General features: G+C 41.8%; 1 long non-coding RNA gene across 1 annotated transcript; it reads right to left on the bottom strand.

Moving 5' to 3' along the window:
• Window positions 1–47,898: 47,898 nt before the first annotated feature.
• Window positions 47,899–55,572, bottom strand: LOC139080006 (uncharacterized). Its single transcript, XR_011534109.1, has 2 exons — window positions 55,439–55,572; window positions 47,899–49,994 (listed from the first exon to the last, which is right to left on the bottom strand). It is a non-coding gene; the product is annotated as an uncharacterized lncRNA (long non-coding RNA).
• Window positions 55,573–61,372: the final 5,800 nt, after the last annotated feature.

Below are 61,372 nucleotides of genomic sequence, written 5' to 3'. Positions count from 1 at the left end.
TTTGCTTTGTGATCACCATGAGACTTTCATAGTACATCTTACAGTTATAATGGTCTATTTTAAGCAAGCCCATGACAGCTTAACTTTAATTACATACGAAAAGTTCCACACTTTTACCTGCCCCCCCAACATTTTATGTTGTTGATGTCTCACTTTGCATCTATCTATAGTGTATCCATTAACAAAATAATTGGAACTGTTGTTATTTTTAACACATTTGTCTTTTAGCCTATATGCTAGAGTTCAAAGTGATTTACACACCACCACGGCAGTATTAAAAGAGAATTTCGAATGGGAGTATATATTTACTCCCATATTTACAGTGAATTTTATACTTTTAATATCTTTTTATCTTAGTAATTGGTGTCCTTTCATTTCAGCTTGAAGGAACTCCCTTTGGTATTTCTTGTAAGTCCTGTCCAGTGGTGATGAATTCCCTCAGTTTTTGTTTGGGAAGTCTGCATCTTTCATCTGTGAAGGACAGCTTCGCTGGGTTAAGTGTTCCTGGTTGACAGGTTTTTCTTTGAGCACTCTGAATATATCATCCCACTCCCTCCTGGCCTGCAAGTTTTCTGCTCAAAGCCTTATCAGATTTCCTTGGATGTGAGGAGTCTTTTTTTCTCTTGCTGTTTTCAGAATTCTTTGTTTTTCTTTGACTTTTGAGATCTTGATTATAATGTGTCTTGGTGAAGATCTCTTTGAGTTGAATCAAAGGGGGTCTTATTGCTTCATCGACCTGGATGGCCATATCTCTCCCCAGATTTGGGAAGTTTGAGCCACTATTTCTTTAAATAAGTTTTCTGTCCCTTTCTTCTGGGGCTCCCGTAATGCGAATATTGTTTTATTTGATGGTGCCCCATACAGTAGTCCCCCCTTATCTGCCGTTTTGCTGTCTGCAGTTTTAGTCACTCATGGTCACCTGCGGTCTGGAAGCAGTGATCCTCCTTCTGATGTCTTGTCAGAAGGTCAGTAGTCACCTAATGCTACGTCACAATGCCTGTGTCATTCACCTCATTTCAGCTCATCACACAGGCGTTTTATCATCTCACATCACAAGAAGAGGAAGCGTGATAAGTACAATAGGATATTTTGAGAGAGAGGGACCACATTCACATAACTTTTATTGCAGTATGTTAGTATTCCTTGTGTCAGATGGAGTTTTTGTTAGATTTTGCTGAGACTAATGATGCCTGTTCTGATGAGATGATCTTAAACGTCAGGAGTACTTCTTTCTACTTTTTGATTTTTGTTGTGTTCTGTTGGCTTTAAGGTATTCAGTACTGCTCATTCTTGTAAGGAAAATGCTTGAGAAGCGAATGCCATTTAGTATTCCAGAAAATTAAAAATATTAGTAATATTTTAGACTTGTCAGTTTTTATTGTTTATTAGTACTGTGATATATACTATATATTACAATGATAGTAATATTTATTAATAATTATTTATTACTTACAAACAACCCTTTGTTTTTTCCTTAATCATTAACTGTGTTAATTTCTTTGCTTTCTACTTTTCACTTATGACACATTGGCATACTGGGTTTCTGCTGTATTATTTCAAATCCACAGTCTTTAGAACCAACTGAGGTATATACCAAAGCACCATATTTTGTCTGTATTTTACTTGTTTTGTATTCTTTTGGATAAAATACTTCAAAACATTTGCTGTGAAAAAGTCTTTCTGATGTGTCTTTTTTACCTAAAGATAGGCCTGTTTAACCTGCCTCCTCGGGACAAATTTCTACCTGGATTGGAATGAAAAACCGTAGAAGTCACTAGCATGTTATCTATTAAAAGGGAGACGGTATCTTTGAAGACTTGTTTAAATGGTCATTTTTTAAAGGTAGGACCAGTTGACTCACTCTGTTTAGTACATCATCATGAATGTTATCCCCAAATTATCATGCAAAACCTAATAGTTTGGAGGAGAGGAAAAGAACTGGTAGTAAAGTTACTGAGAAGCGAAGGAAGTAGGATGGTCAAGATAGCAGTGCACGTTTGGTGTAGGCTACAGGTGGGATCACCAAATAAACCACCTGCCTCTTCTGTGAGGATGCCTGTGTGCACACAAAAGCCTGATAGGATCTGTTGTATTTGGAAGGGAGACTTTCAGTTTCTAAGCTGCTGTGGAGTATAAGCTTGACAGCAGGGACTGTGACTTCTACATCTTTGATTCCAACAGTGTGTGCTTCCAAAAATGTTCTGCATTTAGTTGAGTCCTGTGTTAATAAGTGAACGACAGCATTAAATATCCTTTTTTCTATTCTACTTAGAAGTTTTCTCTTTCTTCTGCACCATGAACCTGTCTTATTGCACTTTGCTTATTGCATTTTGCAGCTACTGCATTTTTTACAAATTGAAGGTTTCTGGCAATCTTGCCTCGAGCAAGTTTTTCACACCATTTTTCCAACAGCACTTGCTTACTTTGTGTCTGTATGTCACATTTTGGTAATTCTTGCAATATTTCAAACTTTTTCATTGTTATGGTGATCTGGGATCAGTGACCTTTGATGTTACTATGGTAGTATTTTGGGACACCACTAGCCACGCCCATATAAGACAGCGATCTTAGTAAATATTGTGTGTATTCTGACTGCCCCACTGATCAGTTATTCCCCTGTCTCTCTCCCTCTGCCCTGGCCTCCCTATTCCCTGAGACACAAGAATATTGAAATTAGGCTGAATGACAACCCTACAGTGGCCTTTAACTGTTCAGGTGAGAGGAAGAGTTGCACGTCTCTCACTTTAACCCAAAAGCTAGCAATGATTAAGCTTAGTGAGGAAGGCATGTTGAAAGCTGAGATAGGCCAACAGCTAGGCCTCTTGTGCCAAGCAGTTAGCTAAGTTGTGACTGCAAAGGAAAAGCTCCTGAAGGAAATTGAAAGTGCTACTTGAGTGAACACAAGAATGATAAGGAAGTGAAACAGCCTTATTGCTGATATGGAGAAAGTTTTAGTCGTCTGGATAGAAGATAAACCAACCACAACATTCCCTTAAGCCAAAACCTCATCCAGAGCAAAGCCCCAACTCTTCAATTCTGTAAAAGCTGAGAGGTGAGGAAGCTGCAGAAGAAAAGTTTGGAGCTGGCAGAGGTTGCTTTATGAGGTTTAAGGAAAGAAGCTATCTCCGTAACATAAAAGTGCAGGGTGAGGCAGCAAGTGCTGATGGAGAAGCTGCAGCAAGTTATCCAGAAGGTCTAGCTAAGGTAATTAGTGAAGGTGGCTACCCCAAACAGCATATCTTCAGTGTAGACAAAACAGCCTTATATTGGAAGAAGATGCCATCTAGGACTTCCATAACTATAGAGGAGAAGTCAGTGCCTGGCTTCAAAGCTTCAAGGGACAGGCTGACTTTTGTTAGGGGCTAATGCAGCTGATGACTTTAAGTTGAAGCCAATGCTCATTTACCATTTTGAAAGTACCAAGGCCCCTAAGAATTAGGCTAAATCTACTCTGCTGGTGCTCTGTGAGTGGAACAACAAAGCCTGAATGACAGGTTTGTAACATGGCCTTCTGAATATTTTAAACCCTCTGTTGAGAACTACTGCTCAGAAAAAGAGATTCAGAATATTACTGCTCATTGACAATGTGCCTGGTCAGCAAGAGCTCTGATGGAGACGTACAATGAGATGAATGTTGTTTTCATGTCTGCTATCATGACATCCATTCTGCAACTTATGGATCAAGGAGTAATTTCAACTTTGAAGTCATGATTTAATAAATACATTTCACAAGGCTATAACTGCCTTAGACAGCAATTCCTCTGATGGATCTGGGCAAAGTAAATTGAAAACCTGGGAAGGATTCACCATTCTAGACGCCATTTTAAGAACATTCACAAGGGGCCAGCCCAGTGGTATAGTGGTTAAGTTTGCATGCTTCACTTTGCAGCCCAAGGTTTGTAGGTTTGGATCCTGGGCACAGACCTACACACCACTCATCAGGCCATGCTGTGGCAGTGTCCCACATATAAAATAGAGGAAGATTGACACAGGTGTTAGCTCAGGGACAATCTTCCTCAAGCAAAAAGAGGAAGATTGGCAACACGTGTTAGCTCAGGGCCAATATTCCTCTCCAAAAAAAAAAAAAAAAAGAACATTCACCATTCATGGAAGAGGTCAAAATATTAACAGGAATTTGGAAGAAGTGGATTCCAACCCTCATGGATGACTGTGGGGTTCAAGATTTCAGTGATGCAAGTAACTACAGATGTGGAAAAAGCAAGAGAACTAGAATTAGAAGTGGAGCCTGGAGATGTCACTGAATTACTGCAATCTCATGATAAAACTTTAACGGATGAGGAGTTGCTTCATATGGATGAGCAAAGAAAGCAGTTCCTTGAGATGGAATCTACTTCTGGTGAAGATGCTGTGAAGACTGTTGAAGTGACAACACAGGGTTTAGAATATTACATAAGCTGAGTTGATAAAGCAGCAGCAGGGTTTCAGAGGATTAATTCCAATTTCGAAATAAGTTCTACTGTGGGTAAAATGTTATCAAACAGCATCGCGTGCTACAGAGATGTTGTGAAAGGACAAGTCAATCCATCTGGCAAACTTCATTGTTGTCTTATTTTTAAAAATTGCCACAGCCACCCCAGCCTTCAGCAGCCACCACCCTGATCAGTCAGCAGCCATCAATATCAAGGCAAGACCCTCCACCAGCAAAAAGATTACGATTTGTTGAAGGCTCAGATGATTAGCATTTTTGTCAATAAAGTATTTTTTAATTAAGGTATGTACATTGCTTTTTAGACATAATGCTATTGCACACTTGATAGACTACAGTATAATGTAAACATCACTTTTATAAGCACTGGGAGACCAAAAAGTTCATGTGACTTGCTTTATTGCGATATTCGTTTTACCGCAGTGATCTGGAACCGAGCCTGCAGAATCTCCCAGGTGTGCCTGTTTTTCAAATCGCCCTGCCTCCACAAACTTTCCAAAGCCCTTGGACTTGTTAATCTAGAGCAGAAGTTGTCATGCAACCACCCAGGGGCCGAATCTGGCCCACCACCTGTTTTTGTATGGCGTACAAATAAGTATAGTCTTTACATTTTTAAATGGTTGAAAAAAATCAAAAGAATAATATTTGGTAATGTGAAGAGTATATGATTATCCAATTTGTTTCTATAAATAAAAGTTTCGTTGGAACGCAGCTGCCATGCTCATTTGTTTGCATGTTATCTCTGGCTGCTTTCGTGCTACAATAGCAGAGTTGAGTAGTTGCAGCAGAGACCATGTGGCCAGCAAGGCCAAAAATAGTACTGTCTTGCCCTTTGCAGAAAAAGTTTGCCTACCCCTACCTGCTTGATCTAGAGCAATATAAAAGGTCCATTAGTAAGTAAGAAATTAACTGTGGTAACAGGATAGCCTAGAGCTGAATGTTAAGGTACAAGAAGAATTGCACCTAACAGTGGACTCCGGCAAAGCACTGTGGCCTGCAGAACAGGCGTTATCATCTCCATTTGATTTTTCTAAAGATTGGCACCAGAGCTAACATCGGTTGCCAATCTTTTTTTTTTTCTCCTTCTTCTCCCCAAAGCCCCCTGGTACATAGTTGTATCTTCTAGTTGTAGGTCCTTCTGGTTGTGCTATGTGAGAGGCTCCCTCAGCATGGCTGGATGAGCAGTGCCATGTCTGCACCCAGGATCCGAACCGGAAAAAACCTGGGCAGCTGAAGCAGAGCCTGTGAACTTAACCACTCGCCACAGGGCCGGCCCCTATCACCTCCATTTTACAGATCAAAAAATTGAGGTGCAGAGAGGGTAACTTGGCAAAGTTTAAGTAGTGGGAGTTTCCAACTTGGGCAGTCTGCTTGACCCTCTGCACTTTATCCCTTTGCTGTGTTGCCTCCCCTTACCGACGTCAGCTCGTTTGATGTTCTAAGAAGAGGTCAGTTGTCCTGCATACTATGAACATCTTCCTGCTGCGGTTTAAACTAGGCGTTTTCAATGTCTGATTGTACTAAACGTTACATATCAGGAAATAACTCAGTGGTCATTCTTTGAGTGAAACAAACATATGACATACTGTTAACCTCAAAGGTAACAAAGTCGCAAGGCTTGTGGGCATGGGGGTCAGTGGGGAAGGAAAAGGATGTATGTTTAAAGTTTTCCCCAGTGTCCTCGAGGCGAGGACTGTAATGAGTCTGCGATGAGGCCTAGAGGTCAGACGGCTTCAGCTTGGCGGCTGAGAGGTGGAGGTAATTGTGTTTTATGGATCTTGCCTCAAGACTTGAGTAAGAGGCTGATGATTCTGACGCTTTAAGCTAGATCTCCTTTTGTACTTCGAAATGAGTGTTCTCAAGAGAAATTTCTTTAGGGTGAATACTGATAAATCATTGTGGAGTCATGTAGTACGATCAATAACAAGTTTAGAATACTAATCCTTTCCCCCCCCCCGCCATTGAGCAAGAGAACAATAGGAGAAAGCCTATGGTTTTCTGCATAGTTGGTGCCAGAGGAGTTGAAGAATGAAGCTTCCCCTTCATGTGTCCATTCTTGCTTGCTGGCCCTGCTCCTTCAAACAGAAACCTGCTTTCCCTTTGGCTGTGCTGTTGTCAGTGGGACCATGACTGGCACAGGCACATAAGCTTGAAACCTTGGAATTACTAGTGGTCCCCCCTCCCCTGTTGGCACGACATCCTTTGATTATTTTCCAGTGACAGTATCCCTACCCAAGTTGGCTTCCATCCTAGCTACCCAGATTACTGCTAAAATTTAACTGACTCTTCTCTCTCTTCTATACACTACTGTCATAAAAAAAGCTTCCTGAAATGTTGCACATTTATCTCAGGAAACTTCACATTTCTTGTAGGAGAAAACACAGCTCTCTGTTGGCATTTAAAAGCCTCCACAGTCTGGTTTGTAGTTACCTTCCAGCTCTTACAGCAGCCATCTGCTCTGGACCAGTCACTGTGCCTCTCACCGCCATACCTGCATCACCTCCTACACCTCCTACTTCCGTCCCTGGCCAATGAGCCGTCAATCTGGTTCTCTTGATTCTGTTTTTTTTAAGGCCACTTTGATTGTAGCCTTCTCCTTCCCAAACTACCCTGACCTTTGCAACAACTCCCTCTCTTTGTTCCTTACACTTTTCTTGTACCCTTAATTTGTGCTATACAGATTTGTATTTATCTCAAGTTTTTTTCTGTTTCTCCAACGAAATTGTAAATTGTTCCAGTGCAGGTTTTTCCATGTTGTATCCCCAGAATCTAATACATAAGGGGTGCTCAGTTAAAAATAATTAGTGGTGTGAAAATACATTCCATGAGATCAGTACCTTTTCCTGAAATTGCGAGGAGTAGAGAGCCTAAGTCTTGACTACTGTCTGATGAAGAAGAACTTGCTGCTTGGGCAGAGTTATAAATATGAGCTGTTCCCTTGCCTGTTACTATGCACCATAAATAAATTTTTAGAGACTCTGTCTCAAGAGCAGAAATGTTTAATCCCTGTCTGTGCTTGGCTTTCCTCTAGGTGCCAGGAAGAGCAAACAAATGTTAAGCTTTACTTCCTACTTGTTCCGTCTATGCACTGCTGATAAAAAAACCGCTCCAACTATATTTGGCCTTGAAAAGGTCGTTGTTTACCTTTCCTCTGTCTAGAGCAGTGATTTTCAAACTTCTTTGCACAAGTACTCCCTGTTTTTAAAAAACAGTTTTAAGAGGAAACTGTTTTCTTTTGCACATTTAAAGCAGTTCCTAAGTTTAAATATTGACAAAGGATCAATTTCCAGCACAGTATAAATGTTGACATTTTAAAACAAAATGTTCATCACTCTTTCAGATACATCCAGTGGAGGCCAAATACCATAGAAATTTAATACCATCAACCATATAGAAAATACATAAAGATATTTAAAAATTTAGGCCTTTCCTTTTTCTCCTTGCACTTGTAGTTGCATTGCAATTTGCCCACAAGATTTTATCCTAATGTAATACGGAAAACCCCCGCCGTAATGCACAGATGGGACCGAAGAAGTTGAGTTGTGAAAATGTGGGATCATATTATTGTGATAATAATGAAAAAGAAAGTATGCTTTAGTCTGTACTGTCATACATAGGACAACAATAAAGGTAGTGAAACTTGTACAAACTGACCACTAACTGAGGAAGTCCCCATCCATCACAAGGCAATCACTTCCTGACTGCCCCACCCCCCCATGCCTTCCCCAGAGAAGCTTAGTAGGTTTGGGAATGGGGACTGGGCTGGAGGGTGGGGGCCAATTCCATTAGATCAGATTTTCATATTCCTGGAGTTGGTTGTCATAGAATTTTACTATATATTTTTACCCCCAAAAGTCTTATTGATCACACTATGACACATCTTTGCAATAAAAATAAGTATAGGCATTTAAAATTTTTAAGTTCCTGCGACCTCAAGGCTGTGCTAAATTTCTTCTATATTAAGTTAAAATTACTTTAGGTAATTGATCAAAATATGAATATATTTAAAAATTTGATACAGTCATGTGTTGCTTAACGATGGGGATATGCTCTGAGAAATGTGTCTCATTAGGCAATTTCCTCGTGCGAACATCATAGAGTGTGCTTGCACAAACCTAGATGGAGTAGTCTATTACACGCCTAGACTACATGGTACTCATCTTATGGGACCACCATCATATATGCAGTCCATCGTTAACGAAACGTCTTTATGCAGTGCATGACTGTACTTATTAAATGAAATTTAAAATTTTTGGAAGTCCTCGTTTAATGAGATTAATCTTTCTGATGAGTTTATGTATCCTTGGATAAATATAGCATTGCTAGAGTGAAAGCAGGTTCAGCATCAATTCTATTTCTATGTTTCATTTCTATGTAAATGCTGAAAAACAGCCCCTAAATAAAAAGATGGGAATAAGACTAGCTTTATTAAAACAATTTTACTCAATTCTTTAAATTCCATGCCTAAAATCACACCATGTTTTTAATCATCCTTAATCTGCCAACATGATTAGTGTATTGTTCATTTTTTGTTGAAAACAGAATTGGTAGCTGCCTGACTTTTTAGAAGAGTTTGTTATTTAGAATTATTCTCTCTCAAATTTGGGGATGGAAACCCAAAGGGCTTTACCAAAACTATCAAATGATTATCAACTTTACTGTTACTTTTTCACTTAGAAAAACTTCATTTAATCCAGTATATTTAATCCAGTTGGACAATCCAGCCTGTAACTTTCAAAACACCTTTTCAGATTTTTTTTTTTTTAAAGATTGGCACCTGGGCTAACAACTGTTGCCAATCTTCTTTTTTTTTTTTCTGCTTTATCTCCCGAGCCCCCCTCCCCCCCCCATACACAGTTGTATACCTTAGTTGCAGGTCCTTCTAGTTGTGGGATGTGGGACACCGCCTCAACGTGTGTGACTTCACGAGCGGTGCCATGTCTGTACCCAGGATCCGAACCCTGGGCCGCTGCAGCGGAGCTCGTGAACTTAACCATTCAGCCAAGGAGCCGGCCCCTCAGATATATTTTTGATACAAATAGTGCTTTAAATATATTTTCATCATAATATGTATTTCATTAAATATATAATTCATCAAAACCTTGGACCTGCAGATTTAATCATTCAATTTATGGTAAATATCCACCTATATAATGAAAATAAATAAAATACCCACTCTCTCATCATTAAATCAAATAACTAAATCAGACTTCCTTTCTGTCAGAAAATGACTGACTTGAAAATTCAAATATTCTGGTAATGAATTTTGAAGGATATCATAAAAATCATTAAGAACACCAGAGAACACCTCTTGTAAGAGATTACTAAAAGGAGTCAAGGTTTAAAATAATAGATTTAACAATTTTCTTAAAAACAAGATAAATCAATATACTATTTCTCATCATTTAACTTGAAGAAGTCATAGTCCTCTGTAAGCTAAAATTGTAAGTTACTTAGGAAGCAAGTAGGTTGATAAGGCAAGATATTCTTTCAATAAAGGTGTGTGCATATATTGAAATAGTGTTTGGCTTTAGGTAGAGTTAGGAATCAAATAAAAAGTAACAATTTTATTAGATAGGATCAGAATTTTCCTATAGAGTGTTATAGACTGCTAAAAACTAACAAGTGTGGCAGCTGGAATCTAATTTATTTTCTGTTAATAGATGGTAGGAAATATCAACCATTTCCTAAGATTAAATAAGGATTTGACTGTATTTGGCATAAGTATTTCATGATCTGATCATGAAAAGTTTTCTCTGTAGATTTATTCAGTGTCTTATGAAAATTCAGGGCATCATGAAAATTCTAGTAGTCCTGAAGAATATTCCAAGTTACAGTTAAAATAATCAGCATCACTAAACTGCTCTTGTTTTGACTGTTCAAAGGTACTTTTCTTTCCAGTCAAGATTGTTCTAAGGATGGGTATTTTAAATAGTGGAAAAAATTACTTATGAGAAAAGCTGTTTGTAGCATTCAATATTTCTCACAGGTCTTTGCTGCTTTGCTGGTGGAGCTCCCATCACGAGTCATGTATTTCTTCCTTGGCAAGGATCTGGAGATGGAAGTGGCCCGTTTGTTAAATAAAAATCATTTCTCCCACTGTACCCCACTTTACCACATATCCAAATTTTGATCATCCTAACGATTTCCCAAATACCCCATCTCTAAATCTCCCTTAACAGAAATACAGAACAGGGAAATCAGGAAGCCCCAGGACTGACGCTTGTGTACCCTCTAGACTTTAATGCCTCAGAGCAGTGCAACCCAGCCTGAGTTGGGGAGGTGAGTGGTGTGCCTTTGGTTTGTAGAATGGAAGAAATATTGTGGATGCGGTGTTTTGGTGCTTTACAGATTGCTCGGTTTGAAGGAATGGTATGTATGAAAGGTGTGAATGTAGAGGAAGATTCCTTTAAAATTATGCCTTGGAAGATTTTGAGGTACCTTCATAGGATAGGCATACCCTATATGAAGACCTCTGGTCCAGAGTATTGACAATTTCTGTCCTTATTTCTGTATGTTCATAAAATGTTTTCATCAGCGATGTTGTGCTCTTTTGAGTTCCATTTAATAAAAGTTCTTATTTAGGACTTCCTTAGTGGGCACCGAGAAAACTGGGTTAATCTTTTGTAGGGGAAGTCTAAAGCAAACTAACCTGCCCCTGGCCCCTCCATGTCATAAAGCTTATCCATCAACCAGCCAACACTGAGCCTTTTGAATTGCCTTTATCTGATAATGTCAAGAACACCTGGGTTAGCATGCCTCCCGGCTCCCTCAGTCTAGTGCTTGCTCCCTCATCCTGAGCCGTGGGGACAGCGCACGCACACCAGGTGAAATGTTCTGGAACAGTTTTCGGTGCCGACAGCTGAAACCCAGTCACTCGCTCTGCTGAGTGTTTCGGCGATTACACGGCACTCCGGCTAGCTCGCTTAAAATGTCTAAAGCGTACACAGGGAACAATGACCATAACTTTTGTTTGTTGTGTGTGTACGTGAGAAAAACGTGGGAACTCCAAACAATAACTTAATGATGATTCAGGAAATTCAGGAAAGACAGGTAAAATATAGTAAATAGACCTGAAGTCATAAAACATGCATTCAATTTTCCATTCCTTCTACGGGCAACTTCCTTGTGCTCTCCCCATTAGTGTTTGGGGAAGAGAGAAGGAAGGGGAGTTTTTAAAAATTAGATGTGGTAAAGTTCCAACTTAGCAATTTAAAACATTCTCAGTCATTTTGGGGTCAAATATATGGATTAATGTCTGCTCAGTAAGGATCTTATGCTGTCTTAGATACCATGGTTCTTTTTCTTGAGAAAATTTATTAACCCATTCAAAGACCGCAGTCTACTGCAACATTTTTTATGGCCTTGCTAAGTAAAGTCATTTATTCCAAGGCTCTATTTGACTGTCAGGTTTGGGAAGAAAATTTACTACTTCTGTTCAAGGTGGAAGGGAATAGAATAAGAGAAGCATTAGGAATTTCTCAAGGCCAAGAGGAAGGACTCAGGGACTGTGTGTCTCCCTCGGCTCACGTCCTTGGTCCTCACCTTGCTTTATTTTCTCCCTGTGACACACAAGATTTCATCACCTCCCTGAAAAAGATCCCAACAATCTGTTGCCCTGACCTCTATTTTGAGTTCCAGAAGTTCTTCTCAACCCCTTACTGGATATTTGATGAGTGTCACCAACATCTTAACCTTAATATATTAAGAAACAAACACGTGTTTATCCCCCTGCCCAGACTATATTTCTGTCACCTGCTCATCACTCACATTCAAAATCTGTGGCAAAGCTGCTGGCTCCCTATTCTTTATTCTTTGGGGATGCTTCATTTGTCGCACTGCAGACGAGCCGTGGCTGTCTGCCCTTGGAGGAAGGCTAGATGTGATTGCCCTTTGCATCTAGCATGAAAAGTTTGCTAACAAAGCTGGAGGAAAGTGTTATGCCCTCAGGAGACGAAACCTGAGCCGGCTTGAATCAACCCTTTCCTCTCTTGCTCCCAAATGTGGGGTCATATATCGGCCTGGTGCATCTGTCATCTCTGGAAGGCTCTGGACTAGTTTACTGTAGCCACCAGAGAGCAAAGTTTGGCTATTGTCTCCTAGCAGTCTAGGCTTCCTCGCTTCCGTTGGAATAGGCGGGGTTTGACTGTACTCTTATGTCTAAGTGCATCTCTTTAGGTTGAGAACCATGCTTGAGCGTAGAGGGGGTGCATAATTCTGATTTAGCTTTAAAATTTTCTTTCTACTTTCCCACTTAAATTGATGCAAACCATTTCTGACATCCCCTAGAACTCTTGTGTCTTCTTAAAAATCCCTCCTTTAAGACAGGTGGTGGATGTTTTCTTGTGTAGGCTGTCAGATATGGAGATGGTGTATTTGAGAGTGCCCTCCCCAAGTGCCCAGTTTCAGGCCTGGCTTGTGTGACTCTTTTGTGACTCAGTTATGAATACTCTGAGAGCTGAGGCTGGCCCCATCACCCTGTCTTGACACAGTGTCTTGCACATTCTCAGACCCTACCATGTACAGGCCACACCTAAAACCAACAGCACATACAATAGGGTTCCTTGGAGTTCAGGAATGTCTTATGGAAAATGAGGACAATAGTGGCAAAATCTTTTCCTCTGTCATGCTAAGTAGGTAAGATGCGATAAGGCTCACGCTCACATTCTGTTGGAAACTTAAGCAAATACTTCCAGAAAATATTCCATACTTGATAACCAATAAGAGGAGGTTAGGCACTTTTTATTAATTCATACCCTCGTAAGTATATTGTTTGTATTCAGCTAATAGACACTTATTGACTATTTCATTCTAACTGAGGAAATAAGGCATACACAGGGAGAGAGAGATAACAGTGTAAAGAAAATTTTGAAAGGGGCCTAAAGAGCAGCCTAGTGTTTGACAGCATAAGGGTTAGGAGCCACATCTGGGTTTTGATCTTCGTTCTGACGCTGTGGTGTGGCCTAGGCAGGTTACTTAACCTTTCTGACTCCCAGGTTTCCCTCTAACACCTTCTTTGTCGGCTTGTTGTAGGAGTTAAGGGAAGTAATATGTGAATCATGCCTAGTGAACTACGGCTGAGTTAGCTAGAATATCATAGAGTAGAACACAAATAAAACATCTTCAAAATTCATCATGATACCAAGGGTGTCCTAATTAGCATGCATGCTGGATGTAGGGCCACAGGTCTAGGGCTCCTTAAGTTTTCCATGGTTAAGTATTGAGATTGTTGGCAAAAGTGAAATGGCTTTGGCTGTGGGAATAAGGGGGTTGTGAGGGACAGAAGGGAAGCCGGGGACCAGATTCGCAGACTCTCACTACATCAATTCAGTAGAAGGACAGGTCACGCCAGTCCCCATACAAGCTGATTCAGCTAACAAAATGCCAACCACCCATCATCAAGGAGAGGTGATGGGGAAGTCAAATGATTACAATCCATGGTGTGATCAAGGTATACGGAGGATGCTACAGGAGCAGAAGCAAAGATTAATGGACTAGGGAGCCAGAGAAGGCTTCCTCTAAGTGGGAACACAAGTTAAGTCCTAAAGAACAAACCAGTAGATGCTAGAAAGAGAAGAGGTAATAGTTTCCCAAGCAGCAGAAACGGCATGTGGAAGAAATAAAAGCATGGGAACATAAGACGCAACTTGGTTCCTTATGATGGTATTTTCCCAGTGGAGTTCTATTTGTCTCCATATGAAGACCGAGATTATAAACCTGTTGTTGACCGTCACATTGACCCGCATCCCTGCATCATCTGCTTGGCTAACACTGAGCCACATTTCACCTGGTGAGAACTGTTGTTGAATTCTTGTCTCAAAAGTCCAGACCTTGAAGCCTTTAAGCATAATGCTATTAGATCCAGCTCTGAGCTGGCTTCTCAGATTTCTGCCAGACTGGTTCTGCAGCAAGTGCTCTGCCAGGCAGGGAGTTCCCCATCGCACTCATGTACATTTGCACTGAAATGAATTGCTCACTCTGGCCCTATAGTCATAGCCTCTGCAAATAGTAGTCAGCTTAAAAGGCGTCTCTCGTTAGACCTTAGTAGAAAGATTAATGGACACCAAAGACTTCGGTTTCAGTGGCTCTCAAATCTAATTTATCATCAGAATTGCTTGAGGAATTTTTAATATGGAGTCTCGGGCCCTCCTCCTAGAGATTCTAAGGTGGAGCCTGGGTCTGTATTTAAAAAAAAAATCTCCACAAGTGATTAATCATCAGCCAGCCTGGGAAGTTTGGTTGAGCAGAGAGTCGCTGGCCTATCTGTCCGGTGACCATCGCTGATGGAATCTGACCGACCAGGTTCCTTTCTTCTGAGAGTTGATGCCAAAAGACACCAGTCGTTTGGAGCACATCCCTGGAGAGGCAGTGATGGGAGCTCCCTCTGAGTGACAGCAGCGTTTCTCCCCGTAGACAGAGGCAGTAAAAGCCAGTTGGCAGAGAGAGAAAAGCAGCACACAGCCGAGCTGCAGAGATGGGGCACGGCAGAGGTGTCTTGGCAGCCTTCCAGCTCCCGGTTCCTTCCTGCAGCCTGGCCACACTCCTGGCTTTGCTTCCTTGAGATGTTCCTTTCTCCTTGTAATAAATTCCCCTCTATGGCTCAAGCCAGCACAAACTGGTTTCTGTTACTTGCGATTCAAGAGCCCAGCTACCATGAGTCTAAGGAAAAGCTTCTCTAAAGAATAATCCAGGCAGGCATTTGAAACACACCATGGTATGAACTATCAACTTTCTTCCCAAACAAGTCTGGAAATAGGCTCAGGGGAGGAAAAAACAAAACGCTCTTACTATTGAGTAGTTTATTCAGCCGTTAACTTGGTACAAGGAATACCCCTTTATGAAAAAAAGACAGAGAGACGCTGTATTGATTGCAAGAAATGAAAGGAAACAGAGGAAGCCACACGCAAACAAGCAGGGCTCAGCTGGGCCTCCCCGAGGGAGAAGGGGCTACAGCCAATTTTGTGGCACAGATGATTTCTGAGGCACAGCCAACCTCAGTCACACGGATCCCAATCTGTGCCTTCTGCCTCACCCTCTCTGGATCAGCCTGGGGCTGGCAGAGGTCTCTGAACTGGGCTGAGATTTTTGACCGGTTGGGTTGAAACAATCAACACTGCCCAGAAACAAAGAGAGCACAGCTGTTCTCAGATGGGAACACAGGCAGCTACTCTTTCCAGAAGGGAGCGATCCTCGCCAAGCCAGGATGCCTTCAGGGTCTTCCTGCGCAGGGCACTTAAATAACTCCTACTCTGGAACAGGAAACGCATTCAAGCCTCCTCGTCACCACCACACACCTAAAACCCAGAGACTTCATCCCACGGGGACTGGGAATTTACAGCAGCGTCTTCGGCGGGTTGATGAACTCAGTTAGTGGCTGTTGACTCCACTAATAAGCCTCAGGCCACAGAGGCCACTTGGGCCAAGCAGCCCTGCTCTGCTGTGTCCTGTGGCCACAGAGCGGCCCCTGAGCCCAGCCAGCTGGATGCCTGCCACTGGGAGAGAGACTGGAAAAGGAGCACAGCAGTTGTGAGGCAGAAAAAGCCACCCCAGACTAAAATTGGGCCTGTAATGTCATTATGTCCCATACTAGTGGTCTTCAAAGTATTTCCCAGAGCCCCTGAGGGTTCTGCAGAGCACCCTGGGAAAGGAGAGCGGGGTCTGAGTCTCTCCTGACCCCTGCCTTCCAACAGGGCAGTTCCGCCTTCATCTATTTATTCCTTGGGCTTTTCATCATTCTGTGTGCAGAAGAGATTCGTAACTCATGATACAAGAAATGCCTATTGAGTGTGTGGGAGCCTGAGTGCATGCAGGCCCACGCACGCCAGACGCTGTGCGAGGTGTGTCAGGTGCCTCAGCTCGATTCCTTCAAACAAGTCCAAGAGGGAGGTTCTATTACTATCTCCAGAGTACAGTTGAGGAAACAAAAGTCAGGTGTCTTGTCCAAGGTCACAAGCCAGTATGTGGGAAAGCTGGGATCTGAGTCCAGCTCCCTCTGGCTCTGGAGCCCTGCCTGTTATTAGCCTCCAGGAAGGACCACAGGGAATTTCACTAAAGGGATCCTTCTCAACCTTGCCTGCACCTCGGGATCGCCTAGGAAGCTGTAAAGATTGCAGATGCCAGGCGCTCGCCTCCGGAGATCCTGGTTTAATGGATCTGGGCAGCAGCCTGGGCATACAGATTAGCTTTCTAAAGATTGAGAATCACTGCGTTAGAGAAACAGTGATAGGAATTCAATAATTAAAATGACCTGTCAACACTGATTTGAGGGTGTCAAAGATAGGAATTTCCGTCATGGCAAATTACTCAACTGATGGTATAAAAAGTGTCCTTTAAGAAAGAGAAAGAAATGCAGCAAAACTCTTCCTACAGCTCTAGTGCGAGGTGATGAAGACTTTCTTTCCTCCTCTTCCTCGGCTCAGCTATGAACCTGAGTGCATATGGCGGGCACTTACTCAGTGGGGCTGACACAGAGAACAGCTAACACACAGAGGAGGTGGGGAAGGACAGCCCACACCTGTGATGCATCTTTCATGTACCCAGTCCAGGACCGGGATACGGTGAGGCAAGTGAGGCTTCAGGCACAAAATTTAAGGAGACTCAGAAACAAAAAACCCAAAAACAACTCTGTCGCTGGGATGAATAATGTTTTAGTGCCATGTTTTAAAAAGTAAAAATTAATGCAAAACACGTCCAAAGTGACCAAGAATTTAAATACAGTCAGGATCCGACAGGCTGGGACTGGGTGAGGGGATGGAGTGAGTGGTACCAAGTGAAGAGTTGACTCTCTTGCCTTTATTTAAAATGTATTTTTTTTGCGTTAATTTCGATTTTTAAAGATATTGCATTAAAGTGTTATTTTTCTTAAATTTTGTGCCCCAACATGAGTTCCAGTAAACATTCCTGCCAGGGGAGTCAACGACTTCTTTTTTGGTTTGTTCAGATGCTTCTGAATTGAGGGAGGGAAATATCACAAAAGCATCAGAGTGCTAGCCTCCCAGAAGGCTGATGGGATTTCCTGCAGCAAAGAAGACTTCAGCAGAGAAACAGCTAGTTGCTCAGAGCCAGCAGGTGAGGAGAGGGGGAGTGGAAAGCCGTGCACAGAGAAGGGGAAGCTGAGGGCAGGACCGGCAGCCCATGGCGCTGAGGGCAGCCTTGCAGTTCCTATCTCTGTTGATTCACTGGGCTGGCATGAGTTCTAGACCTCAACACAGAACTCTGTCATACAGGACGCTGTTACCTTGGTTTAAATGAACCTGTTTAATCTTCAGTTCCCTTATCTGTAAAATAGAGCTGCTAATATATATCCCTCCCAGGGATGTTTTAAGGCTAGAGGAGGTAATATATTTAAAGCACTTTGCACACTGGTGTATTCTAAGTGCTAAAAGCATTTATTATTATATGACTATTCCATTTTCTAAGTCTGTTCTAGAAGCTCTACCTTCTCATCTCAGTCCACTTCTGGAACATTTCACTGCTCACTGAGAACTCACCAGAGGGTAGACCCAATCAGTCAGTTGTGTTGTTTATTAATAAATCTGAGATGTTGTCACTAAAGTGGGTCAGGATGAGAGAAGGAACAGAGAAGCCTGGATTCTAGTCTCAGGCTAAGACTTGTTAGCTGTGAACGTAGGTAAATCCCTTCACATCTCTGGACCTTCTTTATTTCTTCCTTATAAAAGGAGGATAATAATAGTTTCTTTCCTGTTGTCCTCCTGTTGTGGGGATCAAAGAGATAATAGTGCAAAAGTGACTCAGTTGCGCTCTCAGATGGAAATACGCTTAAAGGTGTAATTCTTTAAGTGGGCTCATTTCTTTGTCTGGGCTGCCTCACCTGGTGCTCACACTGAACTTCAGTAATCCTTGAAGTAGTTTCTTTATTCAGGACTTTAAAATGAGAGCAGAAAGGAATAATTGAGAATAACAAAACTCGGACTATGGAATGAATGACATATTCTTTGCTAAATTCTTAAGTGGGGAGAACAGACCTCAGGTCTGGTGTTAACTATATTACTTTCCTCTAGGGAATTGGGGGTACTTTTAAGAAGCACGATGAGGGGAAATGTCTTCCTCCTCATCCTGCCTATGACTACTTCTTTGTTGTCCTGAGTTTGTATATTTTGGTCTTCTCAAGTGTCCCATGTGGTTTACACCTTCTCCAGGAGTGTGTGTTTGAAGGATCCCTTCTTTTTCTCAAAGCTCACACACTAATTCATGAGAATTTTCAGTCCTTTTGGCTATAATTGTTTATAATTCAAACTTTAAATGCAGAGTCATTTTCCAGCCATGGTTAGAGAGTGAGTGTAGCGTAATGATGGAGAGCGTGGCCTCGGATGCCATGCTATGCCACTAAATAAGTGGCCTTCCTCTGTTCAGTAGGGGAATGGCAGCCCTGATCTCATAGGGTTGCAGTGAGAAATAAAACAATTAAAGTTATAAAGCACTTAAAATAGTGCCTCGTGGATAGTAACCACTCAATAAATGTTCGCCATTATTGTATTGACCCCTGTTTGTGTTAGCTGTCACACTGATCTGTGCACTTCTGAAACTTGAAGCTTGTTCTATGAAGCACTTTCTGTGAATTTCAGCTGTTGCTCCCGATTACACTTTCTGGCAAGGTTTTCATTTCTCTTTTTCTTTGCTTTCTTCCTCTCTTCACAGTGGCAATGGGAAGAATTATATAGACTGACTACTTCCAGGAAGTCTTTCCCTCTTGGCTCATAACATTAAGCATCTCTCCTCTTTGCCCTGGTCCACACACTGGTGGCAGCCACTGACACTTCTGTCATCCAGCAGTCCTATATCCATATGGATGGTCTGCAGTAGCGTTTTGTAAATTATGAAGAGTAAAGTTCTAATAAAAGAGTTGACATCTGATTGGTATCTTAATGTTCAGTTATTTGTGTTATTTATTGAAGCTAAATGGTTTTCACAAAAAAACAAAATAATTAGCAGTCATATCTAAAAACAATTCTAAGTTGTATTTGATAAGTAGAGAACTAGAAGTTGCTGTAAAGTTCTGGTACATCAGAACACGCACATTTTGGACTACCCGATGACAGGATAGTCAAGTTAGAAGTGTGACATCATCACTGATGTGGAAAACAGGTTTATCCACAAACATTTATTGAGCACCTGCTGTCTGCTAGCTCCTGTTGGAGGCTCTTGGGGATACAAACAGGAATAGGTCTTGCCCCGGGATTTTGCATCTGAATGCTTAGACGTGCTGTAGTCAACGATGTGGCTTGTTCTTCAGTATAGCATCACAGCAACCGATTTCATGCTGATTTATGAAATTAGACAATAATAATCTAGGATCCTTATTGTCTTCTTTTCAAAGGCTGTTGCTCAAGTAGTGGTAGATAAAACTCTATCGATGATTACCACAAATACGTATTTGACGACTGTAATTATTAATTGAAACAGAATATTAAAATAAAAATCCAGCAAATAAGAAGATGTGATATAAAATAAGAATTGATAAACATTCCTGTGCTAATTTATTTTAAAATGACTTTGTTTATTTTAAAAGGAATATGTGTTAATGAGATATATATATGTATATGTATTTATCAACATATACATATATGAAATCACTTATTATCCCATTACTCAAAGCTTGTTAGCATCCAATTTCTGTTTTGAGTTGAAAGTAAGTATTTACCATTTAAGAAACGACAAAGCATTTTATCATATGATCTCCTATGATCTTTGCAACAGCTCTGAGGTGGGCAGTCCATATTGTAAATGGAAACTTCGCCTCTGAAAGGTTGAGGCTTGGCCAAGCTCACAGAGTTGGCAAGTGGAAGAACCAGGATTTATACTGGAGTTTTAACTTCGAACTCAGCATTCGTGACAGACACAGAAGACTAGATAGTGTGATTTTTTTTATTTGAAGTTCTAGAAGAGTCAAAACTAATCTGTGGGAATAGATGTCAGACCAGTGGTTGCCCAGGTGGTGGGGGCAGGGAGGTGCTGGGGAATGACTAGAAAGGGACATGAGGAATTTCTGGGATAGTGGAAATGTTCTAAACTTGATTTGGGTGTTGGTTACACAGATGTAGGCATTGGTCAAAACTCATTGAACTCTACACCGAGGATCTGTGCATACCACTGCACGTAAATTACACCTCAGTTTTAAAAATCGTTCTTCTACTTTGAATGATAGAATATTAAATATGGAAAATGGGAAATGCTGCAATGTCCTAATAATGTAAAAATATTAAATTATTTAATTTCTTAAAATGTAAGCTATTTTAATCATCTAAGCAGACATCTTCCCTTTCCTTGCATATTAATTTCCTGTTACTGCTGTAACAAATTACCACGCTCTTATTGGCTTAAAAGAACACAAATATATCATCTCATGGTTCTGGAAAAGAGAAAAATGGGTGTTGCTGGGCTAATTTCAGGGTGTTGGCAGAGCTGTGTTCCTTCTGGAGGTTCCACAGGAGAATCTATTTCCGTGGTTCAAAGAGAGGATTTCCAAATGACCCATAACCATGTGAGAGGTGCTCAGCCACATTCATAACCAAAGTAAAGTGAAATAAAAAGCCACAGTGTCTATCAACAGTAAAATAGATAAATTGTGATCTGGTCATATAAGGACATATTATATAGATATGAAAATGAATGAACTGCAAATATAAACAATAACAAGGATTGTGTATGTACTCAGGTATGATACTGACTGAAATTAGCCAGTCACAAAAGTTTACATAGTACGTGATTCCATTTAGATAAAGTTAAAAGAAAAAAATGCAACACTGAACCACAGCGTTGAGCGACATCCTCTTAGATAGGAGGAACGTAAAGAGAAGCGAAGCAGTCAGAATAATCAGGGAGGGGTTGTGGAGAGGGATGCGTGGTATTCGGGAGGAGGCCTTTTGGGATGCTGGCAATTCCTGTTTATTGACCTGGGTGGTGGTTAGATGGATATATATCTTGAGATAATCATTGTGCTGTACATTTTTGTTTTGTACACTCCTTTGGATGCTCTACTTCAAAATTAAAAAGTTAAAGAAACACCACCAAGATGGTTCAAGACAAAAAGGGAAATCAGGACTCGTTAGCAGGCATCCAAGAACCTCGGGTGATATTGGAACAATTAAGCACTCAATTTAACTTACGGTTCACAGGGACCAATGCTAAGAGGAAAACGTGTGCTGAATAGTTCATACTGTCTGATAAGAATAAGCACACGTTTGCTGGAGAGACAAATACTTCTCTGGCTCTAAATTTTGGGCAGAATATTATGCTCATTATATAAGAAGTGAGGACAATGTGTTCGGTGGCAGATTTCCTGAAGACCACAGAATGTTCCTTAAATGGCCATTTCTTATCTGAATTCTTCACAAAAGCTGAGAGCAAGACATTAAATCAAAACGTGGTGAAGGCATTTCTGAGGGAATCTAAGTTGACACAGTCCTGTGGTTTTCTAGGGCAAGGACACACCAGGGGTGCGGGAGCTCTAAAAAATTCCAGCTGTTTCTTGAATGCAACATTTCATCTTCTCTTGTACGGACCCTCACAGAGAAGTGGCTGTACGCATCAGGGCCCCAGGCCCGCTCAGTCTCCTTAGACTCTTATTCTAGCCCTGATTTCCCCCCATGGCTCTGTTGGCTCTGTTCCTTGACCTTGACCTTGACCACAGCTCTTCTCCTGCTGAGCATGCCTGACTCCCCAGCTTAGGGTTGAGGCTACAAAGAATTCCTAAAAGTGGCTGGCTTTGCATACTTAATGAATGCAATGGATTCAACATCTTATGTCTCTCCCCATTCTCCAAGGCAGGCATCCCTTGGCCCCCAACCCTGCAGCACAGAGGAATGATTGAAAGCATGGGCTTTGGGTTCAGACTCTCTGAGTTTGAATCCTGACTCTACCACTTAACAGGCATATTTTGTCTCTCATTTCTCCATCTGTAAAATGGAGATAATTACACTACTTTCCTCAAATATAGGTTAAAACATGTAATGTGGGGAGACGATATAGCACCATGTTGAAAGCACAAACTCGGGAACCAGACTGCCTGGTTCACATCCCAGCTCTGCCAATTACTAGCCATGTGATCTTGGACAAGTTTCTTAGGTCTTCATGCCTTGCTGGCTCACCTGTAATCTAACATAGCACCTGCTTAAGGGTTGTTGTGAGGATTCAATGGTTAATATCTATAAAGCACCTAAAATAGGGCACATACTGAGTGTTTTATAAGTGTTTGCTAACTGAAGATTAGAATGATGCTTGGTGTATAGTAAATTTCAATAAATATTAGACATTGTAATTATTTTCTGCTTATGTGACTCCTCTCCCTCCAGTTCCCCAACTATAGCGATTGATTAAGGAGTCAGAATCTGAGCCCAAGCCTTGGATATTTCCAACTGAAGTCTTAGGATGGGGTGGTGGGAAGACCAGTTTCCCTCTAGTCCCACAACTGTTGCTGCAGTGTCAGGGAAGAAGTTAACATACAAAAGTAAACAATATTTGAGAGGATGGGAGCAGAGAGAGAAACAGAGACAGAAAGAGTGAGAGACAAAGAGACAGAAGCCTCATGGTGTTAAAGTCATGGTTCCCATGTCTGGAGTCCCAGAAGTTTCTTGGTTTTCTCTCTTTCTAATCATGGTTGAACAAGAGCTCTTTTTATTCCTTGAGCCACCTTCAAATATTTTTTTCAATAAATCTCCTTTCAGCAAATTTGAGTCAGGTTTCTGTCTCTTGCTACCAAAGGAATCTGAAAGAACACCGCTGGTTTGGGAACAGTCACCTCCTATTCTTAATCTAATTGTCTAACCCTCCCAGGGCCCTTAGTCTTTGGGGATCCCAGCAACGCTCTCTCACTAACAATAGCCGCATTCTGGCCTAAGAGGCATGTACCAGCACTGTCAATTCATTAATTGAGAAACACACTAAGTACACACACACTGAGGTGCATTCTTTGTACGAGAACTGTGTTAAGCATTGTGGTGGATCCAGAGGGTCATAGTTTTTGAGAAAGTTAAATATTTTAACCTCAGGTTACATTTCAGAAAACTGAAGTAAAGAGATTTTTCCCAAAGACACTCTTCAGAACTGTAGTACGATAAAAAGTATATTTGGTCTTTGTCCCAGCTCCTAGCACAGAGCTTCCAACACCCTTGGAATTTTCTGAGGGATAGGAATGTGTTTCGTTATTCATAAAAAGCTTCTTTCTGACCAAATCTGAATTGATGCCAATGAGATGACTCATGTGGACCCTTAGTTTCAAGGGAGGGGCTGATCACACGAGACAGATCAAGCATGGGGTTTAATGCTTAGCACTTTCAAAACCTCACCCCCAACCTCCAGGGAGAGGAGATGGGCTGGCGGTTGAGTTCAGTCACTAGTGGCCAATGATTTAACCAATCGTGCCTAAGTGATGAAGCCTCAATAAAAACTCTTGAACAACGACGTTCTGAGATGCTTCCAGGTTAGTGAACTCACGGATGTTCTGGGAGGGTGGAGCACCCAAAAGGGCATGTGCCCTGTCCCCCAGTGCTATACCTTGCCCTCTGCATCTCTTTCATTTGGCTGTTGTTGAGTTGTATCCTTTATAGTAAAACTGTGATTGTAAAGGTAGCTCTTTGCTGAATTCTATGAGTTGTTCTAGCAAATTATCGAACCTGAGGAGGATCTTGAAAACTCACGAATTTCTTTTGACTGTTTTTAAAAATTGAGATGGAATGGACATATAACATTATGTTACTGTCAAATGTACAACATAATGATTTCCTATTTGTGTAGAAAGCCCCCAAATTATAGTCCGCTGGGCAGAAGTGCAGGTGGCCTGGGGACCCTACTTGTGCTGGTGTCTGAAGTAGGGGCAATCTTGTGAGACTGAATCCTTCACTTCTAGAATCTAATGCTCCCTCCAGGTGGTTAGTGTCAGAACTGATTGCATCGTAGGGCACCCAGTTGGTGTCGGAGAGCTAAGAACATTGGAAGAACTGGCTATGAGAACCCTCTTCTGAAGGGCAGCCAACCTCTCAGTCCTCTATTGCCTGCAGAAAAGCACTGTAAAACACTTGAAGACAGAGCGTAACAGTCAACAGATTCTTTTGAAGTGAAAGAAAATATATCCGTGATAGGTGAGTAAACAGCATCCTGTGGCATGTGAAGGCCCAGTGTGCTACCTGGGGTGATAATGAGCTCCCATCTCCATGTTCACACACGAAGTTTATTTGATGTGTGATTTATTCTGCTGAAACCCCTCAGCGTGGATCCAATTATCTCACCGTGGAAAAGCAACGCCACGGAATTGGATGTATCAAAGGTAATATACATTGCAGTGGTAATGGCTTTTTGGAGTATATTTAAAGTAACCTGTGATTGAACTTATCTGTGTGTCAGACTCCCCTTAGAAAACGGTTCTGAGGGCCAAATTATGCCTGTCAAAATATACCATTGTATGCCCAGTTAGTCCTGATTCTGATTCACTTTCTTATAGGATTCAGGTTTACTTTTCTACGAATGCATTTGTTGTCTATTTAACATCTCTATTCTTACATTTTTGTTTGTGTTTATTTTTTATGTATTTGGAGTGAAGTCACTCTGGGGACTAATTCACAATGTCGTCAGCAACAACGGAGACAGATCTCAGGACAGGTCATTGGGTGGCTACGTGCTTAGGGTTCCTGGAGCTCCAAGGAGACAGAGTGATTAAGAGTTTGGAAACAGTAAGGTTTCTGGATGTTGGAACTAAGATCCTCAGATGCAACGGAGTGGAAGACACTATCGGTCTCTGAGGATTTGGGGTAAGATGGATGGGGTTGAACAGCCCGGAATCCAGGAGCACAGCTCTGTCCTGGCTGTGTTTATATATGAGCTACCTCCTTCCCATCTGTTTTCCCTAATCTATTGGGGTGGGGGTTATAGAGCATCACATTAGGATCTTTCCACATTGTTAAACTATTAACGAGTCATTATCAATGGAATCGAGTTGATGAGCCATGCATAGTTTGCTTAATCATTTTCTTACTGTGGGTCATTTTGGTTGCTTCCAAATTTTGCTTTTGTAAATACAGCAGTAATAAACTCTTTGCCTGTAAAGGTTTTTCCACATGTAGGGTAAAATTGCACAAATTAATTCCTGAATATTTTAAGGCTTCTGATGCGTTTGCCAAATAATTTTCCAAAAGTGTTCTATTTTCTAAAGGGCAGTACCAAAAAGTACATTTTTCTCTGTTCCTTTGCCAGCACTGAGAATTATAATTTTTTAACAGCTTTAGTACTGTAATAGTTGAAAAGTGATCTTATTGCTTTGATACATATTTCTTCAATTATTCTTGAAGTTGAGCACTCTTTCCTTGTGTGCTTATGAAACACTTATTTCTTCTCTTCATATACCTTGCCCTGCTCTGGACGATTCTTCCTCCCATGGCTTCTAACTGCAGAATGAGGTCCACAAATGTTGAATTCATTGGAATTGGCAGACACTTCAGTAGCCACAGAGAAGACCCAGCATACAGCTCAGGAGTCCAGTCACTTTTGGGGTCCATGCTTCGAAATCACTCTTGTTTACACATTTGTGGTTTGCAAAACAAGAATCAGGCATTTCTTTTCATTCATTCCATCAACAAGTAGTTCTTATGAATCTTCTATGTGCTGGACACTGTTTTAGGCACAGTGAAAAGTAGACACAAATCGCTCCCTTTACAGAGTGTGTATTCTAGTGAGGAGAGGAAGAAAGTAAACATAGTAAGTGTCAACGAAAATAATCCATAACCAATCTATAAATGAAAATTTGGGTGAGTTTATTCTGAGCTGAAATCTGAGGACCATGGCCCGGGGGCTTTCTTCCCGAAGGAAGAAAGGGCACCAAAGAAGTGAGGTATACAGAGTGGTTATATACGCCTAAGCAGGACGTTTCACATATGATTGAAATGTCCCTCCCACAATAGTCACAAGATTGCCCTGTCAGCACAGCGCTTGATGGACACAGCAGGTAGTGGGTCTGCTATCTTGGTGGGCATAGCAGGAGGCAAGTCTGTTGTCTCGAGCTGGGCGGTCACAGGTGAGCGCAGCAATCAGTTTCTAGCCTAAGGAAAGATGCTTAATCCTTAAGGAGATGCCAACGTTGGGAGGGGGAGGGAAGTTGCACCTTTATCTCAAGGGTCTTTGTTCTTGCCATAAGGAATATGTAAAGCAGATATACAATGCATGCTTAACAGCCTCGGTCAGGCCCTTTTGGAAAGACAAGTTCAGGCTGAATTAGGTTTACACCAAATGGCTTCCTCATATTCTCCAATATATCCTATTACTTGCCATTTTTATTTGTCATAAGTTATTTTTTACATTAGGAAATGTAAGTGCTGGAGGAAAAGGAGAGCTGAGTAAGAGGGGTTGAGAGCACTGGAGGAGGGTGGAGTGGTACATGCAACAATTTTAAACTGGGTGGTTGGGGAGATCTTATCAAGTTGACATTTGAGCAGAGACTTGAAAGAGCTGAGACAACGTGTCAAGGACAGTCAAGGGCAGATTGCTTCAGGCAGAGGCACCAGCCAAAGTGAAGGTTCTGTGGCAGGAATATGCCTGGTACATTTGAAGACAGCAAGGAAACAGGGTGGCTAAAATGGAATAATGGCAAGTAGAAGAATAGAAGTTGAGGTCAGAGAAGTCAAAGGGGTGGATCTTGTAGGGCCTTTGGGGCCGTTGTAAGGATTTGGGCCTTCCTCACAGTGAGATGGGAGGCACTGGAATGTTTTGAACCAGAGGAGTGAGATGATTTGTCTCAAGCTGCATTAAAAACACATGGCAGGGTGTCGAAGGCAGAGCCGAGAGACCAGTTAGGAGACTGCTGCAAATATCCAGAGGCCAATAGGCAACGGAGGTGGTGAGCAGCCCCCCGATTCTGGTAGAGCTCAGGGGATTTCCGGGTGGAGTGAATGTGAAGTGTGGAAAACGGTGGAGTCAAGGCCTACTTCTTCTGAAGAACTCTTAGGTTACTCTGTGCACAATGGACCCTTAATTAATGTTTCTGAACATTTCTAGAGTTAAAATTAGAAACAAACTTGCTCAGGGAGAGAGCTCCAGGTATCAAGGCCATGAGAATTAATTCCTGTCATGAGAAGTCAGAAGGGGCAGTGGTTTTATCCATTCTAATGAGATGACAAATAAAAATGATAACGAGATTGTGATATTTGGTCTATCCTTTTATGGTCTTCATTTATTCCTGTTTAACATTACTTAATTGGATTAGGATAAACATTTCCTAACTTGGCAACCACTTGTGTTTCTTACATAGGATTTATGCTCGGTGTTTTTTGAACTCACCAACCTTGCAATGATTTGATTCAGGGTTCACATTGTGTTTGAGTTGTTAAGCGTATGAAAGTGGATGGCAAATGAAAGGCAGACAGAAATCAGATGAATTATTTTGGGTAGTGGTAGGCCATTTTGTTATTCAAGATCTGTTCAGTTATGAATGATAGATATTCAATGCTAGTCATTATTTTTAAATGAAGGGGTTTAACGTATTTTAGGTATTCTGTTTTCTTAACTAAAATTTAAGTCGAAGACAAAAGGGGTCTTACAGACCCCACTGCAGAGACTGAAATGTGACTGCTCTGTGAGTTGAGAATGAAGCAGCTGGTTCAATATCTCTGTGATAGCTTCTATTTTATGAAAGTTTGGGAATCACATTGCCTCACTGTTCTGGTGTTTTCCGTGATTTCAGCTGACCTATGAGAAGGGGCGGTACAGAAAGGAGAAGTCAGAGGGTGAGGGAAACACTGCAGGCTGCCGTCATCCCATGGGCCTGGCCATGTGGCGGATGGCAATAAATCCTGGTGGAACTGGGAGAAGGTCCCGGGTTCTTCATTTGCTGGGTAAACTTGGGCAAGTCATTGAACACTTTCAAGTCTCAGTCTGTTTATTTGTAAAAAGGAAATAATTCGTATGGCCCTACCTATTTCTTAAAGTATTTGTGAGGCTCAAAAGTGAAAATGATATGACATAAAATTGCTTTGTAAACACCAAAGCATGTACAAATATAAGCCTCTAATTATTGATTTAGCTATAAGGTACATTGTTCATACACATACAATATGTCATACCCAATTCTTCCATTATCCTAAAAGCTGTGTGAAATTTTCTGGACATAAATAGTCCATGATTTCATGATTGGAATTTTTCCTCCCTATGGCACAGTTCATTATAAAGGTCATAGTGAGACTTAATCTTTAACCCACGTGTTTATGTGTGTGTCTGGGTGTGTGTCTGGGTGATGTGTCTGTGGGTGTGGTATCAATAGTAGGAGGGGAAAAAAGAAGAAATGTGGACAAGGCCTTACAGAAGGTGGATGTAAGAGGCCTTACAGATGACCTAGTTCAATTTCCTCATTTTAAGTTGTGGAGGCCAGACTCCGCGGTGTTATGTGTTGAATGCCAAGGTTACACAGCTTGCTAGAGCAGAACCAGGCTGGGAGCCAGGTCAACGGACTCCCAGTCCAATAATTTTTCTACCTCATTTTGCTTCTATCTTATATTGTACTATTTTTCTATATGTGTTTGCACAGAGGGTTATATCCCACATGTACATTATAGAACATTTTCCCCACAGTTCCTTCCCCAAGCAAGAAGTGTCCACCAAACCTTGAACAATCTCACTTAAAGCTCTACAGCTAAAAAGGAAGGAAGCAGAGGACACATATTTTCAGAGCCACAGCTAAGCTAGAATTACTTTTCTCCTCACCAGGAATTCAACCTCTTTTGAAATTCAAATTTTTTTCAGATATCTCTGAAATCTTATTACATGTGATTGACCTGACACTGTCCTGCTTTTGAAGAAGCATTTCTGGAAGCTCCACCTGACAACTTCCATTACCTCTCACAGGCTATCCTGCTTTTCAGGAAAGGCAGGTTTGGTTTTGAGTTTGCATTTTTCACTGGGGCTCTCTTACTAAGGTGAGTGGGAAGCTGCATATTGTGAAAGCGTCGGCCTCTGACACAGGGGTCTTTTCTGACACCAACAGAAGCAACCTCCTCCTTTGCCTTTAGTCTCCATCATATCCACGGTTTACTTTTCCTCCTAGGATGTATCACTCTGTTTATCTTCTCTCTTTTCCTGTGTGCTTATTCATTGCCCATTTGTCTCTTTTCACAAGAATGTAAGCTTCTCGAGAGCAGGGAGCTGGCCTGTGTTGTTCACCAGAGCATCTCGAGTGTTTAGCATGTGGTAGGCACTCAAATATTATTAAAAGAATGAAAGAAATTGTGAGGCCATGAGTTGAACATTTATAAGGCTTTGGATCCATATTATCAAATCGCCCCCCCAAAATGTCAGAATTCACAACCTCATCCGCAATGACTACAAGGATCTTTTCCTTTGCATCCTCTCTGAACCTGGGTATTATAACCTAATTATAACCTAATTGTTAATATGATAGGCCAAAAATTTTTTTAAAGGACTATTCTTATTCTTATTTTAATTTACATTTCTTTGTTGAAATGTTTTTTAGAGAGATTCTTATTCAGACTAGTTAATATGTTTTTTTTTGATTGTGGTAACATACAGCGATAAGCTTTCATGGTCGAGAAGATTCTGTTAATCTTCCCTGAGAACGCTGGGTAAATTAAAGATTACTGTACCAGCTTCTCTCCGTTATGAAGTTCAAATATGTATGAAAGCATGTTAAGAAGTAGAAACAAGTTATGCAATCATAGTGATTTGTTCTACTCAAGATGTGAGTGTAGAGGACAATGATGGTTTTACTCAAAAAGCATATTTAGAGTTCTGTAAAGATACCTAGTTATGTTGGTGACACAGCAGTGGTGCTCAGAATGACCAGTATGGACAGAAAGAAAGAAATTGTTTGGCTCAGTTCCCAACCACTTCTTCAGCCACAGAGCATTCATAATGAATACCCACAAGAACTCATTGCTCAGAAGGACCAATTAACCCACTTAACCAATGCATTTTGTCTTCGCAAATGCACACGGAAAGAGAACACTTGCTATCTGAAAGGACCTGGCTCCAGTCTCATGTGGATAGGTCAAAGTTAATTTTTTTTTTTTAGCTGTGATTCTCTGAACTATGTTTCTAACTTGAGGCTGACTTCATTTTAATCCCTCTTTTCCTCAGCATTTTGGCAGACCATGTGTGAAGGGCGTGGCAGGGCTGTTGTGGTAGCGGCCAGGGAGTGGGCAGAGAACATTTCAAGGGCATTGCAGTCTGCTTTGTCACTCTGAAGTTTTCCAGAGACTTCGGGGTGACTGGACTCCATCCTGTCTCTACTCAGTTCTGCTGGGTGTTTTGGTCTGTTGATTTTCCAGTGTTCGTAACCCAAAGCAACATATCTTTCTTGGCATGTTTGGAAAGGGAGCTGGTGCTAAGATTATTGGGCTCACAGGGAGTGTTCTTGTGTTTACACAGTATAATACAGGGTGTTATTCTAAGCTGAAGTTGGTATGGTTATAGACAACTGTGAGGTTAGTTTCTCCTAACCATTTTAATAAAACTAATGATAACCAGTAGACTTGACACAGTGATTTCTCAAAGGAGCGTCAGCGTTCGATAAATACTTTTCCTTATCTAGGGTTTATATTCTAGCTATTACATTTAGAAGCAGAATGCACAGCCATCATAAAATGCCTAACCATTAAGATCCCTCTTGGAATTCAATATAATTAAAAGCAGCAAGAATTCATTAAGTTTCCAGTAATGCCAGCCCTATGCAAGGAGGTTTGGGGGACACCCAAGAAGTAAACCTCCTGTAAATGATGTCCTAATTATGTAAAGGAATAAAGAACCTTCTCCAGTTTTTAGTTCCCAATTCATTCATCTGAGAAATGCTTTCTCCAGGTAGGATAGGATAATTGACTCCTTCTGTTGGTCCCCCATTCTTCAGGGAAATGTGGAAAACGCTCCCATGTGATCCATTCTATGGCTGATACCTTCCTTTCAGGTGTTCAAACTGTGACACATTCCTCACACCCATAGTGTGTGAGCTCCAACAGGGCAAGGTGGTTTAACTTTGGAAATAGTGGTATCTAGAGAATAACAGAAAGGCACAGTTCTCCTAAGAAGCGTGAAATATGGAATATAATGATTTTGAGTTTTCCTGTGGTTTTTCACTTAGCATTTGATAATACCTTTCCTCTTTGGGGTGGGTGATACCCAGTCTTTACCTCCTAGCCGCATGAGATTGCTGGGTTAAGACTTAGTCTCACACCACATTGACCCCTCTCTTTAATTTCTTATAGGCTATAAAAAAAAAGCCCAACAGCTTTATTGATATGTAATTCACTTACCATAGAATTCAATTATTTAAAGTGAACATTCACAGATATGCAGAACCATCACCATAGTTGATTTTAGAACATTTTCATCACTCAAAAAGAAATCCAGTATCTTTTAGCTATCACCTCCTTATTCCCCCATCTCCTCCATATCTAAACAACCACTAATCTACTTTCTTTTCCTTTTTTTTTTAAACCTCTGAGGCCCTCATGAATCAGCACTTTGATATCAAATCTCCACTTTTTTTAAATGCTTTTTGGTGAGGAAGATTGGCCCTGAACTAACATCTGTTGCCAATCTTCCTCTTTTTTTTTCTCCCCAAACCCCAGTACATAGTTGTATATTCTTCTTGTAAGTCATTCTAGTTCTTCTATGTGGGATGCCACCACAGCATGGCTTGATGAGTGATGTGCAAGTCTGCGTCCAGGATCCAAACCAGCGAACCCATGGACTGCTGAAGCTGGGCATGCAAACTTAACCACTTGGCCACGGGGCTGGCCCCCAAATAGCCACAATTTTTTGGTCAGTTCTTCACCAGAACTTGATGTACACTCTACCCTTCAGCTGGAGCCAGTGCGCTAGGGACCAGCATGACCCGCCAACACCAGCAGCCCCCCAGAGAGAAGCTGAGGGTTAGGGTTAGCCCAGAGTGTTCTCAGGTGGACTGGAAATCCTGACCCAGCATTTGGAGGACCTCCTCAGCCTGAAGCTTCTCTTGGACAGCCAACTTCAGGGTTCATCTTTCCACCTCTTTGGAAGTACAAAAGCGTTTTGCTGGCTAGCTTTTCACTGTACCTTCATTCTATGGCTCTCTTTAATTTACATCCACCTTCTACTCTGCTCGCCTTCAGGATTTTTCATCTGCATCCACCACATTCATCACGGAACAAATGCCAAATCCTTCTTCTGACTTTTGCTGTCAGTCAGTTTGAATATTGGTTGTCTTCTCCGCCATAAACTTTAACACAGTTTTGTCCTTGGTTTTGGAAGAACAGTGAATGAACATTATTTGTCTTCACTGAAGGCTGTGTCTTAACCACCTTCTAGTAGCATTAATCTGTCAAATCAGCTCAAAGAGGCAAGGCACCATATATTACCTAACTTGAGACTTCTTGTCTATTGAAGGCTATTGTCCACTCTCATTAAAATAGCTCCACTTATGGTCCTGAATACTTCCAAGAAGGGTAAGCATAAGAGAAGGTGTATGTGGGACATTTTGGTGGGGAGGAGGGCCCCTCTCATCACTGGCGGGCACGTTAGAAATAGGGCATGATAGAGATCGGTGAAATTAGTCACTTAAAAAATAAGAAGTAGAAGAATTTTCCTGATTTTCTTTTGGTTTTCCAGTTCAATTTTTATTTTAAAAATTATGAGGTTTTTAACCATTTCATATTCAACATTTTGTTTTGAAGACATGATGTCAGACTTTTAAAAATGTCACTATGTATAGAATAATGTAAGAATAGAAGAATAATTATATTCTTCTGGTGTGAAAAATTTGTGGCATTAGAAATGCCTCTTATTCTTTTTTTTCTTTATTTTTTGAGGAAGATCAGCCCTGAGCTAACATCTGTTGCCAATCCTCCTCTTTTTGCTAAGGAAGACTGGCCCTGAGCTAACTTCTGCACCCATCTTCCTGCACTTTCTATGTGGGATGCCTACCACAGCATGGCTTGCCAAGCAGTGCCATGTCCATACCTGGGATCCGAACCGGCGAACCCTGGGCCACCAAAGCGGAACATTAGAACTTAACTGCTGTGCCACCAGGCCAGCCCTGCCTCTTACTCTTAAATAGGCTTAAACATACTTCAACTGCTCTCCTTCTGAAGCAGTCAGGACTCTAAAGACTGAAATAAAACTATATCCAGTCCAGTAAAGCTTTTCTTTTAGAGTCTTTCCCTTGTTAATAATTCACTTCATGAAAGATTCAAACCCTCTACTATTATAAAATTTCATGATTCAGTAAACCCGTACTTTGTTTTCATAGTGCCCACATTTATACGGATACTTCCTGTAATATATCCCCCAACCTTTTTTAAATTCTTGAAGCTTTAATTAATAGAGGGCATAGCCCTCTTGGCTTATTTTAGTTTTTCTAAGGGAAAATCAGCATTTCCTTGTATTGTTACTCTTCAGAGCCCTAAGAGCAAAGTTTTCTCCTCCAACCTCACAAGAGGTAACAGAAAAGAGTGGCAGGGAGCTGCCTTAGGTTTACGTGCATTCCTCTGGTCCTGGCTGAAGCAGTAATTTTCCCAGGGAAGTCCATTTTTCCTTTCCTGAACCATATCTGAGCCAAAGGCCCTATAAGGGCAAGATTCCCTGCTTTGTGATGAAGCGCCAGCACATGACATTCTTTCTAATGAGTCAGTCAATAAAAATTGTTTTGCAAATGAATCTAACTAGGCCTCCACTCCAAGCTACGTGAAAGAAAAATCTCTATCATATGAAAACATCTTGCTTCATCAACTGAACTCAGATAGGCCTTTCACTTTTGTAAGCAGAGTGAAATGTGTTTCCACACAAAGTGAAAATCCAATCTGTCCTTATTTTTCCTTAGACACGTGTCATACAGTGTGAGAAAGTGAAGGAGACACATCGGAAAGTGTTCTCAGGGCTTGGGGACTGAGGAGAAGCTAGTGAGTTTTGTGTACGTTAATAAGGAAATGTCTAAAAATATTTTGAACTCCTGAGAGCTTCATATAAACATTAGGTGACGGGATTTGTTTATACCGTGTGGTTGAACATGATCTTAACCTGGAATAGCACTGACCCGGTTATTAGGAGAAGGGGGAATTTATTAGCAGTGCATTTCTGTTATGTGGCTACTAAAGGACTGACAGTGGGCTTAGTGAACCCACAAATGGTCTCCAAGGTGGGCACACATCAGTTAACCCTTCAGGCTCAGGAAAATGGAAATGAAAGGAAGAACAATGCAATGATTGTCTAGAGGTTAACTATCATTACAGTAAAAAGGAAGAAAGAAAAATTGAAGGAGAACATGCAAGCAAGTCATGTGACTCACTTTAGGGTGCAGCAAAGAGGGTATAAATTTCAGGGCTGGCACCCATAAAATTCCCTTAGGGGGAAATAGACAACATGTCAGATTCAATTATAAATCAGAATGACATGAAGGATTTAAATATGACCCAGGCTCCAAGGTTTAAGTGATGCTATAGACAAGTGAGAAAACACTTGCACTGTGAACTTGACTTTCTCTCAAGTACTCTCAGTAAAGTTACCCAGTAAGGAAAAGGGGCAGGTCAGGGAATTAATCCTAATCCATCCATTAAGAGTTTGTTTAAATTATCCAAGTGCCTTTGGAGATGCTGTGTGCTTCTCTTTCTATGGGAGAAACTAAATTCTATCCAAAGAAGGGTACCTAGAATGGCAGAAAAGTCTGTTAAATGAGAAATGACTGAAAAACCCAGGTGTGCTTAGCAACAAGAAGAGAAACCTGACTGAGGACAAGAGGGCTGCCAGGAATGTTAGGAGGGAGAGGGAAAGTGTGTTCCAGAATGCTCTGGAAGGCAGGGCTTAGACCAAAGCAGAGCTGCTCAGCACTTTGAAGGGGCTCTCTGAGGGGGATAATAATGATTCAGAGGATTGGGATTTATTATAAGGCTGCACTGTATGGGGCGGTGGATATGGAACAGGAGTGGGAAGATAGGGAGAGCTGTTATGGAAAATAGACTCGTAAAGATCTCCCTGCCTCCATTTTTGTCTCCCCCTTCTGATCTCCCTCATGCACAGACCAGTCTTAGCTTTCTTCTGAGCATGTTGAGTTGCTGATCAGAACCTATAATTGGCTACCCATTACCTACTGAATCATGTGCAAACCCCTTTTCCTGGTATTCAAAGCTTTCTGTAATGTGGTTTTAAACTCCTTTCAGCTGTATCATTAGATTAATCATTTTCCTATACCCTCCAACTCCTAATACATCATACATTTTCCTGCCCATGCACCCTTCGCCTCTTGATACCTCCTTTCTCCACTCAATTCTCTGCTTGCTTAAAAGCTTCAGGGCCCAGCGAAAACTCCACCTTTTCCACCAAGGCTGCCCCATCCAACCCTTCCTCACGCTAGCTGAATGCACCACTTCTCCCTCCGTGTTCCCATAACACTCTGGCGGTCTTTCTGACACTGATCACAGGCTGTCTTCTTTTCTAATATTACGTATTTGTATAGTACTTTGAAGCTCACAAAGCGTTTTCACAAACACGGGTATTATCTACCTGGGAGGTTTTTATTTCTATTTTGTAGATAACTCAGGCTTTGAGAGTTTAAGTAACTTGTCCAAAGTCACAGAGCTAATATTTGCTAGAGCTGGAACTCAAACACAGGTTTTCTGACCCTAAATCCAGACCCTCCTAGGATTGTGGTGAGGTTTAGTTAAAAAAAAAAAATCTATTAAATATGAGAGCAATTTTCAAATTCTAAAGTGCTACCCAGATGAAAGGAGAGATTTATCCATCAGGCTGCAATCTTCTAGAAGCCAGAGACTAGGTCATTTTCATCTTTGTGTATAAATGCACGTTCTCAGGCCCACCTGAGATCTGCTGAATCAGTGACTCCAGCAGTCTCTGTTCTGACAAGCCTTCTGGGTATTCTGATGCGTACTCAAGTCTGAGAACCAGGAGTGGGAGAGAAGACGATCCTTTTAGTGGGGCCCTTCTCATCAAGAGGCTCCAGGGGCATTACCGGATCATTAGCAAGTACACAAACTTCAATTCTCAGGGGAGAGGATGGCTTCTAGTGCTGAGTGAGCTAAGATTTTTATCGGGGATAAAAGAATTTCAAGACTAAACTGGCAAGATTATGAGCGCTAAAGGGTGTTGTCTTACCTGGAAGGCAGGTGTCAACTGGAGCTTTAAGTGGAGGAGGTAAGAAGACAGGACTTTGAAAAGGAAATTCTTCATGGGTGTCAGAAGATCTTATGGGGAGGGGAAAAAAGGATTTATCATGGAATTTTAATTTGGGAAAGAAATGACATAAAAAAAGGTTTTTTTTGAAAACTGCTGACAAGAGGCCTTTGGTGAAAGGGTAGAAAAATCCAGGAGGATGGCCAAGCGTAGAGAGCAGGTAACGAAGTACTGAGGGCAAGGCTAGCCCCTTAGTACTGAGGGCAAGGCTAGCCCCTTGGTCTGGAGAATGAACTTAGAGTTTTGAGTTCCTGTGACCATTTTATTTTGGAAACACTAACGTGAGTTCAGCTCTAGGCTGTTTTTATTTTCCTTAAACAATGCGTTGTTCTAAAGAGAAAAAACAAACTGTGAAATGTCCTTGGTTTCTTTAAGCTACTTTGAATAATGCAAAATGTTGGTTGTTACCCTCATTTGAAATGTGTACACAATTAGCTGGTGAAAAAGAGGAACTTGCTAAAGTTCAAAGTTCAAGTGACTGTATAACACAAGTAGTCGGAATGGAAGTGTCCTGTGAGTCTCCAGGAGGCTTCTGGTGGGAACCTTGATTTAACATCCTGAAAGAATGGCTTGTGTCACCACCCATAGAAATACTGTGGGACGTCTATGACCCCTGCCCTGATCTGCCTGTGGGTTTCCATGGGTTTGCATTCTCCTAGTCACCCTTTCTGTCACCTTATTTCCCCATGGTCACTTGGTTTCTACCTGTTTCTTTGAGCTCTGGCAGCTCAGAATCTGACTGGCACTCTACCAGTGTGGAACTTGGTTGCTTCTTTCTCATGTCTCCCCCTCCCCAGAGCACCACTAATGAGGCTCCTGTAGGTAACAGACTGTAATATTGTGATTTATAATAAAAAAAATGCATATTTGGTCTTTGTCCCTGTTTCTGGCACGGAGCTCCTAAAACCCTAGGAATTTCCCAGAAGTGAGGAGAGTCATAAAGGTGTCTTTTGTTATTCTTAACAAGCCCCTTTCAACCACACTTGAGTTTGTGTTAATGAGGTGACTCTTGGAAAGCCACTAAGGATGGGGGCTGGTTGCCAGGGGAACCGACCCTGTGATTAGAGGGTTGGAACTTTCAGCCCCACCTCCCAGACCTCTGGAGAGGGGAGAGTGGCTGCATATCGAGTTCAATCACCAATGGCCAATGATTCAATCATCATGCCTACATAATGAAGCCACCATAAAAACCCAAAGGACGGTTCCAACAGCTTCTGGGTTGGTGAATGCGTGGAGGTACTGGGAGGGTGGCACACCTGGAGGGCGGAAGCTCCGAGTCCTTCCCCACGTATCAGGACCTATGCGTCTCTTCTATCTGGCTGTTCCTGAGTTGGTTATATCTTTTTATAATAAACCGGAAATCTAGTAAGTAAAATGTGCTGTGAGCCACTCTAGCAAATAATCAAACTTGAAGAGGGGGTTGTGGGAACCTCTGATTTATAGTCTGTTGGTCAGAAGCACAGGTGACAACTTGGATTTGTGATTGACATCTGCATTGGGGGTGGGGGTAATCTCATGGGACTGAGCCCTTAACCTGTGGTATCTGATGCTATCCCCTGGTAGATAGTGTCAGAATTGAGTTAAATGGTAGGACACCTAGCTGGTGATGCAGAATTGCTTGGTGTAACAAAACTACCATCCGTCTGGTGTCCAAAATGCAGCAGTGCTGTCATAGATTATTGAGAGTAAAGGAGACACACAGGAATGTGCTTTTCCTTCATACAGACTTTTAGTGAGTGATGAGGATTTTAGGCTGGTTAATTTTAAAACTGCAGGTGAGAAGCGGGCTCGGAGGACTAGAGTTTGATTGCCCTTTGCTGAGAGACATTTACATTTGTAAGGGAAACCTCCATCTGTAAAGATGCCTCCCTCTCTGCACCAGGAAGAAGGTGGGATGGCCTTATCTCTGGAAACTCTTAATGGGGAAGGCAAGGACTTAAGTTGGTTACTGTCTGGCAACCTCATGTAACTGATTTAGGGTGGTGGCTTCTGGCCTTTACTTAATCCGATTTGATTCTTATCTAAAAGTTGTGGGACTACCCAATGGCCAGACCCCACCTGCACTGATACCATTTTAACTTTTTTACATGTTCTTTCTCTTGTCTTGTAAAAAGATGGCTTACATACCTATGCCTTAAATTTAGCCTTACTCTCCACCCATGTTTGCAGCAGAAGTGGCAGCAGCAGCGGCTCTTCCTGCCCGTGGGTCCTGTCCCCACGCACCAGCTCTGCCTGCCCATGGGTCCTGTCCCCATGCCAGCAGCAGCAGCTCTGACAGCCCATGGGTCCTGTCCCCATGCTATTCCACACTATTCTCTAAATAAAAGAGCACAGCTACCAGACCTTGAGAGTCCAAGAAATCTTTCTTTCGACTCCTTGGCTCACCGACCCTGCATCAGTGAGGATATTGGCTGACTTAGGGAGACAACAGTACAGCACAGAATAGGCGACTACTTAAAATTGACTGCTACATTAAAATGTTTACCAGTGAAATGTGATGTCTGGAATTTCCTTCAAAATAATTTATGAGGGAGGGTTGAGTGGGTGGGGCATTCTGGATGAAATGTCCATTTTAGATGAAAGATTGGCTGTGAGTTAATGGGAGGTTGTCAGTGCAAATAACCCATAACCAATCTATAAATCAAATTGGGGTGAGTTTATTATGAGCTAGATCTGAGGACTAGCCTAGGGCCTTTCCTCCCCAAGGAAGGAAGGGCACCAAAGAAATAGGGTGTACAGAGTGGTTATATGCAGTCAAAGAGCATGTATCACACGTGATTGGAATGTCCCTTTTACAATAGTCACGAGATTGCCCTGTTGACACAGTGATTGATGGACACAGCAGGTAGCAGGTCTGCTGTCTTGAGTTAGGCGGTTACAGCAGGACAGCAATCAATTCCTAGCCCAGGGTGAGATGCTCATCCTTAAGAAAATGCCAGAAGTTGCATCTTTATCTTAAGGGCACTGTTCTTGTCTTTGGGACACAGCAAATGCTTAAAGCAGATATACAATACATGCTCAATGGCCACGTCAGCCCCTTTTGGAAAAACAAGGTCAGGCTGAATTAGTTTTACACCAGATGGCTTCCTCATATACTCCAATATATCCTATCGCTTGCCGTTTATTTATCAAGGTTTACTATACTAGTCTATTTACTTTGGTATATGCTTGAAATTTTCCATAATAAGTATTTTTTGAAAGTGGATGCCAGATAGATAGACAGACAGCCAGATAGATAGACAGCCAGATAGATAGATAGATAGATGGATAGATAGATGCTAGCTAGCTAGCTAGATCCTAGAATCCCTCAGCCGTCCCTGGCATGGGAGGTTTCTCTCTGGCTATCCTTCTCTCTGCGGCCTGTCTACTGGTATGTTTGCTCAATCCGCCTTCTCCTCTGCCACCATTTCTTCACCTCTCTCTCCCTTTCTATGACCCACTAAGACCCTGTCATCCCCACTTAAGGGGTACACTAAAAAAAAATAATAGTAATAATCCTGTTCTGTGCAAAGCGAGCAATTTAATTCTTCTTTGTTTAGATTTATCATCAGCCTACACTGCAAGAAACTACTTTTTTTTATAATCGAATACACCCATTCATATTGTTTTTCTGAACAAAAGCAGTTCTAACCTCATGAAGAATTCTGCCTTCTTCCTAGTTCATTTGCATCCTGCCACCAGTTTTTAAAATCGCTGAATTTCCCCCACTAGGACTCTAAAATTTGTTTAACCTCAGAGTAGAAGGCATGAATGGTAGATACTTCGTATGACTCCAGGAAAAGGAATTTAGTCTTTGTCTAGAAACTTCCATCAGCAGAGGTCTAACTATAAGTCTTGATTCTTGATTTGCCTCTGGTTTAGAGGGGCAGGAGAATGGAAATCCCCACAATGTACTAAAACTCATTTTCTACGTATTTCTCTTCCTTTAAACTCCTCTTACTCCTTTTACCAGAACTTCTGGCAAGTAACATGTTGACTCACGATGTTTGATCACTTCCTTCCTCTGGAGATGCTAATGAGTTGTCAAGTGACCAATAGACAGGATGAGACGAAAGGGCCCTCCGTGTTGCAGAAACTCGATCGTCTGGGTGTTAACAATTTGGAACGAGCAGTGACAAACTGAGACAGAATTAGGTTGGATGAAGAGGTGTCTCTTGCCTTCCAGCATGAAATCACTCTTTCTTTGTTTCGTTTTAAGTTCAGATTCTCTGGAGCCCATTTGGGTGTGTAAAGGTTGCAGCAGCAGGAATGACTGTATGTCTTAGGGATCTTAATCTCAGCCGTGTTGGAAAGACATTGAAAAGACCTTGTGGGGCAGCTAAGTCTGGCTTCCTCATCTTAGAGAGAAGGCATTCGCTTGGGAACATTTAGACAAATCGCTTCTCTCCTTCTCCACTTCTCTTTCAGGGCCAGAAGGTCCATCTGACAGTCCAGCTTGAACCTCTCTAGGGTAGGGAAGAACGCCTTTCTAGGAACATATGGAATGTTGATGGTGAAATGCCTGGAGAGTCATAATTATTGGAGACAAGTCTTTAATTCCAGGCGACGCAATATGTGGCATGAGTTGGAGAAGGGTGGGGAAGATGGACTCTCCTAAATTTTATAAGCCATAGAAGTAGAGCTGCCAGGTAAAACATGGAATACTCACTTAAATTTGAATTTCAGATAAACAAATACATTTTTAGTATAAGCTTGTCCCACATATTGCATGGGACACATGCATAGTAAAGAAAATATATTTGCTCTTTATCTGAAGTTCAGATTTAACTGAGACCCTGCATTTTTATTTGCTGGCAACCCTGTATAGTCGCCCAGTCATTCAGACTTTATTTTGCTCCGCTGAATGTAACAAGTGTTCGTGGGTGAAGCAAACACAATGAGTGTGATAGTGCCTTGTGTTGACCTATTTTCAGTGAAAAAGTCACTTATTGTTTTCCCTTTGGGAATGTTGTTAACACGCTGATTGTGCTATGGAAATAACTCCCATCCAAAGGTCTTTTATTACATCATATGTGCTGCACGGAGAGAGCGTACCATCTAGGCTTCAGAAATCACTGCTTACTCCATTCTTTTCCTGCTTTTGATGCCTTTTTAAATTGTACTTTTTATTATGGAAAATTTCAAGCATACACTAAAGAAGAAAGAGCTAAACAATGGATCTCCACATACTCATCATTCAACTTCGGCAACCATCAATTCAGAATTAATACTACCTCTTCTATACCGCCCTGACTCTATCCATCCCAACCCCATTATTTTAAAATACAACCCAGAGAGCTGGAGCTTGATTGCTTTATAACTTTCTGTTCCCCACTGTACGTTTTCTTTCCCAGGAATGGGATTATATGCATAATGGCTACCCCAAATCATCTAAATGCTGCTCTCCGTTTTCATATTCTCTAGTTGCCTGCCTTCCCAAATATAAAATCCAAAAAAATCAACATTTTCCAGCCTCCCTTGCCCCAGGGCCCATACATGAGACTTGAGTTTTGAAAGTCAGACCCACTTGGCACAAGCCTTTGGCTGGGACTCGAGCTATGGGAGGAAACAGGAGGGGTGGTGCGTATGTGCCCACCCTGCAGTGTCGTTCTGCGAGCTGTTCCTGGAAGCTGACCTGAGAACATATTCCTTCAGCTTTTCCAATGAGTCTGTGAATATTCTAACATACCTTAACGCATCCTTCCTTCAAACACTAGCTAGAGAAGCTTCCGTTGACTTGAACTCCGGTAGCTTGACTGATAGAAAAGTTAATCCTTCTTACCTTCCAAAGAGGCAAGAGAAGAGAAGCACACACACGCATTGAAGTCACTCAGAAGAAAAATGTGATGATCCGTGTGAGTTTAATAATTTATTGAGCACTTCAGGCTAATGGGACAGCCCTAGAGCAAAGCAAGGCCTTCTACCTGCAGCATCAGCATCACTAAAGACTTGTAAATTCAAATTCTTGGCCCGCTCCCAAGACCTAGTGAATCAGAAACCTTGGGGGGAGCCCAGCGATCTGTGTTTTAATGAAGCAGTGATAATTTAAGTCTGGGGTCCGCAACGACAGCCTGAAAGCCAAATCCTGCCCACCGCCTGTTTTTGCAAATAAAATTTTATTGGAACCCAGCCACAATCATTTATGTATTGTCCCTGCTTTTGTGCTACAATGGCAGGGTTGAGTCCTCGTGACAGAGACCATATGGCCCACAAAGCCTGAAATATTTACTACCCGGCTTTTTACAGAAAAAGTTTGCTGACCTCTAATTTAGATTCACGCTAAAAGATGAGTCGATAAAAGTTAGAAGATGAGTCGATAAGAGTTGAACAGGAATGCCTGACACTAATTTGTAACAAAGTATAGCTGTTGGGATTGGTTTCCACGAAAGAGCTGTCTTCTACCATTTAGCTGAGGTCGGTGAATACAGAATAGCTGGCTATTTCTAACTTCTATCAATAGCAATCTTTGCTGCTGAGGACTTAAATTTAACAAAATCTTATTTGATCAAAATACATTAAAAAAAAAAAGTGTGTGTGTGTATGTGTATCCAGCAGACCAATAATCTCTCAAACAGCCAAGAGCAATCACAGGAAAAGCCAACAAAGGCCTAATTCTATCCTTACTATTAGAGAAATAATTCCAATCCTCTTCCCAGTCTGAATTTGTTTATCTGTGTTGTTGGGGCATTTTTCACAAATGCTATAAGTTAGGGACGGTAGATCTACAAAGTGAGTTCAGGGGGTGCAGACAGTGGCCGGGGTAAACTATTTGAAATTGATATAAGGCAATTGAATTCTTCAGAACCGAGGATAGACAACTCTTACTTGATCGTGCTTCATTTCACTCTGCTCTGATCCTGCGGCTTGAAGAAGAGGCAGCCACACAGTGGGGGCTCCACCCACGTTCTAGTCCCTCATGAAGTGAGCCCAGGGTAATGCAGGAGCCTGTTCACTAGGTACCGTTGATCCTGGGCAAGCATTTTTCCTCCCTGGTGGTCAGTTTTCTCACCTGGAGAAGATGAAGTGGGGCTGGATGATCTCTAAGATTCTTTCTAATTCTAAAAATACATTAATTGCTTTTCAAGTGATCCAGTTCTTCTTGTTGCACTGCTTATAGCTTCTAAGATACCTCTTAGAGACCATGTGGTACTCAAACCTAGGCTCTTCAAGGAAGAAGGAAATAACCCTTCTCAGACACTGCTGGTATGGTAGCTTTTCTGGAAGACATGTTTATGGCGTCGATCAGAAGACTTAAAAACAATGCAATCTCTTTGGTCCAGCAATTGCACTTTTGAATATTTATTCTAAGAAAATAAGAAAGGGTGTGTTCAATGATATAGCAACAAGCACGTTGGTTTCAGCACTGTTTATAACAATGAAAAATTGAGACAGCCTAAATGTCCTACCTAATCAATTTGGTTGAGTAATCCGTGGCACATACATATTATGGAATATTATGTGGCCATTTAAAATGATGTCGTAAAATTATACTTATTCCCATAGATAAATACTCATACTGTTGAGTGATCAAAGCCTCATTTTTGTTATATTTTTCTGAAATGGACTTATTTATACCTATGTATGTTTATTATGTTACTATATTTATACCTATCTGTATGCCTGCATTATAATCTACAAGGGTACACATGAAAATTTTCAAAATGGTTACTGTTGGGTCATAGGATTATGAGTATCTTTGATCCCCTTCTTGTCTTATCTTTATTTGTGATTTTCTACAGTGATGATGTATTACTTGTGTATGTGTGTTAATACACACATATGCACATGCACATGCATACACACATCTCAGTTCAGATTAAACACAAAATTTCAGTGGATAACTTTGGACTCCCTACCCTCTGCCTTAAATGACATAAGTGCCCTCCCCATGCAGCTAGATGGGGACAGCAGGCCCACAAGTGTTACAGGCCACCCTACTTTTGTAGAGAGGGAAAGAGGCAGGTATGACACTGCAGTCTCTTGCTCCTCCCTCCTTTCCTGGCTAGGATGACCAACCAGCCCAGTTCACTTGGCACTGAGTGATTTCTGAGGATGTGAGACTTTCAACACTCAACTGGGAAAATCCCAGGCAAACTGGGACAAGTTGGTCACTCTATTCCTGGCAGACTTGGGAAGACTGGCTAGTACTTGCACAGGTACATGGAGGTGCATTTCTGATTCACTCCATGGTATGTGTTCTCTTGAGAGATTACTTGGGAAACTCTTGCTGACCCCTGGCTCTCCTGGCCAGGAGGGCCTATGAGCTCAGCAGGGTGGGGTCAGTACTCAGAGGAGGTCTTCCAACCCTCAAGAAAGCAGAGCTCATTTCAGGTGACACCTTCTCTTCTCTGCATTTATCTCAGTGCATGCATTTGTTCTGTGTCTGAACCTCTGTAAGTAAAATGAAACAAAGTGTTATCTGAATAATTCAGGCCAAATTAGCCATTCAGTGACTTAATTTCCCACTTCAACTATTACTGAACATTGAACTAATTAATATTGCTGCAGTTGCATTTATGGTATCCCATTAGCCCAATTGTGCCCGTTCCACTAAAGCTCCTGCCATCATTTTTATGAAGAGTGAAAGAGGAAAGGGATCAGAAGTGGGGACCAGCAAACCACAGTGGTGTGGAAAGGAAATGTGACGTGATGAAAGCGGAAGTCTGTGTAGACTGCTGGGAGATTAACACTGAATCTCTCTCTTTTTGTTGCACATGCACACACTTGTAAGTGGTGGGCGAGATAGTGCAAAGCAGGACTAATGCCAGTTCAACAAATGAAAGTTGTGGTCTCATCTTGCTGCCTGTCATCCTTCATTTGAAAGTAGCACCCCTTCTTTGCTACAGGTGAGCCGGGAGACATTCTCATGGGTAATTTCAGGGAATCTGTCACACTGCTCACAGTCACATGATTCCCCTTGGATCTTAGTGTGCTAGAGTGCCCTGTTGGGGATGTGTGAAGGGGAGCATCTCCCCAAAACAGACTGGGCACATTCCCTGGCGAGGTCATGCAGGTGAGTTAACAGGTGTTCCTTCTGTCCTCTACCCTAATGTGCGAGATTGCATTCGTTCCTAGTCCCCAAGGTCAGCACGTGGAGTGCAGTGGAGTGGAGTGGCCTCGACTTCAGAATTAGCCACATTTAGGATTGAACTGCAGTTCAATCACTTCCCAACTGGATGGCATTTGTCAAGTTATTTAGTGTCACTAAGTCTCAGTTTCCTCAGATGTACAATGGGAATAATCCAGTTCTACCTCATTCTCATTTTTCTCCTCTGCTGCGTTTCTTTGACCTGTGCTTCTTCATTGTCTGTAAAACACACGGAAAGAGAGTAGAATTGATCCAGGGGTATTCCAGATTATTCTCATCTTCGGGACCACAGTGGCCACAAGCATGGAGCCTGGATCTTCTTCCACAGGGGAAATTTACCTTCATTTTTCTTTTCTGAGAAAGACTTTGATGCAGGAGTTTGTAAAGCACGTTCCATGGACCTTTGGTAGTTCACCATGGCTCTCCAGGTGTGGTAAAATTCAGGGTGAGAAAGTGCTCACATTTCCTCGTGAGGAGGAGACAGAGAGAGCGGCCACACTGACTCTGGGTGAGGACTCAGTTCTGCTTTCAGAGCTCTGGGAAGATCAGATTTTTTTCTTCTTCTAGTCACTGTAAGTCCTACCAAGAGCCCACAGAATTCAATCCTTTTTTGTTGTCCACCTCTTCTTCACTAGCAGCACAAGACGACCAGGTCTGGGTAGCCAAAGCAATCCCTTGGCTTTTTGTTGTTTGTTTTACACCACTAAGAAGAACAGGGGGATTAGGTAGGAGAGTCCACTTAGCTGTTTGGTGAAGAAATAAGAGACGTGGTGAGATTCAGGTTCAGGTGCATTTTGCTGGTGGGAATGCAAATAAGATCCAGAGAAAGGTGATGTGAATGTGAGCCATGAGAGAGGTTCCCTGAAGGACCCACGAGAACGTCTTCTGACAAGACTGACGGAAAAGAGGGTGGGCCACTTTCAAAGGAAGGATGACTGACGGCAAGATGAGATCACAACTAGCATATTTTTTTTGAATTGGCATCAGTCTCACTCTACATCACATTTCCCACATGCACATGTGTGCATGTGCAACATTAAAGAGTGGGTGATGAAAATCCCACCTCCTCTTTGTAAGCAAACCGAATCCAAGGACTCAAGACACTTGCTTGACCCAATTATCCAGAAATTAACTGCTTCATCCTCCTCCTTGTATTTTGAGAGAGAGGAAAGGTGGGTAGTGGAGCAGTGAGAGGACAAGTGAGGTGTGCTCAAGCGTATTTTGCTGGTGGGAGGTCACATTAATGCCAACTTTTAGAAAACAATTTGCCTGACTATGTAAAAGACTTTAAAAGTTTCCACTCGTTGATCCAATAATTCTAGTTCTAGGAATCCAGCCAAAGGAAATAATCAGTAAGGCAGATGAGCATGTATGTTAAGGGTACTCACTTGTAGCATTATAGTAAAATATTGGGAAAAATGAATATGACCGAGGATGGGAAATATCTAAATATATTAAGTATATCCATAGGATATACTTACACAGCCAGTGAAGGTGATATTTTAGACATATGCATTTTCTAGATTGAAAAGATATACATGTACGTTGTTTGAAAGTTTAAATAGTATAAAAAAGAAGAAGGAAGTCTCCATCTCACCTCAGACCCCGGTCCTTCTCTGTAGGTACGTACGACTATTGTCATCAGTTATAGAGTGAGCTTTCGAAAAGAAAACGAGAAAGTGAAATAAGAAAATAATTCCAAAGTAATGGTTAGTGGAAGAAACATACAGAAAAAAAAAGCTAACTTTTTGGTATAATTGCAGTTCAAGAAGGTTGGGATGAGAATAATATAGAAAAGAAATATTCCATGCTGTTTCTGAGTGGTGAAATTAAGGGTAATTTTTGTTTCTGCGTTGTAAAATTTCATTAATAATATGTAATTTTGCTTTCCAATACTCAGCGTTTAGGGAGTGGAAGACTATTCAAGTTCAGAATTCAGCAAAGAGCACAAATCATCTGTAAATAATAAATTTTTTCCCAAATCAAGGACTTTTATATTTATACATATATGCTCCCCTATTTTCCTCATGTGTAAGTTTCAAATAGCACAGCAGGCCAATTATAAGCCTATATGCTTTCATTCTAGAATACCCAGAAAAGGAGTTTTATCTCCCCACCAACCTTCTCCATCATCCCACTAAATCCACACACAGAGGAAAGTTGGAAAACACCACCCTAAGAAAGTCAGAGTGCTTGCTATTACTTGGTGGTCTTGTACTCAAATAAAAGAGTTCCTTTAATTTTGCCTTTAAATGCCAAATGCTGAAGTTGGAACCTTGTCTTTCTATAAATGAATCCATCAGGGAAAATAAATTTGACATTGGTTCTTAGGTCAAGATCTAATGTTATGAGATTTTTCACAAGAATCCCAAGGGGAAATATTTGTCTGGTTTGTATATGACAGTGCTTAGGAACAAACTCTCCAAGGTCCCAAAAATGTTAAATGTTCATTTGAGAGTCAAATACAGGTTTTTAGATTTACAATGGTATTTCAGAGTCCGTACACAAATTTTAAAGAGAAAGGCATTCCTAAATACACCTAAAAGGATAAAGTGTTCACTTCCGATATTGGAAAGAGCCCTCTGAACTTCCGTTGAAGTGTGTGTTTGTGTTCTCATGCTGAATTCCCATGGTGCTGTGAAAACTCTTACTGGAGAGGAGGTGGAAGGGTATTGGCTTCTCATTCTGTTCAGAATCTTCCTATCTACACCATTGTCCCTATGGCCAGTGGTCAGGTTCACCTGAGTCTGGGCTGGAACAAGCAAATATCCTATTTGTAGTATATCCACATAGCATAGTATTGGTTAATTGGTCAAGTAGATGATGATGTTAGTAATTACTTGAACTAAGATTTGCTCTTGCCGTGGGTAAACAGATACGAGACTTAACTGAAGATTACTTGGTACCACATGAACAATTTTTTCCTTTAGTCCTTCCCACACTTATCACTTTATTAGGCTAAATTTGACAGCTGTGAGCTGGAAGTTCTAGAAGCAATAAGGAGCCAGGGCTGTGGGCAGTGGTCTGCCACTGGAACTAGATTCAAATTTGTATTTCCTCACGTTTCGAGTTCTTTATAGATTTATAGACGTATTTTGTATTAGTTTGCTAGGGTCACTGCAACAAGGTAATACAAGCTGGGTGACTTAACAGAAATTTATTTTCTCACAGTTCTGGAGGTTAGAAGTCCAAGTTCAAGGTATCAGTAGGGTTGGTTCCTTCCGAGGCTGCCAGGGGGACAGCTGGCCCGGGCCCCTCCCAGCTCCTGGTGGTTAGCTGGCACTCTGGCGTCCTTGGGCTTGTCGATGCATCACCCCGATCTCCTCCTTCACGTTCACATGGTGTTTTCCTTGTGTGTGAATCTGTCTCCACATTTCTCCTTTTTATGAGGACACCAGTCCTATTGCATTAGGGTCCCGCCCTCTCCCAGTATGACCTCATCTTAATTACATCTGCAACAACTCTATTTCTAAATAAGGTCACCTTCCGAGGTATTGGGGAGTCAGGACTTCAACACATGAATTGTTAGGGGACACAATTCAGCTTGTAAGAAATATACACACAGACAATGTATAATGTTTTTGAGGGGACACAAACACAGTGAAGGCCAGTTTGGCCTGCTCCGGACACTGATGGCATGACAGAGTCTTCCTCGAACCCCACAGCATTGCTGTGAGACATGTATGTCTGCTGCTGGTCACCACAGTTATGCATTAAGTACATTTGTGGCATTGCCTTTGCATTTGATGGTAGAATGATGTTTCATGTATCAGTATATTTTTTGGCAATAATCATAGCTACATATGCATGCAACTAGCAAATGGGCCAGTTGAAAAGTGTATGAAATGTGGTTTAAGATTTCACAGAATTTCTTCCGTTTTTCAGGGTCAATAGCCTCATTTACTTCTTCATTCCAGTTTAGATACTTATCTATTCCACACTTGTTCACTTTCAGCTTGGGCAATTGTGCATCGTCAGAGCAGACACTCATGAGTTGGGCCCTGGAAGTGACAGGATTGGATCAGCTAGAACTTGAAAATTTCTACAGCCTTGTGGATTCTGAGAAAATGGCATTTGGTGCTACTTGAAGTTTGCCTCATCTCTGCTGTGAGTACAATGGGCCACCGCACGTTTAACAAGGGAAGTCCTGCGATGTTGCCCCCATAGTTCTGAAGATCCAGGATCTCATCGTTCTTTGAAGTCGTCATGGAGAAACCAGTGGGTACCGAGTGGCTATTACGAGTGTGCCAACGCCAATCCGTCAGAAAACAGATCTGGATTCACCTCTCACCAGCAGTCAGGAGACTATCACATCTGGCCAATAGAGCAAAGCACACATTTAAGGAAACAGAACGTAAGTTCTTGAGTGTTCTAGAGAGCGTAATCTACCAGAAGACATTTGCTGAGTGTCAGATACAGATACAAGGACATCAGGGGGCTACAAAACGAAAAGGCACAACATCCATATAAAGAATGTTTGGGGGCCGGCTTGGTGGTATAGTGGTTAAGTTTGCATGCTCTGCTTTGGTGGCCTGGGGTTCGCTGGTTCAGATCCTAGGCGCAAGCCTACACACTTCTCATCAAGCCATGCTGTGGCCACATCCCACATACAAAATAGAGGAAAATTGGCACAGATGTTAGCTCAGTGACAATCTTCCTCAAGCAAAAAGAGAAAGATTGGCAACAGATGTTAGCTCAGGGCCAATCTTCCTCACCAAAAAAAAAAAGTTTATAAAACAACTTAAGACTTTAAAAATAATTATTTTTTTGAAAGACAGATATTTTTCCTTAAGTTTTAAGGGAGGATGCTAATGAGTTTTAAATATTATTTATCATTCAAATGCAGAAAAAAACCTCTTTTAAAATTATGGTACTCCACATACCCATCAGCTAGCTTCAACAATTATTAATACTTATTATAAGTTAACTGTTTAATAATGACAATGACAGTAGCAATTATTGGCAATTTAAAAGCTTTGCCAGAGAATATTACAAATAGCGGACGAGGCATTAAGGAAAATGGAAAAATGAGCTGGGATATTTCTTGACAAGCTCCAATTCCTAAAATAATAGCCAATTACATTATGGACATTGAGGATCGCTGTGGACTCTCATAACGAGTCCAAGCAGCCAGTTGAGTTTCCGATGGCAGAGGATCTCACCCCCATTCTAAGTGCTGAGTTAGGCAACATCCCAGGGGCCTCTCTACAAGAGCTAAGGGCTGATATTTGCCCAGCAACCCCTCTCTCTGCAGTTGCTGTGAGCACCGAGTCTCTCAAGCTCTTCAGTCTGTGAACCTCTTTGATGAGGCAAAACCCCTCCCACCGTCTGCCCTACCTGTTCACTCTGACCACGAGGGAGGGCCTGCCTTCGCTCGCTTTTTCTGTCCAGTGTTTTGATGGATGATGAGTTTCCAGAAACCCAGCTGTTCCGAACAAAAACCACATCTCCTTTTCTCTGTTCTCTTTGTGGTAGTTGGGGAACATAAATGTGTTTCCCATTATTGGGTCTGTTTTACAATGTGAGTTCCTGTTGGGGTTCATTGTTTTGGGCATTACTAGCTATTTCAGCTCATACAAGACTGGCCTTTCCTTAATGTTTAACAATGGCAATCTGAGAGGAAGACAGGAAGCCCTGAAGTGTTTTGCTAAATTTAAAGACTCAACCAGATATTAAGGTTGGGGAGATTTTTCTTGCTTTAAAACACTTGTAATCCCCTAGTGTGTGTATGCATTATGACGGTGGGGTGGGGCACCTGGAATGGGGTGATGGATGATAGGACAGACCCTAAGAGAATTCCAAGATTAAAAGCCATCGTGGCACATGGAAAGAGAAGAGGACTTAGAACCTGAAGGTCTGGTTTGAATCCTGAGTCTTCCTTCTTGGCTGTTTGCACAGCTAGCGACTTTGGGTAAGTTAGTTCACCCTTCTGAACCCTACATTCATCATCTGCAAGAAGAAGAGAACATAACCTACTCCTTAGAGTTGTTGTGAAGATTAAATGAGATGCCGAATGGAAGCATCTGGCACTTTATGTGTGTTCAATAATCGGTACTCCTTATTATTTCTTATCTCCCTGTGTGCTGGCAAGGAGTGACAGCATTGCAAATACAGGGCCTGTGACCAAGGGATACCCAAATCCACGGAACAGCTGTGTGCAGTAGAGATTTGCTCTGTGTTTAAGGATCATCTATGGGGGCAGGAGGAGACCATTGATTAACCTAGCTCTGTGACCTGGGCAAGTCGCTTAGCCTTCATAACCTTATTAAGAAAACATCAATTGAGCCCCTGCCTCCTAGCTCCAGGGCATTGGGTCATCTGTGATATGGAAACCATAGTATCCCCACTTTCATCACAGAGCTGACCTGGGGATCAAATGAGAGAATGTCTGTGAAAGTACTTGGTAAACTTTAAGCACTATCTAAATGTCCTGCTGTGGACCTGAGGCAGAGAGAACATTTACTCTGCCCCATTCATGAGGTCCAAATACAAACTCTCCATCCGTCTGCATTCAGCAGAGAACAAACACATTCTATTTGGCTTTAGCGTTGAATGAAAGGTAAACAGTACCTTTTCAGTTGCTTTGAAAGAGAGTTCCTCTCTGCTCCCTTCACAACAAAGGCAGGCCCTTTGACTACTTCCTGCTGAGTTTAGAAGAGATGCTGGATTCCAAGGGCCTTAGAGGATGTGGAAAGTGAAGCGACGGAACAAGTGTGTCTAAAGACACCCACACTTGGTTCTCAATGGACTGGCTTTTTCTGAAGCCCCAAACCAAGGCCAAGCACCCCGAGGCAATTGCCTTCTTCTTGCATGGGGTAATCCCAGGGAAAACACATGTGGAAGCTCTTGGACAATATCACTGCTGGGTTGTGTAATGTATTACCATGAAGGTGATGAGGAGGGCAGGGTGGTGGCCTGGAGCTGGCCTGGGAAGTCGGTCCAGTGGATTGACTTTCATGGTACCTTTCAGGATGACTGTGGGAAGAGTCCTAAGTGAATCCAAAGTCCTTCAAGGTTTGTCCTTGAAATGTCTATCACTTCCTGTCTATCGCCATTCTCCATCGGACTTCCTCACTAGCACTCTTTCCTTCAGTCTCACCAGTCCATCCCGCGTGTCCTAAATACTGCCTCTGGGATGGGGAATTCAGGCTTTTCACTATCTAGATGAGCCAACTTTTCGTACCTAAGTCCCAAACAAACTCACGTCCCCATCATATCTTTACTTTTGCTCCAGCTGTCACTTTCTCTGCAGGCTCCCTTTTTATACTCTCACTACCCTTCAGGACACTGTGCTTTACCTTCCTGTGAAGGCTTTTGTGACAATTCAATCCCACTGCTCTTTCTCTCTCTCTGGTGTAATATAGTATAGGATAGTACGTATTTTCCGTATTACTCTCTGGCCTTTAACAATTTTCTATTCCTTATTCATTCATTAACAATTTGCCTTTGTACCAGGCACTGTATTGTGTACTGGGATCCAATGGTGAACCAAACTTGGCCTCTCCCAAGAAGAAATTTACCATTTAATAAGAGAGAAGGGAGATTTCAAGAAAAAAAGGAAAATAATATGTAATACATCATAAAGAGGATGGATATTATTCTAAAAGTAATGAAAGCCATTATAGTTTTAAAACATTTTTTAACCAGCTTTATTGGGGTATAATTAACATACAATAAACTGCACTTATTCAAAATATACAACTTGATAAGTTTTGACATAGGTATGTACCCATAAGACCATCATGACAATAGAGTGAGCATATTCATCAACCCCAAAAGTTTTCTCGTGCTTCCTCCTTCTCCTACCCCTGCCCTAAGCAACAGCTGATCTGCAACACTACTGATTAGTTTGAATTTTCTGGAATTTTATATAAATAATCATGCAATATATATTCTTTTCTGTGTGTGGCTTCTGTCATTCAGCGTATTTATTTTGAGATTCCTTCATGTTGTAGCCTGCACACAAAAAAAAAAAAAGCTCCTGCTTTTTCTGCTGAATAGTATTCCGTTGTATGATGTATCAGTCTGTTTATCCAAACACCTGTTGATGGACCTTTGGTTGGTTTCCACTTTGGGGCTATTATAATAGTGTTGCTATGAACCTTTGCCTACAAGTATTTATGTGGACATATGTTTTCATTTCTTTTGGGTAGACAACTAGGAGTGGAATTTCTCCGTTGTATGGTAAATTTATGTTTAATTTTCTAAGGAACTGCCAGGTCCCTTTGACTCAGGGCCATCATTCTGTTCATGTCAGCTCATTGGGGAATAATGTAGACATAGACAAAGATGGTGAAGCAAGAAAATAATAGCTAACATTTATTATACATTTCCCACATGCAGGGCGTTGTGCTACGAATTTTAAATGCATTACTCCTTAATCCCTCTGACAAACACCCTGAGATGGGCTTATGATTATCCTCATTTATAGATGAAGCAACTGAGACTTTTTGAAATTAAGTAACTTCCCAAGATCTCTTATCTACCAGCAAAGAAGCCAAAACTCAAACCTAGGCCTTTCTGACCCCAAAGTTTATATTCAGAACCACAGTGTGAGTAAGGTTGAGCTACGGATGCTAAAGTCAAGACACTTGTCTTGTGCTTTGCTTTCTTCTCAGGCTGGGAAGGGGGACAGCACAACGTTCTGTGCCTCCGAGGCGGGGTTCTGTTTCGCTGAGATGTTGCTTTCATTTTTTTTTACCCGTTAGTCTAAGAATTCAAGCAAAATATTATGTGCAAGTTACAGTTTAGAAATCATTTTATAGATTTCTCTAGAACTCTATAGAAATCATTTATAAAGTTGTCTAATCCAAATGTAGGACTATATTTAAAATGTATTTCTTTTTTACTAGGCTTAGATCATAGTTCTTTAGAGGGCCTCATCCATCAAAATGCAATCAATGGGAATGACTGTGTGAGGAATCCCGAGGATCTATACTATTTGGAGGCAGACTGATACAGCAGAAAGAACACGAGTTTGGGAGTAAGAGACTTGGGTTGGCTACGCAGTCTGATAGTTTGCAGGGGGAAAGCTATTTAAACTTTGTTTTCCTCATCTGTGGAGCGGAGACAGTAATATCTATTTTAGAGAGTGGTTTTAAGGATTAAAGAAGATTACAAGTCAAAGCCTTAGGCTCTTGGTGAGTGTCAGTTCCTAGTTCCTTTTTCCACTTCTCTTTTTTTTAAAGGACTCAAACTTTTTCATCCTAGCTTAATATCTGAAGCCCTTGCAGCTAGAGGTTGGTAATCCCTCCCGAACCGTAGGCAAGATTTTGCATGTTTGTTCATGTACATTTTGGCGAGAAAATGTCCTTGGCTTCCATCAGGTTTCAAAGCAATCCATGATTCTAAAACAGTTCAGAACCACCGTGAGACTGTTCTTCATTCATTTATTCACTCGACAACATTTATTGAATACCCACTAGGGGTGAGCCCCTAAGTAGAGAATGAGAAACTGCAGGGTTTTGTGAATTTGCAGGTTACCACACTAAATACACACATCCGAGAGAACGTTTGGTGCATGAAGAAGAAAGCAGAAGAGTCCTAGGGTGGAGATGAAGATGATATGAGGTAAGCAGGGAAAAGACTCAGGAATCAAGGATATGAACTTCCCTGACTTTCACCCATGGCTGCAGACGCTGCAGACAACCGTGCAGGTTCTCCCTGGACAGCAGTGCCAGCCGTGGGGAGAGGGGGCGTGGTGGTGGGGAAATGCAGCCTGACCTCCCCTCACCCCTCTGAGGGCCCTCAGAACCTACCTGGAGGGGGCTCCTTTTTCTGGTTTGCCAGAAGGTGCCCTGCAGGCTGCCAGCCCAGTGGGGTGCTGCTACACAGCGTAACATTTTCCTTTAGTGGTTTAACTGTTAAACTTTAAAGTGGATCAACTCTAGCCCTGAAAAAAAAAAAAAGAGTGTTCTTTGCTCAATTGATCTCTTAGAGGACATGATAAAGATAACAGTCAGTCGGGTCACTATGTCAACAGTGTTTTGAAAACAAAGGAGGTGTCTTTTGGTCTTCCCAGGCAGTTAGCAAGCGGAGCTGGAAAACTCCTAAAGCCAGCGGGGAATTTGGGTATTATGTGGCTCAAACCCCTCATTTTACAGATGAAGAAACTGGGGCCCAGGGAAATTGTGACTTTTCCGAGGTTTCATGGCCTTTTCTTAAGCGAGGGCTGCTGTCAGTAAGTGAAGCGGCTGAGGAGCAGATGGTGAATGAAGGCACGTTCTGGATGATTCATTGTAGGTGCCGTGAGCATTTAATAGTGGGAAAGGCCCCCGTGCGGTGGACCCCATTTCTGTGGACCAGGCCACAGTGACCAGCTCCACCTGCCCCATCCTATCTCGGCCTGGAGCCTGTGCATATTTATTCTTTGGAGTCTCGTACTTTGCTCTTTTATTTTTACTGGCTGTGCGCTTGTGTTTGTTCTTGGCGCTCTCTTCATGCATATTTCAGGCGGCCCCATGTTTAACTTGAGCTCAGGACTAAATATAACCACTCTTATCACCAGAGCCAGCCATACATGTCAGCCCCTTTCGGTGTGTGTGTCAACTCCACTCCAGTTTGCCTGCCACAGACCTGAGACCCAAGGTTCTCAGGAAATTGCTACCACATCCACATTGCACAAGGACAAGCTTCCAACCCCACCCCCTCCGTGGGGTTCTCCTATCAACCATGTTCTCGCCCGTCTAGGTGATTCCTGTGCTGATTAACAGTTTTCTATAGGGTTCATAAATTATTTTGTGGTTTTAATGTTGTCAAAACGAGAGTGTCTGTGTCTTCTACCTACCTTTTCCCATTCACTCCACTCAATGCTGAGAATACATTAGGTGCTTGCCAATTTCTCACTTTCTTGAGAACATGGAAGAACATTCCAGCTAACATTTCCCTTCTTTGCCAGATACAGTAGAATCTGCTATGACCTGTGTTACAAGGCCGGGTGAATTATAGACAAGAAGAGTGGCCGAGAGCGACAGCAGGACCTCTTATACGAATACACTTAGTGAGGGAGGAAAAAGGACAGTTGCTCTTCAGCCAGTTGAATCAACCTAGGAACGATGAGATAACAGAACTGGAAACCGCATTGCTTTCACATCCTCAGACTTGTCTGAAAGCAGATCCTTTAAAAGTTCTCCGAGGTCCATAAGGTCAGAGATTCGCTCCTTTGCAAGAATACTATAGGCAATGACATCATTTCCCAAACCAGTCCCTCTTTCCCTCCCTCCCTTCCTTCTAGCAATTATTGAGTACCTACTATGTATAAAGCTCTGGGTTAGCAAGGAAGACCAACATGTGCTCCTTGTACTTAAGGAGCTTACTATTTAGGAGAAAAGACAAACAGCTACATTAAAAGGACTAAGAAAAGGCCATTAGGTAAGATGACTGGGCTGCTATTGGGGGCTGTCAGGAGAGCAATTCAGATGTTTAGAAGCAGAGGCCATTTTGGCAGGGGTTTAAGGCAAGTAAGAAAGCAGAGAAAGAAGATGGTAAAGAGAAGACGAGAAGAAGATTCTGTGTGTTTGTTTGTGTGGTTTTGAGCTTGTGTCAACCCCAGGAAGGAAGCAAGTGGAGAAGATGAGATTGCAGGTGCTGAGGAATGCATGCAATGGACCACAAATGGGATTCCATCAGAGAAGGCGAGAACATGTGTATCGGGGCAGGGCGTGGGGCCATGCTTTGTGTGCTGCTCAATCAGGATGATTCTGATTGTTTCTTCATCCTGTAGATGTGTAAGTAGTGAATTTTCTGCGTGGCTGACTGGCTACAAAAGGCTGTTCTCCAAAAGATCTTCTCCATTTTTGTGCTGGCTGTAGGTGAGGAAGGGAAATCGTTTTTGCTCTTTGCCCTCTGTTCTGTGTTTACAGGGTCACCTCATGCCATCAGGACCTTGCGTGAGGACACAGTGTCCAAAACCATTCATTAGAAGAACCATTCTGGTCGGTGCGCATCCAGTGGCTGCAGGGCTGCTGGTGGGGACAGGGTGGGCACGGATGGTGAGAACTGGAGGCTGCCTAGCTTTGACATCTCTACAGCAGTGAGCCTGAGAGGGCCTAAGGAGGGTGTCCTCACGGTGCAGCTGAGAACACACAGCATGGGGGAGCCTGCTGACAAGGAGGTGGGGCTGGCTGCGAGCTCAAGATGGGGCCTTCTGACTTTCAGTGATTCATTGTTAGAACCGGAATTTCAGGGTTCCTGTAGCCTGGGGTCCACATAGGTAGGTGTTAGAAAACTGGAATTACTAGATGATTAAGCGGTATGGCATGTGGATATATTCAGAGTGTGAAAGCTTTACCTAAGAACACAGAGCAGGATCTTATCTCTACTGCCTCAGTTGGACATATGATATTACACTGGACATAAGATCATAGCCTTTGTCTCCCTTGGAAACAGGCAGTAAAATGAGATGAAAAAATGTTCAGCTTATATTTTAAATCAGATTGAAAGACCAATTCATTTTGATCACAAGCATATGGCTTTTGTTATTCCACAGCCCATATAAAATGAGATAACATGAGTCGTGTGTATCCCACAACTGCGTAGATGCTCGAACATGCTAATCTCTACCCCATACCACCTGTTTCCCAGAGAAGAAAGTCTCAACTCCACACACTGCAAGCCTTTCTGCACAGCCTGGTTCCCTTTGTTGTGTTCAATAATACTTGAGCCCCAACTGTGTGTCAGGCTGAGGAACACAGGAAAGTCCCTGCTCTCATGGAATTTAAATTCAATAGGAGAAAAAGTGGAGAAACAAATAAAACAAAGTGTATAATGTCAGGTAGTGAAAAGTACTATAAAAAAACGCAGCTGAGTAAGAGAAGAGAGCTTCTGCCTTTATTATCTTTATCTCACCCTTAGCCACCAGAGGAACTGTCTGCTGTAGCCAGGCAGACATCCCACCGTCCCAGCAGAGAGCTCCCTGAGGGACAAAGTGGGTGCATTTCAACAATTTCTTTCACCAGAAATCCCTCCAACTCCCTTACCCTTATCTCGCCTGCCTACGGTTATGTTGTCATTGATTCCGATCTCAATACTTCTTCCATTTGGTTTCAGTTTCCTTCTTAAAGTACATCCTTTTCATTGAGTAGTATATTCTCTCAGTCTTTGACTATATCTTTATTTCATCTCTACTTTGTTTAAAAGTTTAGCCCTGTGTAGATTCTAGGTTAAGATTATTTTCCCTCATCGGTTGGAAATATTATTCCATTGTCTTCTAGTGTCTATTGCAGCTGTTGAGAAATCTTCAGTCAGGCTAATTGTTGTCCTTTGTATAATTTGGTTTTTTCTCTTCTCTTCCCTTCCCTCTCTCTCTCTGTTTTTTCTTTTTCTCTCTTTCTCACTTTTTCCTTTGGCTGCTTTTAAGTTTTTTGGTTTTTTAAAAAAATTGTGTGAGTGTATGACTGCGTGTTTTCTGGAGCTTGACCACAGGTCATGTTGGTATAGATTTATTTTTCTCTGTCTTGCCTGGAACTGATGTCTCCATATCTTCAAATATGAATTCTTTTCATTCTCCCAAAACTTAAACTTCAATTAAATATTGGTCCTTCTTTTCTATCTTCTATTTCTCTTAATACTTTTTAATATTTTCTCTCTCTTTACATCTCTGGCTTCATAATGGGTAATCTGTTTATATCTACTTCACAATTACAAATTACAATGACCTATTTTGCAATCCACAGATTCTCTCTTCAGTTTTGCTAATCTGCAGTTAAACTGTAAATTGCATTTTAATCTTAAGGATGACATTTATTTGTTTTTAGAAAAATTTTTGTTAAATCTTTTTTTCTTTTTCCATAGTGCCCTGTTCTTCTCTTGGGGTTTTGCCTTTTTTGGGGTTTGTATTTAATCATTTCAAATGTATTTCTTTTACATTCTCTTTCAGATTGCCGTTCTATTCCATCTAGTCTAATTGTCCATTTTATTTTGTCTTCTTATTCTTGCAAATGGTGGGTTATTTCCTTATGTATTTTGTCATTATTTTTTCATTTGTGCTCTAATAGAGTTTGTGCAGCCAGCCCTGGTGGTCTGGTGGTTAAGATTCACTGCTCTCACCACTGTGGCTGGGGTTCCTTCCTGCTCAGACAACCACAACACCCATCTGTTGGTTGTCATACTGTGGTGGCTGCATGTTGCTGTGATACTGAAAGTTATGCCACTGGTATTTCAAATACCAGCATGGTTATCCATGGTGGACAGGTTTCAGTGGAGCTTCCAGACTAGACAGACTAGGAAGAAGGACCTGGCCACCGACTTCCAAAAACACCGGCCTTGAAAACCCTGTGAATAACAGCGGAGCATTGTCTGATGGAGCTGGAAGGTGAGAGGATGGTGCAAAAAGACCGGGCAGGGCTCAATTCTGCTTTACACAGGGTCACTAGGAGTTGGAATCAACTCCATGGCGCTCACAAGAGACTGTGTGTGTGTGTGAAAGTTTTTGTGGCATGAATTTTGAGAGCATCCTTCTAATGGCTGCCTCTGTTCCTGCCAAGGACTCTATGGGTATCACTGGCTGAAGACCAGGTTTTTACGTTAATTCCTGAATTTAGGATTTTCTAGACCACACAGGTGAATCTGAAGCTTTCATCCATCCAAGATACAGGCCTAGAGTTCCTGTGTTTCAGGGGAGACTTTATTTCCTTACCAGGAGTCCAACCAGGAACAGAAGAACTTTCTAGTAATATCTTTGTACTGACGGGTGGATTTTTCTTGTCTCTCTTTTACCTGAGTTGGTAGCTCTATCAGAGTCCCAGCTCAGTGCAGGAATTCCAGTTTCCAGCTCCATATCTCTATCAGTCCCAAAGCCTTGTTGAGGTCGAATATGCAGGCTAAATATTTACTTTAAAACCCAGTGCTGCTGAGATCCTAAAAGCAGTCCTTGAAACAGCAGCATCAGCAGTGCCTTGGAGATTACTAGAAATGCGGAATCTCAGTCCCACCCAGACCCATAGCATCGGAATTTTCCTCCTAACAAGATCCCAGGTGATTCATGTGCACATTAGAGTTTGAGAAGCATTGTCCCAGATCCCCATGTTATATAGTCCTCTTTCTTCCAGCCTCTCCCCTAGAGAGGTACAACATCAGCTCATGTGTTTTCTAGTTTGCTTTTTTAAAACTTTCCTCTGCATTTTGAAAGTGAGAACTTCTCTTTCTTGGGAGCTCATCTATGCATTTTAAAACACTTTTGTTAAAACCTTCTTAGTCTGCCATATCACCTGGCCTGGAAGGCCAATCCTCCTCGTTCTTCCAAGTCCAGCTTTTAAGTATTTAGCAGCTTCCGAGGCTAGCCCCTAGCTTAGTGCCTCGTGAATGCAGATACTCAATAACTCTTTGTAGCTTCTATGTTCCAATGATGGATTAGAAATGTTCTTTTGAAAGTTGCATAGTCAAGTGCATAGTTTTTGCTTGGTTCCTCCCTTGCATGGTAGCCTCCTCCTTTTTTATCTATGAATGCTTTGATCCGTAACATCCTCTGGTCCTGCATTATACTTTTTACAAAGCTGGGTCTGGCTCAATGCTAGGTCTCTTCTCTTGCACCACGGAATTTCTCTAGCGAGATAGGAGAAATCAGTTGTGCTCTCAGAGTTACAGACACTGAACAACACAGCAGGGGCCAGTTTATCAGTGGACCCCTCTTTCAGAGCATCTGATGAATAGTTGGTTATCTCAACCCATGCCCGGTCAGCCCGTGCATGGAGGCC

Source organism: Equus przewalskii, chromosome 28 (assembly GCF_037783145.1).
Source record: "Equus przewalskii isolate Varuska chromosome 28, EquPr2, whole genome shotgun sequence".
Taxonomy (NCBI): domain Eukaryota; kingdom Metazoa; phylum Chordata; class Mammalia; order Perissodactyla; family Equidae; genus Equus; species Equus przewalskii.
Note: the sequence above shows the minus strand (reverse complement) of the source record. Positions and strands in the feature narration are given on the sequence as shown.